This window comes from Mauremys mutica, unplaced genomic scaffold (genome assembly GCF_020497125.1).
Source record: "Mauremys mutica isolate MM-2020 ecotype Southern unplaced genomic scaffold, ASM2049712v1 Super-Scaffold_1559, whole genome shotgun sequence".
NCBI lineage: Eukaryota > Metazoa > Chordata > Testudines > Geoemydidae > Mauremys > Mauremys mutica.
In genome coordinates this window covers 928,767-998,966 of record NW_025423353.1, presented here as the reverse complement: position 1 = coordinate 998,966, position 70,200 = coordinate 928,767, and the positions used below count along the sequence as shown (strand labels likewise).

The 70,200-nt window shown below is 54.8% G+C and overlaps 7 non-coding genes across 7 annotated transcripts; 3 read left to right on the top strand and 4 right to left on the bottom strand.

Moving 5' to 3' along the window:
- Positions 1-12,301: 12,301 nt before the first annotated feature.
- TRNAT-UGU lies at positions 12,302-12,375 on the bottom strand. The gene has a single exon. It is a non-coding gene; the product is annotated as a tRNA-Thr (tRNA).
- Positions 12,376-16,259: 3,884 nt separating this feature from the next.
- On the top strand, positions 16,260-16,331 carry TRNAA-UGC. The gene has a single exon. It is a non-coding gene; the product is annotated as a tRNA-Ala (tRNA).
- An 11,649-nt stretch (positions 16,332-27,980) lies between these two features.
- Positions 27,981-28,053, bottom strand: TRNAA-UGC. Its single transcript has one exon. It is a non-coding gene; the product is annotated as a tRNA-Ala (tRNA).
- A 112-nt stretch (positions 28,054-28,165) lies between these two features.
- On the top strand, positions 28,166-28,239 carry TRNAI-AAU. Its single transcript has one exon. It is a non-coding gene; the product is annotated as a tRNA-Ile (tRNA).
- Positions 28,240-30,626: 2,387 nt separating this feature from the next.
- TRNAD-GUC lies at positions 30,627-30,698 on the bottom strand. The gene has a single exon. It is a non-coding gene; the product is annotated as a tRNA-Asp (tRNA).
- Positions 30,699-48,882: 18,184 nt separating this feature from the next.
- Positions 48,883-48,964, top strand: TRNAS-AGA. Its single transcript has one exon. It is a non-coding gene; the product is annotated as a tRNA-Ser (tRNA).
- A 2,729-nt stretch (positions 48,965-51,693) lies between these two features.
- Positions 51,694-51,765, bottom strand: TRNAQ-UUG. Its single transcript has one exon. It is a non-coding gene; the product is annotated as a tRNA-Gln (tRNA).
- Between the last annotated feature and the right edge of the window lie 18,435 nt (positions 51,766-70,200).

Genomic DNA, 70,200 nt, shown 5'->3' with positions numbered 1-70,200 from the left:
ATTCCGCACCTGGGATTTTGTCCCTTAGAATCACTGGGGACATTAGGGTTTGTCCTTTTCGTTTCACCTTTTCCTCCATCCATCCCTTCCTCCTTTCTCTTTGTCTCTTGCTTCTTTTGTCCTTTCTCCTGTTCCCCTCCCAACACCAGGAGGGGTGTGTGTGTGTGTTGCGGGGGAGCAGTGTGGTTTTTCCCCGTGTAGCCAGCACCAGACCTGACACCATCCCCAGCTCTGCCCCCTTCCTGCCACTGCGATCCCATGTCACCTCCTGACCCTGGCTGGGTGCCCCTGGCCCCTCCTAGCAGGGGGCTGTGCAGGGGGGTGCAGGGGGGTCTCCTTGCAACCATGAGTGGGTGTCTGGTGGGTGCTGTCACCTCTGACAGAGACCCCCAAGAGACTCACTAGCTTCCTCCTCACTTGCTCCTACTTTCTGACTGGCGGGGGGCGGGGATTCCATGATGTGAGAGCCTGTGGAGGGAGGGGTTCAAATCACGAGTCTGAGTGGCAGGGCAACCCCCTCCCCCAGTCAGATTCTGCTAGGGGACTGGTCTGGGATCTGTAGGGAGGGAGACACAGGAAAAATCAGCTGCTACTATGGAACCCAGGAGTCCTGGCTCCCGGTCCCCCTGCTCTCACCTCTAGACCCCCCTCTGCTCCCAGAGCCAGGGATAGAACCCAGAGCTCCTGGCACCCAGCCCCCTCCCTGCTCTGACCACTAGACCCCACTCCTCTTTTAGGGTCACTGCCTCTTCTATCCACCCACCCCACCTGTCCATCCCTTTGCTGCAGGTTTTTGGGGTGTCACCCCTGCTCTGCACTCCCCCAGTGCAGCCCAAGGCCTTTCCTCCCCCCAACCACACATCCTCTCCCCCTCGTGCTGGATCATCTGCTTGTCCCCCTGCCCCCTCTCAGGGTGCGCTGTGCGGCCTGGCTGGGGATTGTGCAGTGGCCCAGCACCAGGCAATGCAGAACGTTAACCACAAGCCCTGCCCTGCCCCACCGCACTGGAGCTGCCTTCCAGGTGCATTGGAGCCCAGTGCCCTGAACCTCTGCCCTCCTGGCCCACAAGGGGTGAGCTGCAGTCGCCACCATGCTCTGCAGCAGAGAGAAGGGTCAAGCCAACCAGCCCATTTAGGATGGAGGAATCAACACCCTTTTTTCTGCACAGCCACTGACCATCAGCAGGATTCCTCCTCCCTCCTGTGCCTCAGTGCAACTAAATCTCCACACCTAGACAGCCGGTCCGTCCGCTGCACCCCAGTCCCCCATGCCTGAGCCTCCCTGCCAAAGCCCTGCACCTGGCTCCAGAGAATTAAGTCTCACATCTCGCTGGGAACTCAACTTCTTGTGCCCAGAGAGTCTCAACCCCTCTCAGTAGATGACCCGAGTCTGAGAAACACAGTGTCCGTCTTCTCTAAAGAAGTACTTGGAGAGTTTTTCTTTGTGTGACCACGTGGCCTAATGGATAAAGCATCTGACTTTGGATCAGATGATTGAGAGTTCAAGACCTTTTGTGGTTGTGCTTGTGCAGTTTTACTTTGGGCTGAAAGTCCTGCTCCCTTCAGGGCTGGAACCTCTTCTTGGCCGCTCAGGCCAATGCTCTGGCTTCAGCTAGAGCCCTGGGAAGGAGTTGGGGGTTGGGTGTCACAAAGGCTGGGGCATGAGCCCCAGGCACTTCCAGTCTCGCCTTTGCCATTCCTGACTTGCCAAAGATAATGGACGTCTGCCCGGGCTAGGGTGAGGAGCAGTTTCTCTCTGTCCCTGTGCTTGAGGGGGTTTGCTACATAGCACCTTGGGAGCCAGGGTGTTTCTCTGCTTCTCCCCAGCTGGGGAAAAGCCTCTTGGGGTAAAATCTCCTGCCCCACTGCAAAAGTGAGCACCTTGAGTGGGAACAGTAAAAGGCCCCACCAGGGGGGCTGGCCCTGCTTTCCTACCATCTTCTGATGTTGGCCACAGCGCATCAGCAGCAGTCTCGCATGCTGGTCTGTGGGTGGCCTTCAGTGGGGGTTTGGCATGGCAGGGAGCAGGCTGGCTAGAGGTCTTTGTCACTGTCTGCTGGCCACGCATAGGCATGGTCAGTGGTGAGCTGGAGTCGGTTCGCACTGGTTCGTAGGAACCGGTTGTTAAATTTAGAAACCCTTTTAGAACCGGTTGTTCCAGGACAACTGGTTCTAGAAAAGCTTTTAAATTTAACAAAAGTGCAGGCAGCTGTCCACCCGGCTCCGGCCCCAGCTCACGTCCCTCTCCTCCCCTGAACACTCTGCCCTCCTTCTCCTTCCCCTTCCCTGCTTCCTGTGAATCAGATGTTCGGGGAGGTCAGAGGGCAGGGAACAGGGGGATTGAATGAGGGCAAGGGTCCCAGGGGGACAGTCACAAAGGAGCAGGGGTTGGATGAGGTGATGGGGGGCAGTCAGGGACAGAGAGAAGGGATGGTTGGATGGGGCAGGAGTCCCAGGGGGCCATCAGGAGTGAGAGGAGGGGTTGGATGGGGTGGCAGGGGGCAGTCAGTGGACAGGGAAGGGGGGTCAATGGGTCAGGGGTCCGCAGGGGGGCATTGGATGGGGCATGACTCCCTGTGGGGGCACGACCCCCTCATGGGGTGAGGAGGAGGGAACCTGTTGTTAATATTTTGGCACCTCATCACTGGGCATGGTCCTCTCCTCCTCTGAACAGCCAGAGTTAGTCTGTGCTTAGAAAGCAGAGACACGGGAGACTCAAGACAAGGGGGTGAGAAAGATTGAGAAAGGACCTATGAAGACAGCAGCCCACACTACAGGGACACTGCCTGGTTAAGGGATGTGGAGGCAATTGAAATGTGCTTGGGAGCATGGTGATGAGGGATTGAAAAAATGTTGGATTCAGTGAAAGATGAGACCAAATGAGGGAAGCTGAATGGCAGCTCCACGTAGGGTCATTGTGATCAAACAACCCACCCATGGGCACCTCGGACTGTGCTAGACACAGAGAAAAGGCAAAGAGGGATCCAGCCCCCGAGTGACCCTCTTCTGGGAGAAGAGCCCCTGGATAATTAGGAGGTGGGTTGGGAATGGAGTGGAAGGTCCCTCAGGATGAGGAGAGATGAAGGCCTCAGAGCTGGGGACACTAGGCAATACGAGTGAAAGGGCTTCACACCCTCCAGCAGCAACAGCTGAGGGCTGCAGGTTCGGACTGAGATCCCTGGGGAATGTCTCCATCCTCATTTGGTGTTGGTTTAGATTTAAACAATGATGCAGCCTCTGCTCCTGAGCAAAACCACCGGAACCTCGGTAGAAGTGGGCAGGGCCGGCTCTAGGCACCAGCGCTCCAAGCATATGCTTGGGGCAGCACTTTCCAAGGGGCGGCACTCCAGCCCCCTCCTCCCCCCCCCTTTTTTTTTTTTTGCTTGGGGCACAAAAAGCCAGGAGCCAGCCCTGAACCAAGATGTTCAGCTGAACCTTTCAGGCTGAGCTGGAACTGACACTGCAGTTCTGGATTCAGTCGCTAGATGGCGCTCATGGCAGCCTGAGTTGCCCAGGCTGGACTGCAGTTCAGGCGGCCCTGAGCACCATCCCTGGAGCTGAGCCCGGGCTGCGGCAGCGGGAGGGGCTCAGCTCCGGGGGATGATGCTCTCGCTCCCCAGCGGCAGGGCAGCCTGAACTGCAGCCCAGCCTGTGGGTGAGGAGCAGGGGAGGGAGGGAAGCAGGGTCCAGGATGCAGGGAGGGGGGAGGGGTCCTGCTGCCGCTGCTGCTCTGCTCTGAGTCTCCCCAGGGCGGCGCGGCGTTTCCCTGCCCGAGTGGGCTGTGCAGGGCGCCGCCGGGCTGGGCAGGGGGCGCAGATCCCGGCTCGCGCTGACAGGGCGAGTGGCTGGGCAGCTCGAGCTGCCAGGGGGCTGCCCCCTCCTGCCCCTGGAACCAGCCCGCTGTGCACCTCCCCCGCCTCAGTCCTGCGCTGCCTGCCCTGGGTGGGGAGAGGCAGAGCCCAGCTCCGAGCAGGGCAGCGGGGATACTGCCCCTCCAGGGGACTCCCCTGGCTCGGGCACCTGAGGTCAGCGTCTGTCCTCTCGGCTCTGCCTGCACGGGGCTGGGGAAGCAGCTGTCAACGCCTGCCCCTCTCAGCCCTTGCACCCCCCATCCCACTCCCAGCCCCTCCACTTGTACCTCCCCCCATCACTCCTTCACTGCACCCCTTCCTCTTGTACTCTCCCTTCCCCTGCACCTCTCCCCTTGTACCCTCTCCCAGTCCTCTCCTCCTGCACCTTCCCCTTCCCCTGCACCTCTTCTCCTGCAACCCTCCCGATACCCTCTCTCCTCCACCCTCCTCTGTGAGTACATCACACGCCGCTTCTCTGCCAGTGTAGAGCCCCCAGCACTCCCACACCTGCTCCTCTGCCTGAACCCTCTTTACTAGATCCCCATCTGTCATAAACAGATAGTTATGGGTTAATGCCTCTTTTACCTGCAAAGGGTTAAGTTCACCTAGCCTAGCTCACACCTGACCAGAGGAACCAATGGGGGAACAAGATGTTTCAAAAGGAAGTGAAATGAGGAGGTGAATGAGGAGGTCACGTTTTGGGGGGGGCAGGGCTGGGGCAGCAGGGTGTGCAGGTGTGGGGGGGGGGGAAGAAAGAACCAAGGGCTGGGGTAGCAGGGGGGGGAGAGGTAGGGGGCAGCCAAAATCTTTTTTGCTTGGGGCAGCAAAAAACCTAGAGCCGGCCCTGGAAGTGGGGGAGCCACGCGGCTCTTCCCTTCTCCATGGCCCCAACTCTCCTCTTCCCCTGGAGGCCCTGCCCCCAAGCCAGGACAGGAGCTGAAGCAGGGCCATGGTAAAAGCCACCTAGGGAGCCCCAGCCACTATGGGGAGCTCCAAACCCTTCACCTGCCCTGGGCTAGGGGCCGGGGTGCTGAAGAGCCTGTGGTCATCAGCTGAGGCAGCCAGGAATGCAGCGATAAGTCAGCCCAAAGGAGGGAAGGCATCTCTAGCTGGACTCTCAGGTGCAATAGCATGGGGCCATCTGGACCAAAGATCTCCCTTGAGCGGGCATTAGTAACCCAGCAGGAGGGAAAAGAGAGACTTTTTTGCAATTGGGATGCTGAGCAGTAGGGCCTCTGGGGCTTCGTAGCAATACGACGCAGCTCCAGCAGGTCCTGCCAAGCTCTGAACTGGGACTGTGAGAGTTAGAGTCCCGAGGGCTGACCATCACCCCATGGGTCCAGCGGGCTGGGGGCTTTCTGCAGAACACCTGTGACCTCTAGTATTCACAGGGCAGCCTTGTCCACTGCGCTTCTTGGCTCTCTCCAGCTGTTCCCTCCCTCGAGACCTTGTCTCCTCCCACATCTCTAGTTCTCGTATCTGCTCTCACCCCATCCCCATTGTTTTCTCAGGGACCTAGCCCCACCTTGCTGTGTTGTCCACGATCCCGTTTAACCTTCCAGATCGGCTGGGCCAGGAGCACATTCCCAGGGGGTTCTCCCCTAGGCAGAGAGCAGTGACGGCTGGTGTGTCCTCATGGGAAACCAGCTCCCAGAAACAGAGCCAGGAGCTGGTCCCAGCGCATCCCCCATCCGCTGCGAGGAGAGAAAATCACCCCCAGCCCAAGGCCCAGCTGCAAAGCGCTCGCTGAATTACAGGCTGTCTTGGAAGGCCACTGCACTAGGCTGGGCCCACAAATCCATCTCCCCAGCCACAGGGGGACGTCAGTGCCATCGAACTCAGAGCCGTGGGGAAGGAAGCAGACAGGGTTAAACCCTGTGGTGCTTATGGCCACCACATGCATTGGCCTCCCCTCAGGCAGGGGATTTATTGGCCCTGGATCACCTGCACCCCATAGCCTGGATCTCTGACACCCCCAGACCCAACGGGGGAGCTGCTGTTGCAGCCCCTCTGGGGAAGAAGTGGGAGCCACACTCGCCAGTGGCAATAGTCCAGAGGTGGCCACAGACTCTGTGACGCAGGAAGATGGGGGCTTGGCTCTGCATCGCCCCGAGCAGGAAGAACAGAGGCTGAGGGGGGCACAAGAAGGGGCCAAGGTGACAAACAGGAACAGGGGAGATTTTTCTTCTTGTTGCAATTCATCAAAATCTCATCCCTGATAAGCTCCAGGAGGAGGAAGCTCAGCCCACCAACCACTCAGTGAGCTACATAGATACAGGGTCGTCCTTACCCAGACGCAAACTACGCAGCTGTGTAGGGCGCCAGGAAATCTGAGGCACCAAATTGCTCCAAATTTCCTGGTGCCCTACTCAGCTGCGTACTGCTCCAGCGGCGAACTCGATCCCCCGGCTGGCTGAGCTGGCCAGGAAAGCTGCCCCTGCCTCTGCTCTGCCTCTTCCCCAAAGCCCCCCCCCCACTGCTCTGCCCCCACCCCCCTCTTCCCACCCCTGCTCCACCCCATCCCCCCCCACTCCGCCCCTTCCCCTGAGCTACACCCCGGTGGACGGCAGGAGGGATCAGGCGCACCCGGCACTCACCGGGCAGTGGGAAGTGGAACGACCTGGCCCCAGCCTGCTCTGCTCCACCAGCTCCCAGCCGCGCCACTGGTGAGTGCTGGGGGGTGTTTTCCTCCCACCCCGCCAACTTCCAAGGCTGGGAGCAGAGTGCAGCAGGCTGGGGCCGGATCATTCCATTTCCCGCCGCCCCGTGAGTGTGGGGTCGGGCCTGCCCTGCAATTACCGGGCGACGGGAACAGGGCCGTCCTTAGGATTTCTGGTGCCCTACGCGAGATTATTAAACTGGTGCCCCTGTGCCTGATCTGCTCTTAGCAACACAAATATAAGCATACAGTATTGGAAAACTTGCCACATTCACGTTATTAAAACCAGTTTAACTTAACTAAGCACACTGTAATGCTGATGCACTAGCACTAAAGAAGTAGCACTATAGAAAAAATTCTGATTTGACAGAATGATGCAAATAATATAATTTTTTTAATTTGTCAAAATTTTATTGGAAATTTATATGAAGAGGTATTGAAACAAAGATTTGTTTTTAATTAAAAGCAATCTTTCTGGCTTTTTTGGCTGCAAAATCAGTTTAATAAGCTGGGTTTCCAAACAGTGGGAAAATATAACCCTAGTTTTACTGCTAGGTAAAGCACAAAGTGACCAAAATGAAGTCAGCACAGAATCATCTCATCTAGATTAAGGTAGCACAGAAATGTTACAGAAGTCCTATTGTGCCTTATTTTTGTTTGGAAAGACATTAGCAATAGCAGCACATTCACATGATAAAATACATGATAAATCACTGCCTCTAAAGTTCCATCAAAAACTGACATTTTCACAGCTCTAGCATGATCTGCTGCACAGATTCTTCACAAGGAAGTGTCCCTGGCCTTTTTAACTCATATTAACTATGTATTTACTTTATGAAAGTTGGAGAAAACATTGTGAAAACGTAAAACATTGGCTGCCCAACTTCTGGGCTGGCAAAGACTAAACTGACTCACAGGATTAAAAAAAAAAAGCAGGAGAATCTTAGTACAACATATGGTCAGTCTATACCAGGGGTCGGCAACCTTTCAGAAGTGGTGTGCCAAGTTCACTGTAATTTAAGGTTTCTTGTGCCAGTAATACACTTTAACGTTTGTAGAAGGTCTCTCTCTATGTCTATATTATATAAATAAACTATTGTTATTATCTGAGGTCCCGGCCACCAGTCCTGCTCAGGCCACTGCCAGCTGAGTAAATGAAACCCCAGACCGGCAGCGGGCTGAGCGGGACTGGTGGCTGGAACCCTAGACAAGGATCCCAGGCCCTGCTCAGCCCGCTGCTGGTCTGGGGTTCTGACCACCAACTCCTGCCAGCCAGGATCCCGGCCGCCAACCCCCCTCAGCCCGCTACCAGCCTGGGATTCTGCTCACCCAGGCTGGCAGGAGGCAGAGTGGGCCCGGCGGCTGGGCTCCTGACTGGCAAGAGGCCAGCAGCTGGAACCCCGGAGTAGCAGTAGGCTGAGTGCTGCCGGCACCCCAGACTGGCAGCAGACTGAGCCACTCAACCCTCCACCAGCCCTGTTCAGCCCGCCACCAGCCCACTCAGCCCACTGCCGGCTGAATGAATGGAACCCCAGGCTGACAGCAGGTTGAGTGGTTCAGCCGGCCTGCTCAGCCTGCTGCCAGCCTGGGGTTCCTTGGGGGTCCCCAGGCCAGCAGCAGGTGCTGAGTGGGGCCGGCGGCTGGTATCCCAGCTGGCAATAGGGCAGCAGCCGGAACCCCAGAGCAGTGATGGGCTGAGCCGCTCAGCCTGCCGCTGTGTACCATCAAAAATCAGCTCACCTGCCACCTTTGGCGCGTGTGCCGTAGGTTGCTGACCCCTGCTTTATACGCTAGTAAGGAGATGAGCATATTACAGTTGCTGGAGGGCTCTTATCAGGAGTAACAGGCTATGGGGAAGTCAGTCAACATTTTTGGTTTCGCTGATGAAAACTGGCCCACACCCTGCCTCAAACCAAACCTGTCACTAATAATTGTCAACAACTTAATTTTCTGTTTTTGGCTAAGATATTGATTTTTTAAAAAAAATATTGAAATTGGATTCAGGATTGTTAGCAAGAATTTTTGGCAAACAAAGTTGTTAAATGACAATCTAAATGGCAACACAGTGCTGCTTTCATGCTTGGCTCAGCCCCAGCCTGCTGGTCCAACAGCTGCAGTAGACCCCAAAATCCACCTCTTGGGGTGCAGAGTGGCAACAGCAGCAGCAAACCCTCAGGTCCAATCACACGCCAATGGGCACCACCACCAGCCTTACGGACCATGGTGAAGTTAGCACAGCATCTGATCTCAGGGACAGGTCACCCATGGAGCCACAGCAGCTCATCCTGCCCTGTGCAGCTCCCCCCGGATGAGATGGATCGCTGGCAGCTGCCAGCCCGGGGGAGAGGCGCTCCCCAGCTAGGGTGACCAGATCCAGATGTCCTGATTTTATAGGGCCAGTCCTGATATTTGGGGCTTTGTCTTAGATAGGCACCAATTACCCCCACCTAGAGTGACCAGACAGCAAGTGTGAAAAATCAGGACGGGGGTGGCGGTGGGGGGTAAAAGGAGCCTATATAAGAAAAAGACCCCAAAATTGGGCCTGGCCCTATAAAATAGGGAGAAAGCACTCCGTCATTTCATAGTTATTGCTACTGATCTCACTGACAAACTTCCTTTTCTCGGGGCTGCTCTCAGCACTTTAGGGAGTTTTTCCTCTTCTCCCTTCCAGCTGTGGTGATGGGACTGCAGCAGTTCTCCGGATGGCCGGCTTTGCTCTTTCACTTACATCCTTCACTGCTTTGGCTGAAGCTGTGTTTGCTACCAGTTTAATCCATAGCTGAGACCGCAGGTACCAGCAGCTAGTTACAAAGGCTCAATTCCCATCACCAGCAGTGGGAGGTTATCCTGGGCTGCAGGATTTAGCCCATGGACAGTCAAGGTGCTACAGCAGCTACATTCTTATGTGGTGAGTCCTGCAGCCTATTACCAAACTGCTCTGTCATAGTCTGCAGGGGGCCTGACTTGCTGAGAATCTGGCAGAAGAGAGACCCTGGAGCAGAGAAGGAAAATGTCCTCAGCAGTCACAGCCGGCAGGAGCAGCAAAGACTGAGTATCAGACACACTTTTTCACCAGGACAGTAAATGTGCACAACCCCCTGATATATTCTCAATTCAGTCCCCCTTCTCTGAAAACATCCACTCAGTGCAACGATGGTCAAAAAAGCAAAGAGAATCTTGGGGATCATTAAGAAAGGGCTAGAGAATAAGACAGAAAATATCATGCATTGGCCTCCTCTCAGGCAGGGGACTTATAGGCCCTTCTGCCAGTTGGTGTTGGCAGCAGCAAGGGCTGGGTTCAATGTCTAGGAGAGGAGAGCAGCAGAGACGCAGGAGGAGAGAGAGTCCTGAGAAGGAAGCAATGAGAGCAGAGTGCAAACCAACCAGCTGAAGGTATCACAGAAGTCCTGAAATGACAGTAACTCCAGGTCCCATCAGGGCCGCCGGGGGGGGGCGAGGGGTAAGTGAGGCAATTTGTCCTGGGCCCCACAGGGGCCCCCACAAGAGTTTTTCAGGGTTCCTGGAGTGGGGTCCTTCACTAACTCCGGGGGCTCTGGAAAACTCTCGTGGGGCCCAGGCCCCCGGAGATTCTTCCACTCCGGGTCTTTGTCGGCAATTCGGCAGCAGGGGGGTCCTTCATGAATGAAAAGTGACTTCATTGAAGTGTTGAAGTGCCTTAATGCAGAGAAAATATTGGGTATTAAAGGGCTCTTTAATCGAGCAGAGAACAAGACCCAATGGCTGGAAGGTGAAAAGAGATAAATTCATATTACAAATAAGACACAAATATTCAACAGCGAGGATGATTCACCACAGGAACAAGCTACCAAGGAAAGTGGTGGATTCACCATCTCCTGATGTCACTTAATGAAGACTAGATGCCTTTCTGGAATGTGTTTGCTCCACAAGTAGCTCTTGTGTCATACAGGAGGCCTCTGCTATGCAGGGGGTCAGATTAGATGCTCTAATGGTCTGTTTTGGCCATAAAGTCGACTAATTTCTGAAAAAATGAGTGTAGCATTGGGAGCAGCATCTGATGTTTTCCTGTCTAGCCGGCTTGTTTCCTAGAACGAACGCTCCTTGAGTGGGGTGATCCACAGGGAGTAGCTCAAACCTCCAAAGTGCCTGGCCAGGGGCAGGACATTAGCACAGCAAGGGAGGGGTGTGGCAGTGACATCACAAAGGCTTTTGCAGGACCTCAGACTATTGGTCAAAGGTGGTGGGGAGGTGGTGACCTCACAGAGAGATGCTGACATCAGCCAGGCAGGAGAGGGGTGAGGGGCCAGAGAAACCTCAGAGACACCTGTGGCTTTGCTTCAGCGAGTCTCCTTCTCCAGGTCTCTCTCTGAGGACTGAGAGAGTATTCAGTTTCACGGACATGAGCGCCAGGAGGAACCTCTTTCGAGTTTTCTCCTTCCCTTTCAGTGATTTTACTAGAAAACAGACATCCCTGTTTAGAAGGTAAGAGCCTCCTCGAGGGAAGGGGTGTCATGGGGGCATCACAGTTTGGATGCCGGTGTTCCCCCAATGTAAGGAAATTCCCGCCACCCTGCTTTGTGTTCACAGGGCGGGAGAGAGCAGCATCCACGGCAGTGATTTGCTCCTGGCTGCCGGAGCGGAGCAGCAGGCTCAGCTGTCAGAACTTCCCAGAGCGATGAAAGGGGAGGTGCCCATGGCTCTGTAGCAGGAATGCAGGGCAGGCGAGTTCACGGCGGGCATTGTGGGATAGTGCAGGAGGCCAGTTATGGTGATATAATGAACAGCAGCGTCTATTCTGTCACTTTAAGTTTGCTGCAAAAAGCTCTAGACCTCTCATCGAAGTTGTTTTATTTTGTCAGCAAAACAGGGCAGTTTTGTCGCCAGATGTGGCATTGCAGTGTGTACACCAGCCACAAGCTGCCGACTGAGGTAGCGTTGTGTGTTTTTCACACACCAGAGCAATATAATTCTGCTGAAACAACTTTGTAGTGCAGACCTGGCCAAAGATTCACTCACATACAACTTGTAAGGAAAATGTCACCTGCTCCTCTGCTTTGCAGAATCCAAACACAAGCAAAGCTTGTCAGGCCCTGGTAGCGATGGCAGGGAGTCAGGTGTGGGCAGACACTGTGTTTTAGCCACCCACAGGCATGATGGCTTAGCTGGCTAAAGCATCTGTTTCATAAATAGGAGATCTTGGGTTCAACTCCCAGTGGTGCCTTGTTGTTGGGGCACCTGCTATTAGCTGCTGTCAGAAGATAAGTTTTAGAGCTAGATGGGCCTTTGGTCTAGCCCAGTGTGGTTTTTCTTATGGTTTAAATAATACTCACAGGCAGTGATAATAGAGTTAATGAAAGTTTGGGAGTTAGGAGCGGGTAGGTCAGTGGTCCAGTCCCCACACAGATGACCCCCCTCCCTATGGGACAGGGGCAGGTCTGAGCTCTCACCCAAATGCTCATTGTGGCTGCCAGAATCTGTGAGCAGCTTGTTTAGTTTACAGCAAAGGTTGAGTCCTGCTTTGTGCACCGTGTGTGAGAATGAAAATCCTAAACCGCCTTTTGAAATAACGAATGCAGCAGGACATGTTATTGTCCCTGCCCCAAAGCAGACAGACCAATGGAGAAATGCCGTCGAGTCCAAGGTAATACTCTGCCTTGCCACTTTGTAATGACCGTAAGGGTGAGTGAGGGTGGGGAGGGGGCAGAGAGCAGGAGGAAGGGTCTTGCAGGAAGAGACAGTGTAGGAGTCCATCTAGCTCTGAATCTTGTCTTCTGACAGTAGCCAATACCAGGTGCCCCAAAAGCCTCTCCCGAAGGCACCACTGGGAGTTGAACCCAGGATCTCCTGTTTACAAAACAGGTGCTTTAACCAGCTAAGCCATGGTGCCTACTGCTACTTAAAATGTTGTGTCTGCCTCCACCTGACTCTCTTCCAATCCCTACTGGGCCCTGACAAGTGTTGCTCATGTTTGGATTCTGTAAAGCAGAGGAGCAGGTGAAGTTTTGCTCCCAAGGTGTGTGTGTAATTCTTTGGACAGGTCTACACTATGAAATTAGCTTGGTGTAATTACATTACTTAGGCTGGCAATGCAGTTCTATCCACCTAATCCCGGTGTAGATAGCAGCTCAGCTGCCAGAACTTTCTGGAGCTATGAAAGGGGAGGTGCCCGTGGCTCTGTAGCAGGAATGCAGGGCAGGTGAGTTCACGGCAGGCATGGTGGGATACTGGTGGTGGCCAGTTATGGTGATATAATGACCAGCAGCATTTACACTGACAATTTGTCACTTTAAGTTTGCTGCACAAAGCTCTAGGCCTCTCATCGAGGTGGTTTTATTTTGTCACCAAACACGGCAGTTTTGTCGCCAGACGTGGCATTACAGTGTGTGCACCAGCCACAAGCTGCTGACCGAGGGAGCGTTGAGTGTTTTTCACAAACCTGAGCAATATAATGATGCTGAAATGCGTTCGTAGTGCAGACCTGGCCAATGATTCACACACACACACACAGCTTGCAAGGAAAACGTCACCTGCTCCTCTGCTTTGCAGAATCCAAACACATGCAAAGCTTGTCAGGCCACAGTGGGGATAGCAGGAAATCAGGTGTGAGCAGACAGTGTGCTTTTGCCACAGGCAGGCACCATGGCTTACCTGGCTAAAACGCCTGCCTTGTAAACAGGAAATCCTGGGTTCAACTCCCAGGGATGCCTTGTTGAGTAACTATTGGGGTACCTGGTATTGGCTGCTGTCAAAGGAAAAAACACAGAGCTAGATGGGCCTTTGGTCCAGTCCAGTAGGGCTGTTTAAATTATACTCACAGGCACTGATAATAAAGTTACTGAAAGTTTGGGAGTTAAGAGCTGATAGGTCAGTGGTCCAAACCCATCACTGATGACCCCCCTTCCTCTGGGAGAGGGGCAGGTCGGAGCTCTCACACCAAATGGCTCATTTGGAACCTGTGGGCACCGAGCTTTGAGTCCTGCTTTGTGCACTGTGTGTGAGAATGAAAATCCTAAACTGCCCTTTGAAATAACGAATGCAGTAGGATGTGTTATTGTCCCTGCCCCAAAGCAGACAGACCAATGGAGAAATGCCGTCGAGTCCAAGGTAATACTCCACTGCCATTTTACCTTTTTTGCTGGCTAAACTCCTTCTTATCTGCCTGGCCCAGGCTGTCCTCTGCCTCAGCTGCTGCTCCCGGCCTGCTCTAGAGTCAAACACGCAGGGCCCCCAGGGGAACAGAGGCTGGGACAGGGCAGCAGCCTGGGCTGGGCTGGGAAGATGCTGGGAGTTCTCGTTCCCTGAGAACTGGCCCGGCTCCCTTCTCAACAGCGAACAAATCAATTCCACGTCCCCTCCCCAGAAAAACCAGCCTGGAGCCAAGGGCAGCAGGGGACGATTCTCTGCTGTTCCCACCAAGGCAGGAGAGAAGCCAGGGTGTTTCTAGCAGAGCTTATGGAACTGAGGTGGGGAAATCAGCCTTTAATAACAGGCAGTTCCAGTTTAAGCTCAGTGTTTTTAACAATTTCTAAAGCATTAAATAACCCTTTAATCGTAGTGTCACCTTCCATAAAATTGCTTCAGCCTCCTAAGTGCCCAACTAAACATCTCTTCAAATCCAAGGGAGTGGAGATCAGTCAATGTTCAGAGTCATCCCACATAAAAGAACCATGTTGTGGTACATACTGGCCCCATTATGTGGCCATCGCCTTTCCCTCCTCCTCCAGAGTCAGACTGTGATCAGCTCACACTGAGGGGGTGCAACACCCCTCCCTTGGTCTCTATGCCAGAGCTCCTATCAGCTCAGTGTCCTTCCCACAAGAGTCGGCTGCTGAGAGGGTTGCGATGGGGTAAATGAAGGCAGAGGAGGATTGTTCCTGAGGGGTTTTCTTTGTGTGTCTCTGTGATCCTGCTGGAGGAAGCATCATTTGTGTTTGTTTCAGTGGCTTGGGTTGGGCTCAGGTTGTGACCCTGAGCACAGGGATTCCTGCACTTTCTGCTCTTAGCCCCTCAGGGAATGGACAATGGAGCAGCTTCAGAAATTGGATAGAAAGTAGCCTAAGAAAGTGTAACATAAGTGAGAAGAAAAACACCATTATCACCTCCATGGTGGTCTGGTGGTTAGGATTTGGCACTTTCATGGCCATGGCCTCGGTTCAATTCCCAGTCAGGGAAAAGTGACTTTAAACCAAAAATGCCTCAGTCATTCTTCACTTGCAATGTAAATAAATCTATGGTATTTTCCTGATTCCCCATCTTCCCAGTGTCTCCATGGCAGGGCTGGCTCCAGGCACCAGCACAGCAAGCAGGTCCCTGGGGCAGTCAATGGAAAGGGGAGGCTTCAGCAGCAATTTGTCCCTCTCAGAGGGAAGGACTTGAGGCCAACAGCAGCAGAGGTAGAGCTGGAGCTTTTTTATTTTTTTTTCCACTTGGGATGGCAAAAACACTGGAAGTGGCCCTGCTCCATGGAAGACAATTTGTTAAATCCCAGATGAGTGCAGTTCTATCAGTTCTCAGCCTGAGTCCTTAGGTCTTAATCCTGAGGATATTGTCCCATCATGGGGCCATTTCCCGCCTCTCTTTCCTAGGGAAGCACAATTTTCCTTGCACAGACACAGGAACAGCGAGATCTTTCTCTGTCTCTTGTGCAAAGCAGGGGGCCAAATTCCATGGAAAAAATGGACAAGCAGGGGGCCCTGGGCACATCCAGCCCTGGCCGTGAGATGTTCCCTCCCCTCTTTCTTTATGCCCCTGTTGTTATTTCATGGATTGTCTGGGATGGGGGAAAAGCTGAGTTCACTCCAGGTGGAGGGTAAAAAGGACCCTGAAAATCTCAGGCCCCAACCCCTGCTACCAGGATCACTGAGGTGCTGGGGATTTGAGTAGGAAAGGGACTGTGTGAATTGTCAAGGTGGGGAATGAATAACAATCTACAACTAGATCCACCTCCTTAATCACTGACACAGGCTAATCCTGCTGCTGATAGAAGGGAAACTGGGAGTGATTCTTTGCTGTTCAGCCATGGAAACAGTGACCCAATTGCACCGCAGTGAATGTACTGGGGAAAGCTGGACTTCACAGGCAGGTGGAAAAAGCAGATCCTAGAAACACCTGGAGCTCCCCACAGCACTTCTGCGACCAGGGTCAGATGTTGAGTGACTCACAGCGCCCCTCCCCTCCCATTACCTTCCAGTAGGGGGTGGCAGCACCCCTCACCCAATGCAGGGGAGAGACCTGATTGTATCACTGCACCCTGAGTCCAAGGCACCCACTCTCTCTGCCCCACACATCGAATCTGGCCCTGCTGCAAAGTGACCCCTAAGAACCAGCAATCTCCAGGACAGCAGGTTTGGCCCTCAGAGCAGGGAATGTATCCCCCATGCTGCTCTTAGGCCACTGGATGCTCTGGAAACAAGAGGGCTCTGAGTGTAACCCAGGGGTCGGCAACCTTTTAGAAGTGCTGTGCCGAGTCTTCATTTATTCACTCCAATTCAAGGTTCCGCATGCCAGTAATACATTTTAATGTTTTTAAAAGGTCTCTTTCTATAAGTCTATAATATATAACTAACTATTGTTGTATGTAAAGTAAATAAGGTTTTTTAAAATGTTTAAGAAGCTTCATTTAAAATTAAATTAAAATGCAGAGCCCCCAAGACTGGTGGCCAGGACCTGGGCAGTGTGAGTGCCACTGAAAATCAGCTCGTGTGCCACCTTCAGCACACGTGCCATAGGTTGCCTACCCCTGGTGTAAGCCATAGCAAGCAAAGACTATCTGGGGATGTAGCTCAGTGGTAGAGCACATGCTTTGCATGTATGAGATCCTGGGTTCAATCCCCACCATCTCCAGGTTGATTTTTTCACCCTGCTGCTTTGCTCATGCCCAGAGGGGATGTGGCCCAGCAGTCTCCCTGCAGGAGTTTCAATCCTGCTCAGTAAGGGGCAAGTGCCAATTGCATGGAAGGTCGGGGGGCGGTTTCTGCTCCTAAGTCACCTCGGTACATGTAAGATTCCCACCCGCTGTGCTGCTTGGGACAAGGGTAGATGAGAAGGGCGAATCCTCCAGCACTGGAGGGAAAGGTCTCATCTGCACAGACTGAGAGGCAAGGAAACAGAGGGGCCGTCAGTGCTCAGAGAGGAGGGAGGTCAGTGATGTACACCCAGCAGGGGACACTGTCTTTTTGAGGCGAGTGCAGCTGGCTTGGGATGGTTCTGACTGTTAGCCAAAAGGGCTCATTTCCCCCCGGAGCTTACCTAATTACCCCAAGGAGGCACGGAGGATCAGAGAGACGAGTACCACACCCTTTATGGATCGGTCAGCTGAGCGGGTGTTCCTCTCGGCTAGTGCCAGAGAAAGAGACACACCCCACAAGCCCGAACGGGCCCCTTTTATAATCAGTAACAAACAACTTAGCCTACGTTCGTCTACGTCATTTGGTTGACCTGTAGAACCTGTACATGTATCTATTAGGGGATAATTGGGGACGCAGGATACATATATCATTTTGTGGGGGCTACAAGATACATCTGTTGAGGATACATTTATCATTCTGATGGGGACACAAGATACATCCGTTGACCCTTTGTACTAGATACTTTGGATGCATACATGGAAAAACAGCTGCATTCACTTGAGGAGCCAAAATGGCTGATAAGCTATCCAAACAAGCTAATAAGCAATTAGCTGACATAGGAAGATGTACGTCCCTTGTTCCTGTTAGGTCGATTAAAGTTTCAGGCCTACTACAGAAAAGCTTCATTGACACTGGTTTTCACCAACACTGACGATGGATAGAAAAAAGGCTGGAGTCAATGACAGATGAGACCACAGAAGGGGAAGGGGAATGGCAGCCCCACAGAAGGTCCTGGGTGCTCTGATGCCCCAGTTATTGCACCCTGGCCTGTCATAGAGAGAGAAAAGACCCAGCGGGACCCAGCCCCCCTACAGTGATCCCATGGACAAGAACCTGGCTGGGAGTGGGGTGAAGGTTCCCTCTGGGCAAAGGGGAGCTGAAATCCCCCAGTGTCCTGGAATTTAAGCAATGGAAGCTTCAAACCCTGCACGGGTGTGAGCTGAGGTGCATCAGCAGAAGGTTGGGCTGGACGGGGGCGGCAGGTTTGTATAATTTTTGGTGGTGTCCAGAATGGGACCAAGTCCTGCCCCACCCCCACCCCAGCTTTAGGCCGATTCTCCTGATTCCCCTGAATCGGGCCCCACCCCTAAGAGGGCCCCATGCCCAAGCCCTGGTACTGCGTACTGGCAAGAGCTGGTGTGCTGTATCAAGGTGGCCCGGCTTCCTCAGGGGGCAATTTAAAGGGCCTGGGGTAGGGCGGTTTTGGGTGCTGGGGGCTATTTAAAAAGTCCAGGGTTCCCATTGCTTCTACCACCCCGGCCCTTTAAATAGCCCCCAGAGCCCCGCAGCTTCCCCAGGGCTCCCTCAGCTATTTACAGGGCCGGGGCAGTGGAAGCAGGGGAGCCCCAGGCCATTTAAATAGCCCCCAAGCCCCGGGCTGCTGCTGCTACCCCGGTGCTGAGGGGGGAGGGGGCACTTACCATACAGGGTGGGCTGTACCCCCTGTACCCGCACCCCCTGCCCTGCCTGCACCAGTCCCTCCCTCCAGCCAGCCCCACACCCCCTGCCTGCAGCCAGCCCATCTCCAGCCAGCCCCACACCTCCTGCCCACAGCCAGCCCCACACCTCCTGCCCACAGCCAGCCCATCTCCAGCCAGCCCTGCACCCCCTGCCCTGCCTCCAGCCCCTCACCCCTGCCCTGCCTGCACCAGCCCCTGCCCCCAGCCAGCCCCACACCTCCTGCCCCCAGCCAGCCCATCTCCAGCCAGCCCTGCACCCCCTGCCCTGCCTCCAGACCCTCACCCCCTGCCCTGCCTGCACCAGTCCCTGCCTCCAGCCAGCCAAACACCCCCTGCCTGCAGCCAGCCCCACACCCCCTGCCTGCAGCCAGCCCATCTCCAGCCAGCCCCACACCTCCTGCCCACAGCCAGCCCCACACCAGCCAGCCCTGCACCCCCTGCCCTGACTGCACCAGCCCCTGCCTCCAGCCAGCCCCCCACCTCCTGCCCACAGCCAGCCCTGCACCCCCTGCCCTGCCTGCACCAGCCGCTCACCCCCTGCCCTGCCTGCACCAGCCCCTGCCTCCAGCCAGCCCCACACCCCCTGCCCGCAGCCAGCCCATCTCCAGCCAGCCCCACACCCCCTGCCCTGCCTGCACCAGCCCCTGCCTCCAGCCAGCCCCACACCCCCTGCCCACAGCCAGCCCCTGCTGCACACCCTGCCTGCACCAGCCCCACACCCCCTGCAGCCAGCCCTGCACCCTGTCTCCAGCCAACCCCTGTCGTACCCCCTGGGGCCCTGCCTGAAGCCAGCCAGCTCCCCACACCCCCCTGCTCGCACCAGCCCTACACCACCGGCCCTGCACCTCCTGCCCTGCCTGCAGCCAGCCCCACACCTCCTGCCCTGTCTCCAGCCAACCCCTGCTGCACCCCCCTGCCTGAAGCCAGCCAGTCCCACACACCCCATCTCCAGCCAGCCCTGAACCCCTTGCCCTGCCTGCAGCCAGACCCTACCTCCAGTCAGCTCCTGCCCTGCCTCCAGCCAGCCCCATGTCCACTGATGCCCTGCAGTTCCCAGGGCAGTAACCCTGCACACCTGCTTCAATGAGGGGGGCAGGGAGCAGCTGGAACCCACACGTGCACACCGTAGGGTGACCAGACAGCAAGTGTGAAAAATCGGGACGGGGGTGGGGGGTAATAGGATCCTATATAAGAAAAAGTCCCAAAAATTGGGACTGTCCCTATAAAATCAGGACATCTGGTCACCCTAGCACAGCCCCAGGGAGTGGCAGGGACCCACACATGTAAAACGGAATTCGTTTCTAGTTCAGGCCCATCTTTTTAAAAAAGAACTTTAGGTAGGGTTAACATACACCCGTATTTTCCTGGACATGTCAGGCTTTTTGGTTCTTAAATCACTGTCTGGGAGGAACTTTTAAAGTTTAAAAATTTAAAAATTCCTCCTGGGAAAATACGGACGCATGGTAACGCTATTGGTACAAAAAATACATACTGTGGCACATCCCTTAAATCAGAACTTTTTATAGGGAACCGGTTCCTAAGGAATGAAAGTCTTTTTTATATATACATATATATATATATATACATTTTAAGTTATCCCTGCCGGGGCCCGGCTGAAAATGACTGCCCAGAGTTCGAGAACTGTCCCTGTTCTCATTGGACAGATGGGGAGAAGCCTGAAGTACAAAGAAGGGACGTGACCTTCCCAAGGGCCTACACAGCAAGGTGGTGGCAGAGCCAGAAAGAGAAGCCAACAGTCCTGACTCCTGTTCTAATGGACCAAAAAAACCCAGAGAAAGGGCTAGAGCCCAGGAATCGAGATGGTGGGGAAATTTCATTGAAACCATTTCTGTCAGAAAATCCCCTTCAGACTAAACCAGTTTGTTTCTCGAAATCAAAACAAGTGGGATGAAAGTTCTTTGCACAAATATTTTGTTGCAAAACAAAAGCATCTCCTGTTTGTCACAGTGTGTTAAATTGTCTCATCGCACACAAAGAGGAGACACTTAGATCTCAAACATTAGATAAGATGCTTCAGTCTGAGCTAAGTAGTTGCTGCTCTTAACAATTTCAAAATAAAAAAATACAAATGAAATAGACTATTTCAGCTATTCTATTATGTCATAATCTGCTCTGAGTAAATGTGATAGGACACCGCATATTACACACTACTCCTAGTGACACTCGCCAATGGATCCCCACCCACCATGAGGTAGGTAGGAGCGGATCATTATTATCCCTACTTGAAAGAGGGAGAAGCTAAGGCTGAGAAAGGAGAATTGACTTGTCTTAGGTCACACAGCCAGTCACTGGCAGATTTGGGAATAGGACCCAAGAGCCCTGATTTTTAAACTAACCATCGGATCTTGAATTTCAGACACTGAATGACCTGAATAAAGTGCTCTCAGATGAGCTCCAGACCAACAACAGTGCACAATAAATATTCAGCAAGTATTTGAGGAGAATTGCATTGTTAGAGAGAATCATGAACTGCTCAGAGACCATTAATGCAGAGGAGCAGCAAAATTCATCAAACATATAACAGGTTCTGACTTATTTCCTTGGGCTTAAAAGAGAACAACAAGGACCTGAGTCTCCTCCCTGTCAATAACCCCCTGCTCAGCCAATCAGGGTAGAGACTGAGGACGGCAGGCTGAGGGCTCTCGCCCAAAGGATGGCCCAGGTCACCGGTGGGGATCACTGCCTGAGCACTATTTCAGCCCCACATTTTTGGGTGGACATCCCACAGTGGGAGCTGCAGAGCACTCACCTGAGACACATACGCACACCCCTCCTGGTGTTGGGAGGGGAACAGGAGAAAGGACAAAAGAAGCAAGAGACAAAGAGAAAGGAGGGAGAGACGGATGGAGGAAAAGGTGAAACCAAAAGGACAAACCCTAATGACCCCAGTGATTCTAAGGGACAAAATCCCAGGTGCGCAATAAAATTCTGCCTCCTTAAGCTCATGTTTTCCATGCCTAGAATTCAACGGTCACCAGATGGATCAGACTGAACAGGTTTCAAACCTCGAGGAGGCTCTTACCTTCTAAACAGGGACGGCTGGTCTCTAGTAAACTCACTAAAAGGGAGGGAGAAAACTCGAAAGAGGTTCCTCCTGGCGCCCACGTACGTGAACCCGAATACTCTCTCAGTCCTCAAAGAGAGACCTGGAGAAGGAGACTTGCTGAAGCAAAGCCACAGGGGTCTCTGAGGTTTCCCTGACCCCTCGCCCCTGTCCTGCCTGCCTGATGTCAGCATCTCTCTGTGAGGTTACCACCTCCCCACCACCTTTGACCAATAGTCTGAGGTCCTGCAAAAGGCCTTTGTGATGTCACTGCCACACCCCTCCCTTGCTGTGCTAATGTCCTGCCCCTGCCCAGGCACTGTGGAGGTTTGAGCTTCTCCCTGTGGATCACCCCACTCAAGGAGCGTTCGTTCTAGGAAACAAGCCGGATAGACAGGAAAACATCAGACGCTGCTCCCAATGCTACACTCAGTTTTTCAGAAATTAGTCGACTTTATGGCCAGAAGAGACCATTAGAGCATCTAATCTGACCCCCTGCATATCACAGGCCTCCTGTATGACACCAGAGCTACTTTTGGGGCAAACACATTCCAGAAAGGCAGCTAGTCTCCATTAGATGACACCAGGAGATGGAGAATCCACCATTTTCCTTGGTAGCTTGTTCCTGTGGTGAATCATCCTCGCTGTTGAATATTTGTGTCTTATTCCTAATATGAATTTGTCTCTTTTCACCTTCCAGCCATTGGGTCTTGTTATGCCTTTCTCTGCTCGATTAAAAAGCCGTTTAATACCCAATCTTTTGTCTCCATTCAGGCCCTTGAACCCTTCAATGAAGTCACCTTTCAATCTTCTTTTGATAAGCTAAACAGGTTGAGCTCGTTCAATAGCTCCCTAGAAGGCATTTTTCTCCAGCCCTCAGAACACTTTGTGGTTCTTTGGTCATCAGACTCCTGAACTGCAGCTGGATGTGGCCCTTGTTCTTCTGCACAGCACAGCTCCTGGAGAAGAGGGATCTGCAAATGTACATTCCTATGATACCTTTGTTTAACTGATGAAAACATAAACTAGACACTTAGAGGATTGGAACTGATTTCAGCTGATGGACAGCTTTGCTAGGTTTTTATGCATTTGGACAGTGAAATGTTGAGTGTTTACATTGATATCAAGCACCCCTGTATAGAGGAGCCCCTGAACATAATGGAGAATGGAAATGAAAATGTTTTCCTTTTTTAAAAAAAAAGAAAGAGGGTTATAAGAGAACACTGGGGTTTGAACTGAGAACTATTTGAACTGCAGTCAAGCACTCTACCACTGAGCTATACCCCCATGACAACAGTAATATGGAATCGTGATGTCCAGGACTTTGAAGGACAAACCCAGATTCATCGAGCTCCTTTGCCATTCCCAGACCACAGGTGGTTTTAAAAATGGGGTTTGATTAAACTTCTTAAATGTGGCAAACACCACAACTTGCACAGCCACCGATATAGCTTCTCCCACCGACATCGCTGCCACCTCTTGGGAAGAGGATTAACTGCACCCACAGGAAAACTCTTTCCCATCAGCATAGAGCAGTGGTTCTCAAACTGAGAGTCAGGACCCCAAAGTGGGATGTGACCCTGTTTTAATGGGGTCGCCAGGGCTGCCATTAGACTTGTTGGTGCCTGGGGCTGAAACCAAAAGTCTGAGCCCCACCACCCAGGGCTGAATCCCTCAAGCTCTGGTTTTGCCCTCCCCCAACTGGGGCAGGGCTCAGGCTTTGTCTCCTCTGCCTCTGCTCAGTGTAGAGGGGCTTGGTGCATCTTTCTAGGGTCATGTAGTAAGTTTTTTTTTGCAAAAAGGGGTTATAGCCACCACCTATAAGCCACCACCACTTAACAAAGGGGCTTTTCTACACGATGGTTCTGGTCTCACTGAAGGGCCATTTCCAATTGTTCGCTCAGACCAGCATTAGGGGAAATGGTGCCCTGGGCAAAGCTTGTACTTTGGCACTTCCCCATTGCCCCTGGACGATCCCCACTCCCCCTTTACTGCTAGCTCCTGCACTCCCAACCCTTGCACCTCCTTCACCCCTAACTCCTGCCCCTCCTGTGCCCCCTTTGCCCTTAACTCCCTGGGCCACCAGCCATTGCCCCTCTCCTGCAGCCCCTTCACATGGCTCCAGTGCTGGGGGCCCCGCACTTGTTCTCCCTTTCCCTGGGCTTTGGCATCACTAGCCCCTGCTTAGCAAGTAGGGTTCAGTGGTTCCCAAAATGTGGGGCATGACTCCTAGGGGGACACAGAGGAACATTTATGAAGTCAATGAAATCAATTGAGCTTCTTCAGTCTCTCGCTGGAGACATTTCCCTTGTTTTTAAAGGCAAAAATCCTGATCTTTCCAATGGGCGCTGCTGCTTCAATGTTCAGTTTGGGGAGGGATTTGGCTGCGCTCAGAGATCTGCCCGCGGGTTACAATCTGCGAGCTGAAGGGTCGAACGCAAACAGCGTTTAGATGGGACCGTTAGTGCCGCCCCCGTGTGGCCAAAGGTTAGAACTGACCAGCAGAACTTACAGCTGGAGCCTGGGATGCGCCTGAACAAACTGGGCCCAAAGCCTCTCGCGTGGGACCCTCGCTGTGCAGCAGGAGGCGGAGGGAAGCTGATTGTCAGGGCTCAGGGCTGCACCCTGCCATGCTGAGCCAGTGTCTGTGCTAAGCTCGGCATCAATCAGGTGATTCTGGGCAGTTCGGGGTCCCCGGGCTCCCACAGGAGGGTGAAGCAGGTCACCCCTGGAGCAGGTTAAAGCTGCAGGTTGACAGTGGGGTTGCTGATCCTGTGAACAGCTGCTGTAGCACCGCCTGGGCAGGACAGGGAGAGCCAGTTATATCCCCCCCCAGCCTGTATCGGGGGATGGTAGCACTCACACCCTGGGGACCCACCCACCAGAGATCTACTGGGGGGGAGAGTGGCACCCACACGCCCAGGATGCTGTGGGGGGGGACAAAGGCATCCACACTCCGGGATTCTCTGCAGAGGGACGGACACCCACACATCCAGGATTCTGTATGGGGGGCAGAGGTACCCGGACACATGGGTGGGGGAAGGGGGCACCGAAACAGCCGGGATCTTACCTGGCAGGACAGCGGCACCTGCAGCTCGACATGAGATGGGGGCGGGGGAAGCAGGAGCATTTCCCAGTCCCAGGCTGTCCCCGTCTGGCCAAGGCACAGAGCTCACAAGCAGAGTTTAAAGCTCCAGCTGCCAGGCCACAAAACAAGCCGGGCTCTGTGGCTGGTGCCTGTGATCCCAGTGCCTGGGGAGGCTGAGGCTGGCGGATTGCTTGAGCTCAGGAGTTCTGGGCTGTAAGGGGCTGTGCTGATCAATATGGTGATCCCGGGGAAGCTTGCGGTCCCCAGGTTGCCTAAGGAGGGGTAAACCGGCCCAGGTCAGAAACGGAGCAGGTCAAATCTCCTATGCTGATCAGTAGTGGGATCGCACCTGTGAATAGCCCCTGCAGCGTAGCCTGGGCAAGACAATGAGACATGGTCTCTTTCTACAGGTTTCAGAGTAGCGGCCGTGTTAGTCTGTATCCGCAAAAAGAACAGGAGTATTTGTGGCACCTTAAAGACTAACAAATTTATTTTAGCATGAGCTTTCGTGAGCTGCAGCTCACTTCTTCAGATGCATAGACACCCCTACCCCGCAGAGCCTGGCTGGGGGGATGGGAGCACCCACAGGATGGGGATTCTGACTTGGGGGGAGGGACGCCCCCTGCAACACAGATCTTGAAAATAGAAACAGCGACACCCACACACCACAGATCCTGGATGGGGTCAGGGGAACCACACACGGGAGCTAGTTCATGGGGTGGGGGACACACCCTTATGCTCCGTTGCACCATTCTTAATGAGAAGAACGGGGGCATCCACACAACACGGATCCTTAACGGGCGGGGGGTCACCCACACACTCCACTATTAACCAGGAGGGACAGGGGCACCAGACACCCCCAGTAACATGGGGAACACCGACATCCACCAGATCCCTCATGGGGAGTAAGACAGAGGGGATTGTAATGGGGCCCAGCGCACCCACACACCAGGGATTGTTAAGGGTTGAAGGGACAGGGACACACCCACACACACTGAGATCACGTCCTTGGAGGAACGCAAACCCTCCACAGAAGGACCTGGTCTGTTCCATGATGGCAGCCCAGCCTGGGTGAGTCAAAGTCTCTTTTTATACAGGCACGCCCCAGAGATCCTGACTAGGGGAGAGAGACACCCACCCCCCAGAGATACTTAATGGTCTAGGGTGCACCCACACACCAGGGATTCTTATGGGTGGGAGGAATGGAGACAGCCAGACACACTGAGATCACTTCCTCCCAGGAGCCTGGGCCAGACAGGGAGACACAGTTCCCCTTTACAGATCTGCCAGACAACCTTCCTCCCACTCCCTCCACACAATGTTCTTATTTGGAGGTGAAGCCAGGGAAACCACATGGAGGATTCTTATCTGGGGAACTGGGGGGACCCACTTACCACCAGAGATTCTTAAGGGCAGGAGGAACAGGGACTCCCACCTCTGCAGCATGGGGGTGGGTCGCCTGCTGGGATCATCGGGGCATATTTCACCTCGTCAGTTCCCTGCCATTGCCTTGGGGGGCCCTGGTTCACTGCCTCTGGCACCCAGTTTAGCCTCCTTCCTGAGGGCTGAAACGCTTTGATCTGTCTAAGGTCTGTGGGATCAATACGTGTCATGGTGTAATTCTGTGTTATTCGGGGGTCAGACTAGCTGAGCTAATGGCCCCTTCTGCCCTTAAACGCCATGAAAACATTTCCCTGGTTTCTCCTTGCGCCTGACAGACACCACGGTGAGGGGCCCAATAGAAGATCCTGGACACAGCGCTCTGGCTCTTACTTTACTTGGGGACGTCAGCGCTGTCCTAACAAAGCTGCTGCTAAAGCGCTGGATTTGGGGAACTGTTCGGCTCCGGTTCAGAGATCTGCCTGCGGGTTGTGAACCTGCCACGAGGAGCGGGAAACGCAACCAGCAACGGGAGGCATTGGCTGAGTTCCAGGCTGCCCCCGTGTGGCCAAAGCTTAGAACTGAGCAGCGGAGTTTAAAGCTGGCGCTGGGAAGGACCTGAACACACGGGGAACGAAGGCTTCTGCGTGTAACACTTGTTGGGTGGGCAGCTGGGCGTAGCTGATTGCCAGGGTTCAGGGCTGCAACCCGGGGTGCTGAGCAGGTGTCTGTGCTCAGGTTGGCCTCGCTATGATGGTTTCTGGAAAGTTTGGGGTCACCAGTCTCCCTAAAGAGAGAGGAGCCAGGTCAGCCCACGAAAGGAGGCCGGCAAAACTCTGGTACCAATTGGCCGTGGGACTGCCCCTGTGAAGAGCCACTGCAGCCCCGCCAGGGAGAGCCGGTCTCTCTTTATGCAGCCCGCCCCCCCCGCCACCATTCCTCAGGACAAGGGTTGTGCTCAAAGATCTGTGCCCCGTGTTTTCATCTCCATGTGAAGCGCACAGTGCAAATAACCCTCAGCGCATCAGCTCAGTTCCAGGCTCCACTTCCACCGGCTCAGGCAAGATGGTGCAGAGGAGCCCCTGGGTGGCTGTGGGCCTGGGGAGGATGGCTTTTGATTTTTCGGGTTGACTGCTACGGGCAGCAAGGCCAAAAGTCAGATGGCCGACTCTCCCGTCCACCACGCTCATCAGGAGCCCTTAGTCGACAGGCTCGGAGAATGCGGGCATCGCCCCCCACTACCTCTCGCATGCAAAGCGAGCGCTCTGCCGCTTGAGCTAATTCCCCGCAGCTGGCCTGACTCTCAGGCACCGGGCAAAAAAAGGCAAGAGCTCTGTGGCCTTAAGCAGAACACAGCCTGAAATGGGGGCGGGGCGCTACCCAGAGCTGGGGAAGGGGGTCCGAGTCCCAGCCACGCTCCTCGGCACAAACACCAACGCTCCCTCCCTGGAGTGTGTCTGGGCTGAGAGTTAGCCCCTGAAACAAGCACCAAACTTCAGAAGACAACGCAGGGATAGATCACTTGACGATTGCCTGCTCTGGCCATTGCCTCTGAAGCGCCTGGCATCAGTTACTGTCAGAAGACGGGATAGTGGCCTAGATGGACCATCGGTCTCACCCAGGAGGGCCGTTCCTATCTTCACCACTTTCCTCTAACCCAAGCAAAGCCCGGAGCAGGCCCAGCTCAGCAACTCTAGCAGACTCCCTGGCCCCTGACCCAGCATACAGCAAAACAACCCTGCCTCCACCAGGATAGATAGCCATCGACTCCCTCTTCCAGACCAACGCAGCCCTTCCCCGCTTTGGCTGTCTCCAAGCTGTCTGCGTGCTGTGCTCTGCTCCACGGCTGCCATGCTGCTTGAGATCGGGAGGCTGCGAGGTCTCACGGTCTCAGCTGAGCTGGTATCGCGTGCCACCCCGCCCATCTCCTCATTCCCTTCATGGACCCCTGGGATGTGAGTAATTCTGTATTTGAGTGGCTCTCCCTCCCGGCCAATGAGCTTGGCGTAGACTAGCAGGGAGGGAGGAGGAAAGGGATTGTGCTCCAGTGAGAGCTCAGAAAGAAAGGTGCAGGTCCCCCACTAGAGCCCAGCCCAGCAGAGCAAAGCAGAGCAGGCTGGAGAATGTGTGTCTGGGTCTGACTACTTCTCCCCTGCTCTTCCATTTGAGCTAACTTCCCCCAGCTGTCTCCAGCCTCCCAGTAAGCGCAAGGGGGAGAAGGGCCGGGGAGGAAAAGCTTTGTGCTCCGCAAGGGCTGGCTTTCTGGGAAGCCAAGCGGGGAGAGGGATGGAGGCCACTGGAGGAGCTGAGCCGGCTGACTGTCCATGGCTTCTAAAAGAAGGGCAAGAGAAGGTCCGGGGTCTGCCTTGCCGCTGGAGAATGCGGGCATTGATCCCGCTGCCTCTCGCATGCAAAGCGAGCGCTCTACCACTTGAGCTAATTCCCCTACCTTGGCAGGTGGCGTCTCGATCCATCCATTCGATAACGGAGGCCACATCGTTCCCCGTGCCAGCCAGTGACTCCTTCCAAAAGGGTCAGGCAAGGAAGGCATTGCTGTTAGCCGGCTAGCTCAGTTGGTTAGAGCGTGGTGCTAATAATGCCAAGGTCATGGGTTCAAGCCCTATGCTGGCCACTCCGGGAGGGAGAGGGTGCCTTCTGCTCTTTTGGCTGACTGCTAGGGGTGGCAGAGGGCAAAACCAGGTGGGCCTGGAGCGGGCAAGAGCCCTGCTGGGCGCAGGCACCGGGCAGGACCAAGCTCCTGACACCTCCTTGGGCTCCCCTCCCTGGGCTCCTCGCTCCACCTGCTGCCTGAAAGGAACTTGGAGACGGGTGAGCCCGGCCGGCTGCCTTCCAGGCTCATAGGAGGCCAGGGTTGAGCTGCCAGCCCGCAAAGCCAAAATCGCAGGCCTGCCGGCTCGCCCCCATTGTCCACAGAGGGTTGACCTGATGGCCCGAATTCTTGCCGGCCGCCAGCTCCACCCAAATGTACCCGACGCCGGATCACGCTCCCCAGCCCAAGCCACAGAGGAAGGCTTCATACTCGGCACCCCAACCTAGGGGAGAGGCTTCACACTCCGCCGGTGCAGGGTGACCTTTGGGGCTTCCCTGGACACCATCCTCCCACCGCCCACAGCCAGACCCCCCAAGCCCACACCTCCGACAGGAAGGAGCAGGAGGACCACTCCGCCCAGGGGCACCACCACTCAAAGTCAGCTTCACCTGCTTTCTCTTCTACCCCTTTCCTCCCAAGTTATGCACCCCTCACGGGAGCCGGCCCTGGGAAGACGCAGGCACCGCACTCTGACTGGCGCAAGCCAAACGCCCACACCGAGAGTTTAGCACGGGCTCTTGAGGCACTGGAGGAACCCCATGCAGACGCACTGACGGAGCTAAGCTTTACGGCCAAGGGCCCTACCTGTGCAGAAAGCCAACTTGCTTGTGAAAAAGACTCCTCTTTCGGCTCCCCTTCCAAACTTCCAAATGCCTCCAAATGGGAAAACACACACACTGAAACACCCAGACGGGCCTAACGCTGGGGCCAGGCGAAAAAGAAAAGCAAGGAAAAGATTTCTAAATGGCCACCCTGCCAGAGTCGCACAGCTCCGCAAGTGAAACCCGTGGGAGGGACATTACACAGAAAAGGGGAATGGAAAGCTGCCCAAATTGAGATGCTGTGGAAAGCTACAGCCCCATCGCTACTCCTACTCTGCACACTTCTTGCAACAGCTGATGAACGGCCAGGTGCTTTTCGCATCCAAGCCCACACCAGGGGAAGACCTTGAGAAGTTTCCCGTGGCTTTCCTGGTTCAGCTGGTCAGAGTGCGGCACTCGTGGAGGCCAGATGGTGCAGAGGAGCCCCTGGGTGGCTGTGGGCCTGGGGAGGATGGCTTTTGATTTTTCGGCCTGACCGCTACGGGCAGCAAGGCCAAAAGTCAGATGGCCGAATTTCCCGTCCACCACGCTCATCAGGAGCCCTTAGTCGACAGGCTGGGAGAATGCGGGCATCGCCCCGTCATATGTTTATTCCCCACTTCGAACTTTAGCGTCCACAAGATGGGGACCTGCATGGGCCCCTCTCAACTTAAATCCTAGTTTAGATCTGGTAAAGCTGCCACCCTCTAGAAGTTCCAGTGTCTAGCACACGCCCTGTTCCCCCAAACCTTCCCTGGGGAACACAGATCCAAACTCCTTGACTCGTAACCCTAAGGGAAATAAACCATTCCCCCACCTTCTTCCCCCTCTCCTAGTTGTTGGGAAAGATACCTTGATTCAAACTCCTTGAATCAAACAAAGAGGGATTCACTTTTCCCCCTCCACTTCCCCTGAAAATCCAAACAAGGGAAGAAATCAATCAGGTTCTAAAAAGAAAAGGATTTTATTAAAAGAAAGAAAGAAAGTACACTATCTCTGTAACACCAGGATGGAAAAACCACGAGGCGTGCTGCAGGATAGCCCCTCCCCACCAAAAAACAATGCCGTGACCCGGATTTGAACCGAGGTTGCTGCGGCCACGGCGCAGAGTACTAACCACTATACGATCACGGCCAGGCGCTGGGGGTACAGGAAGCAGCACACTGGAAAATGCTCAGCTCTGTGCTCCTGGGGCGGCCACCTACCTCACCGGCGGCCACAGGTCTTTCTCAAGTCTCCCCATTACAGTCACAGGTCAAATGCTGAGCAAAGGAAAAAAGACAGGAAGCCAATCCCATGCCTGTCCCTTTTTCTGTCTTCCTCCACCCCTGGACCAAGTCCCTCCCCGTTTGTCTGGGTCATTGTCCTCATGGCCCTGGCCAGCCTATTTCCCTTTGCCACTCTGAAACGTGCCCCCATGTACAGGCCCCGAAGCTGGGCCCGGGGGAGGCTTTGGCTAGGGCGAGCGTGTCTTTGTGAGGTAATTGTCTCTCTGGAGGTGAAAGCCATCAGTGCGGGGTGTGAAGGGAAGTGGCCGTCAGAGGAGAATGCAAGGCATGTGGTGGGCAGGCCAGGGATTTCTTTGTCCCTCCTTCAAAAGGGGTCACCCTCCCCGTCAGGGAATCGAACCCCGGTCTCCCGCGTGACAGGCGGGGATACGCACCACTATACTAACGAGGAAAGGGGCATGGTGAGTGGCCCCAGCTCCCAGAGACCAGTTATGGTCAGCATACACCTACACCGTTGCATGGGCCCCAGCAGGCAACAACACCCCTGGCCCTCTTCTGCTTCCCAAAGGCTTTGGCCGCAGCAACAGCCCTGGGAAAAGCCCTGGCCCTCCTCACCTGCCCTTGCCCAGCAGGACGCCTTTCCGGGCCTACACAGCTCCTCACACAACACCCGCCTGGGACCTTGCCCTCCCCTACCAGCTCAGCAGCACCTTTTTTCCTCTCAAAACCTCCTCTTGACACCCTCCCCCTTCCACACTTCACACTCACCTCATCACAAACTCACCCACGGCCCCTTTGGCTTCTCAAGCGCCTCTGGAGGGACGCAGCTTCCCAGGCACGCAGATCCTTCCCTTCAATGCGCACTGAACGGATATTCGAAACACAGCCCTTTCCAGGAGGGAATGCGCTGCTTTTGGACCCTGGCGCCCAGCAAGAAGTCCTGGGACTCTTTTTCTGACCGATGAACCCCACGGACTTGCCTTTACCAAGCAGAAACTAAGGACCGGCTGATGGCTCTCTTTGCAAACGGACGCCATCAGACTGAGCCACGAGGCGTGCTGCAGGATAGCCCCTCCCCACCAAAAAGCAATGTCATGATCGGGATTTGAACTGTGGTTGCTGCGGCCCGGGTGTTGCCGGCACAGAGGCCTGAGGCGACAGCAACAGTGGTTCGCTGCCCGTTGTGCTGCGCTCCAATAAACACACCAAGGTGGAGAAGCAAACCAAAGTTTATTTGAGATCTCAAAGCAGGCACTAGGAGAAACAGTATCTCAAATCCAGCGCAACAAAAACAAGCAATTTTCCCTTTTTATATGTCAAGCTGTTTGTTAAAGCCTTTGTTTCATTCCCCCCTACCCGTCCCTTGTTAACTGCAGCTACATTAGGCATTACATAGAGCTTGTTAGAAAAGTTCTCATCCGCATGTTTATCTGTTGGCCTTGTCAGCTCAGGCACATGAAGACTTCTCCCCCTCTTATCACTATTTTTGCTAGTTAAACAGGACCGCAGCTGTCTGCTAGAAAAGCTGACTCTCACATATTCTGCTTTTAGGCTGTTAGCATTTAGGTTGGTTAAAGTTCACAAGATGGAGTTACTGTGGCTCACTTAGACCCAGAGCAGGGGGGCTTCATCGACACTCATGGTCTTCCACCCCCCCAAGTTACCTGGTAGCTACGCCCAGTGACACCAACAATTCCTCCTTTGAGAACACTCAACAACCTTTGGCAGAGTTTTCTCATACTCTGAAGACAAAAAGTGATTAAGTTCCATACAATCAGGGTCATCAATTAAGGGGCACAAGGGAACATCTGGGGAATGGGGGGTACAAAGCTTATGTATAAGTGCTTTACAGCAAGCGAGCAAAAGAAAGAGAACAAAACAGATTACAATACCTGTGAGCAGGAGGCGAACAATACCTCCCCCTAATCCCCCTAGATCAGGTAACCAACCCCAGAGGGAATCAAAAATAGTAGGTTCTGCTTCCTGGGCCTTCCACAGGTTAAAGGCCCGTTCAGCTGACAGGATGTGCTTGTTAATATCCTGTGAAGATTCTGGGACATAAATACAACATTCGTCCCCAATAAGGGCACAGACCCCGCCCCGTGAGGCCAAAATATAATCTAGGGCCTGGCGATTTTGCAGGGATAATAACCGGAGTTGGTATAACTCAGAATTTATGCCTTTGTCTATGGCCAGGGTGTCATTGGCAAACTGAGTAAGGAATACAGAAAGTCTCTTATAAAGTTGGGCCATTTGTCCTACTCCATAAGAAGGGAGGAATATCATTCCAATCTATCTCCCTCACCGATGGGTTCAAGGGTAGCTCTCAGGGACCGGTAGTACCTGGGGTGACCTGAGGGAGCGTGGGCTACAACACAGAGGGGAGGGGCAAGGAATCCTTTATAGCAACTTCCATGCCACCCATGTGGGAGCCACTTGTAGGCATTACGGCCACATATAAAAAATGCCTGTCCATTAGCAACCAGCCCATTAATCCCCTGCTGGCACTGGGTGGCAATATGAGGGGGCCAGTACTGGAGTCCTTCCCCAGTATCCTGGCCAGTGCTGTTGAGAAAGGGGATTGTAACATTAGTTGTTGGAGACAAGTAATAGTGACAGGAACTATTACCTGCAAACCAAAGGGCATTAGGTGAAGAAGGCTCCCTAAAACAAAGCAGACCTTGGGGTACAACCCGAAGTCTGATGGGGGTAGGTTTTTGTAAGAGGTTGCCAAAGGGTTGCCAGGAGCTGTTGGTCAAACTATAAAAGCGCTCCTGAGAACAATTATGGCTTAGGCTTCCTCCAACTCTGCCCGACACAAAAGGCTGCCGTATATTATAAGAAGTTATCAATATTTCCTGGCAAATATCAGACCAATTTTGGGGAACGGCACGCCAGGGCAGCCCCGCTGAATGATGGGGAATCTGGGCACATATCCAACAGTTGGAGAGATTAAACTCACGGGCAAAAGCAATTTTCAGGGCTTCATATGTATTGGTAGCCATATCTGTAGGGAGAGGTCCCCATTCTGCATGTGCTGTGGCTGTAACAGGAGGGAACAGAAGGAATGCCTCTGTGACAAAAAAGAATGCTGTGAAAGACCCTAAACCTGAACCCATACTGGCAATTACAGCAACCCAAATGCCCAATGGATAAGAATGAAAGCCACCAAACAAAGCAGAAAATAAAAGGACCAGGACCAGAAATTAGGTCGGCCTTCTGTGAATAGATAAAACCAATGCTCAGGGTGCTCGTGGGAAGTGCGCTGTGGCTGTTCAGAGAGATCACAGGGCATTCCCAGCGACCCTTATTGTCTTTTGAATAGCAGTTTAAGTCCCAAATCGTCGCTAGAAGCTGCTTCTTTAGCAGGCTGCACAGTCCACTGTTCAGGAGCAGGCACTGCTTTCAGTCGAGAGTGATGAATCCAGTTCTTGTGTCCTTCGACCTTTGCCGCCGTGTGGGAAACAAGCAGGACGGTGTAGGGTCCCTTCCACTTCTCTTGGAGAGGCTCGTCCTTCCAGGTCCGAACGAGTACAGAATCGCCTGGCTGCAAGGAGTGGACCGGGGTATCCAGTAGAGGAGGCTGTGAATCTTTGGTATACCTGTGAAGAGAAGAAAGAACAGCAGACAGAGAGCACATGTACTGAGACAAAAACCCGCAGCCTACCTCCCACTCCCCTAACAGAACCGGTGTACCATCCAGAGGCCATGCCCTTCCAAACATAATCTCGAAGGGACTAAGCCCTAACCTGCCCTTGGGGAGAGCACGAATGAGGAGTAACACAAGGGGCAAAGCATCAGGACACTTAAGAGAGGCTTCCTGGCAAATCTTAGAGAGGTGTCGCTTGAGTGTCTGATTAGTACGTTCCACTACACCACTGGCCTGTGGTCGCCACGGTGTGTGGAGCTTCCAGGAGATTTGCAAGACATTTGAAATCCTTTGAACAATTTGAGATGTAAAGTGTCTCCCATTGTCAGATTCCATCCACTGGGGGCAGGGCCGGCTCTAGACCCCAGCGCGCCAAGCAGGCGAGTGGGGCGGCCCTTTCCCAGGGGGGCGGCATTTGGCTTCGGCGGACCTTCCGTAGGCATGCCTGTGGGAGGTCCACCGGAGCCCGGAACGAGCGGACCTGCCGCAGTCATGCCTGCGGCGGGTGCCGTGGTCCCGCAGCTCCGGTTGAGCTCCCGCAGGCATCCCTGCGGCAGCTCAAGCGGAGCCGCGGGACCACAGCACCTGCCGTGGGACCGGGGAAGGGCGGCGCAGTGTGCCACGCTGCTTGGGGCGGCCTAATTTATAGAGCCGCCCCTGACTGGGGGAGCCCAAAGCGGGGAATGATCTCCTTGACAAACTTAAGAGCCACTGTTTTGGCAGTGTTGTTACGACATGGGAAGGCTTCGGGCCATCCACTGAATCGATCCACCATGACGAGGAGATACCTGTACCCTTTGGTTCTAGGAAACTCAGTAAAGTCTATTTGCCACACCAATCCTGGGCCTGGGGTAGGTTCCAAGGTGGCTGGCAGCACTGGCACTCCCGGTCGAGGGTTATTCTTTTGGCAGAGTAGGCATTCAGCCTGTACCTGGGATGCTAGGGGTCTAAGTCCAGAGGTTAGAAAATACTTGCTCATGAGCTGAGTAAGAGCCTCCCTGCCTGTGTGGGTGGTTTGATGCAGTTTTTGCAGCACTGGTCGGATTAAGCCCTTGGGCAGGAGGACTTTTCCCTCTGTGGAGTAAAACCATCCCTCTTTTTCCTGGAGACCAAGCCTGTCAGCCAGGTTTCTGTCCTCAGAGGAGTACTTAGGGGCTGCAAGCTCACCTACTGATGGAATGAGGGCATGCATTTGGGCATTCTCCTCTGTTGGTGACTCCAGGGTAGCAGCACGCTTGGCTTCCCTGTCTGCTCTAGCGTTGCCCTTGGGTACATCCTGGTCCTCCTTCTGGTGAGCTTTGCAATGCATCACTGCTACTGCTGAGGGGAGCTGTACTGCTTCTAAAAGCCGCAGAATTTGAGACCCATGGTTGACCGGAGAACCCTGAGCAGTTAACATTCCCCTTTGTTTCCACAGACCAGCGTGAGCATGCAATACCCCAAAAACATATTTTGAGTCAGTAAAAATATTAACCCGTTTGTCTTTTGCCAGTTCAAGTGCACGGGTTAAGGCCACTAGTTCAGCAAGCTGGGCAGATGTTCCAGCAGGTAAACTCTCTGCTTCCACTGTATCGTAGAGGGTCACAACAGCATAGCCCGCCCTCCTTTGCCCATCTATGACAGCACTGCTCCCATCAGTATACCACTCACAGTCTGCATTTGAGAGCGGTTGATCTTTTAAATCTGGGCGGCTGGAGTATTGGGCATCTATGACATCCAGACAGTCATGTTCCTGCTTCTCTGTTTCTGGTAGCAGGGTAGCTGGATTAAGGGTGGGACAGGTTTGCAAGGTAACTTCAGAGTTCTCTAACAATTTTGCCTGGTACCGAGCCACCCGAGCCTGAGTGAGCCAGAGACCACCCTTAGTGTCCAGCAGGGCTTGGACCATGTGGGGAGTATACACTTGAACAGTTCCTCCCAGTGTTAATGTTTCAGCTTCCCCAAGCACCAGGGCCGTGGCTGTGACCGCCCGCAAGCATGCTGGCCACCCCTTGGCAACTTAATCCAGTTGTTTGGAAAAGTAGTCTACAGGACGTTTCCAAGCACCTAACAGCTGAGTAAGCAACCCCAGGGCTACCCCTTTTCTCTCATGTACATACAGTTGGAACGGCTTAGAGAGATCCGGTAAACCCAGGGCTGGAGCCTCCATTAACTTCCTCTTTAAGATTTTAAATGCCCTGTCCGCTTCTGGGGACCAGTGAAAGGGGTCATGATCCGCTCCCTTAACACATTCATACAGAGGTTTTGCCCACAGTCCAAACTCTGGGATCCACATTCTGCAAAAGCCTGCCATGCCCAGAAATGCCCTAAGCCTTTTCCAGTTGCTTGGGATAGGAATCTGGCAAATAGCCTCCTTTCTTTCGTTAGAGAGCTGCCGTTCTCCTTGCCTTATGTGAAACCCTAAGTACTGTACTTCTGAGAGGGCAATTTGAGCCTTGTTTCGAGCCACCCGGTATCCTCGGAGCCCAACAAAGTTCAGGAGGCTCACAGTGGCTTGGAGGCAAGGGGTTAATCCCACAGCCGCAATTAACAGGTCGTCTACATACTGCAGGAGGAGGATCCTGTCCGGAGTATTCCACTCCTCCAGGTCTTTGGCCAGCGCCTGGCCGAAAAGCGAAGGGGAGTTTTTAAATCCCTGTGCCAACACAGTCCAGCAGAGCTGTTTTTTAACCCTTCCAGTGTCTTCCCACTCGAAGGAGAAAATCTCCTGAGATTGGGTATCAACTGGAATTGTAAAGAAAGCATCCTTCAAATCTAGGACTGAAAAATGGGTATACTGCCCCCCTATAGAAGCTAACAGTGTATACGGATTTGGAACAAGGGGGTGCAGAGTCTTAACCCGCTCATTGACTGCTCTCAAGTCCTGTACCAGCCGATACGTCCCATCGGGCTTTTGCACGGGCAGGATTGGGGTGTTCCAAGCTGATTGGCATTCTCGTAGTACCCCATGCTCTAGGAATCGAGCTATAGTCTTTTTCAGTCCCTCTCTGGCCTCCCTTTTAATTGGATACTGTTTGATCCGCACTGGGCTTTTTCCTGGGAGGAGTTGAACCTTAACAGGGGTGTGACGGGTTGCCCTTCCGGGGACCCCTGATGCCCAGGCAAGGGGATACACCTGGTCCTCCCACTGGCTCCACTCTGGGGCTTGCATGGCTGAGGGTTCAACTGCAAGGGCCATTATCCAGGCATTCTCAGGGGGTAAGGTAAGGGTTATATCATCTTGAGTAAAATGCAGAGTGGCACCCAAACGACAAAGCAGCTCCCGTCCTAATAGGGGTGTTGGACAGTCAGGGAGGTAAACCAGCTTGTGAGATACAGTTGTGTTTCCCAAGGCACATTCCGCTGGGGCATATACTGGGCACTTGGTTCCTTTCCCCGTGGCACCAACCACTGTAAGGGAGTCTGCTACTGGCAGCTGAAGGGGTTGATTCACGGCAGTTCGTGCTGCTCCAGAGTCTACTAAAAAGTCTATTTCTGAATTTCCCACCCTCATTTTTACTCGGGGTTCCAGGGGCAGGATGGTCCGTCTCCCCTGACACCCCTAATCTTGATCCTCTGCTGCCATCATGGGGGTATCTTCCCTTTCAGGGCACTCATTTTTCCAATGTCCCTCCTTCCGGCATATGGCACACTGGTTGCGACCCAAACGCCTTTCCTGGGAACCGGGGCGCCCACGTCCACGGCCTCTCATTCCCCGGCCCCTTTCACCTTTCTGTGACTTTCCTCTGCCGCCGGCCTGCACCGCCGCTAACATCATCTTCACTTGCCTTTTTTCCTTCTCTCCCTCTCTAAGGGCATAGGCCCTGTTGGCAGTCTCCAAAATCTGAGCCATAGACATTCCCATTAAATCCTCCTTTTTCTGCAATTTCCTTTTAATATCAGGGGCCGCACGGCTAGTAAAGATACCCTTTATGATTGCCTCAGTTGTCTGATCGTCTGGGTCTGCGCTAGTACTTTGCCGGATGGAGTCCCGAATGCGCTGTAGAAAAGCCACTGGACTCTCTTTTGATTCCTGGATTAGCTCATACGGCTTTGCCCAGTTGTTATGTCGGACAGCCGAATTCCTTATAGGAGTTAAGCATCCTCAAACCCCCCTCCTCATTCGGATTCCACCCGGGGTCCACTGTGGGGACAGCAGCTTCTGGCAAGTGTTTTCCTTCTCTATTCTCATTATACCTTCTTTGTGCCTCCTCTCTAGCTTTAGCTATAACTTGACTCAATTCCACTTCAGACAACAAAGTTCTCATAAGTATGTTGCAATCATCCCAGTCAGGCTTATGGCTAGCTAGACACCCTTCAAAGATTGAAATGAACCAACCTGGATTCGTTGAGAATTCCCCTGCTTCTGCCTTAAAGGCAGCTAGGTGAACAGGGTTAAAAGGAACATGAGAGTACACTGGCACAATCTGGGCTGCACGCTCCTGTGTTCCAGGACGGGCTACCACATTCTCAGTAATCAACGGATACAATCCCACCGAGGGGGCATTCCCTGGAACCTGTGGGGGTGTTGGAGCCAAAGGGGACACCGATTCTGCCATTACAACCGAGGGAGGGTTCTGGGGATTAGCAGCAGTTACTACCGAGTCTGTCGGAGTCAAATGGCACTTATATAAAATATCAGTCCTATTTCTTAACATCATAAACATATATGCATAGAGATGTTCATTCCATTTACCAGTTCGCTGACAAAACAAAAGTAATTGAAGGATCGTGTTGTAATTAAGTGATCCTTCTGGTGGCCACCTTTCCTGGTCCTCTAGCTGATATTGAGGCCAGTCAACTGTACAGAACCTTTTTAGTTTACTTCTAAGCAATGAATCTGATGAGAACACATCCCAGTGGGCTAGAATGCATTCTAGGGGTGTACACTGTGTTCTGCTGGCTGTACTCTGTCCCTGTCCCATACTCTATGAATATGGAGAAACTGGGCGTCCCCAGGTCCTAACAGGCAAAAAGTCCACACCACTGGACCGTTCCTACCTTATCCACAGGACCGGTTCCTCACCGTCGCCCGCAGCTGCTTCTCCACTTATCTGTGCGTTGCACCATTGTGCCCTCCGGGGTCAACCAAACCACGTCTCCGCCGAGGCCCCCGATGAAGTCACCGGTGCGCGCTGGGCGTCGGTCGTTGTCGCAATCCGTTGGCCACCAGGAGGGATCCGGGCAAGGCTAAATTTTGCCTCGAGCCCACCCAGGGATGCCAAAACTGTTGCCGGCACAAAGGCCTGAGGCGACAGCAACAGTGGTTCGTTGCCCGGTGTGCTTCGCTCCAATAAACACACCAAGGTGGAGAAGCAAACCAAAGTTTATTTGAGATCTCAAAGCAGGCACTAGGAGAAACAGTATCTCAAATCCAGCACAACAAAAACAAGCAATTTTCCCTTTTTATATGTCAAGCTGTTTGTAAAAGCCTTTGTTTCATTCCCCCCTACCCCTCCCTTGTTAACTGCAGCTACATAAGGAATTACATTATAGCTTGTTAGAAAAGTTCTCATCCGCATGTTTATCTGTTGGCCTTGTCAGCTCAGGCACATGAAGACTTCTCCCGCTTTCCTCCCCGTCTTATCACTACTTTTGCTAGTTTAAGCAGGACCACCGCTGTCTGCTAGAAAAGCTGACTCTCACATATTCTGCTTTTAGGCTGTTAGTATGTAGGTTGGTTAAAGTTCACAAGATGGAGTTACTGTGGCTCACTTAGACCCAGAGCAGGGGGGCTTCATCGACAATCGTGGTCTTCCACCCCCCCCCCCGAGTTACCTGGTAGCTACGTCCAGTGACACCAACAACGGCGCAGAGTACTAACCACTATACGATCACGGCCAGGCGCTGAGAGCGCAGGCAGCAACCCAGCGGAAAAGACGCAGGTTTTCCGGTGGCCACAGGTCTTTCTCAAGTCTCCCCATTACAGTCACAGGTCAAATGCTGAGCAAAGGAAAAAAGACAGGAAGCCAATCCCATGCCTGTCCCTTTTTCTGTCTTCCTCCACCCCTGGACCAAGTCCCTCCCCGTTTGTCTGGGCCATTGTCCTCATGCCCCTGGTCAGCCTATTTCCCGTTGCCGCTCTGAAACGTGCCCCCACGTGCAGGCCTCGGGGGAGGCTTTGGCTAGGGCGAGCGTGTCCTTGCGAGGTAATTGTCTCTCTGGAGGTGAAAGTCATCAGTGCGGGGTGCGAAGGGAAGTGGCCGTCGAAGGAGAATGCAAGGCATGTGGTGGGCAGGCCAGGGATTTCTTTGTCCCCCCTTCAAAAGGGGTCACCCTCCCCGTTGGGGAATCGAACCTTGTCTCCCGCATGACAGGTGGGGATACTCACCACTCACTAACTATACTAACGAGGAAAGGGGCACGGGGAGGGGCCCCAGCTCCCACAGACCAGCTACGGTCAGCGTACACCCACACTGTTGCATGGGCCCCAGCAGGCAACAACACCCCTGGCCCTCTTCTGCTTCCCAAAGGCTTTGGCCGCAGCAACAGCCCTGGGAAAAGCCCTGGCCCTGCTCACCTGCCCTTGCCCAGCACCACGCCTTTTCAGGCCTACACAGCTCCTCACACAACACCCGCCTGGGACCTTGCCCTCACCTACCAGCTCAGCAGCACCTTTTTTCCTCTCAAAACCTCCTCTTGACACCCTCCCCCTTCCACACTTCAGACTCACCTCATCACAAACTCACCCACGGCCCCTTTGGCTTCTCAAGCGCCTCTGGAAGGACGCAGCTTCCCAGGCACGCAGATCCGGCTGATGGCTCCCAAGTGTGCAAGTCCATCCCCGCAGAGCTGCCCCATAGGGTGACATTGAAGAAACTGTGGAAAACGGGACGGGGGTGGGGGGTAATAGCCTCCTATATAAGAAAAAGTCCAGCCAAACTGGCCTGTCCCTTTCAAAATTGGACATCTGGTCACCCTGGAGCAGCCCCGCCCTCCTGCTCCCCGGTTGGTGCGTTTGTAACCCGGGGGCTGAAGCCGACGCGTGAAAGGGAAGTGAGTGAGCTCGGAGCTCTCCGGCGCCACCTGCTGGGAACAGACGAAATGACTGAGCGACGTCCTGGCTAATTTAAATATCACCTGGTTTTCTATCGGGTGGCTCCACTGGAGAGCTGGGGAGTGGCCTGAGTGTGGCAGCACCTTATTTGCATATTAAAAGTGGCAGTTTGAGACCATTGGGGTAAAATATGAGTAAGTTTTGGGGTTGGGCCCCACATGTTTAGTGCAGGCTGTGGGGAGCTGGGCTGAGCAGAGCCTGCCCCGACGGGGAGTGTGATGTCACCCTGAGCTGGGAGCGTGTGGCCAGACATGGGGAAGGGGCTGGGGGTGGGGGAAGGTAGGTTGGTTTTTCTATTTTTGGTAGAATTCTTCTTATGTAAATTGAGAGTCGGCCTGGGGGAGGGAAATTGCGACTCCTGCTTTGGGGGTTGTTGGGGAGAGTAACACAAGCGCCTTTGGTGGTGGCTGTTGCAGTGGGGCATAGGACAGGTGGGGGCGGGGCTGTCTGGTGCTTCAGATCAGGGGTGGTTCCTGGTTGGCTGGTGCCTTGGCCTGCCTAGTGTTTTCTGATAGCTGATCTCCCATTGGCCCTCGCATGGGGCGGGTCTATGAAAGCTGGTCTCCCATTGGGTCCTCCCCAACTGACGTTTCTGACAGGCTCATCTCCCATTGGTGACGTTCTCTGACAGCGATGCGGGGCGGGTCCCGCTGCCGGGCGGAGGAACCGAGACCGCAGCAGCGGCGCCGCCTCCCGCCTGGCGAGAAGCCGCAGCACCGGGGGGGTCACAGGGCGTGAGGCGCTTCCGCGCGCGGCTCTTTCCTGCCGGTCGCGGGGTGACAGGTCCTGCCCGTGGCGGCTGGGGGCCGCGGGGTCCCGATGGCAGCTGGGGGCTCTGGCGTCCGCCCGCCCGCGGCGGCTGGGAGCTACGGGGCCACCTGCAAAGGCCGGGGGCTGTGGCTTCTCCTCACCGCCCCCCGGTGACTGGGAGCTCCCGGCTCTGCCTGCGGTGTCTGAGCGCTGGGGGCTCCTCTCCTGCCTGGGGCGGCCGGGAGCTCCCGGGGCTTCGGCGCTGCAGGGTCTGTGAGCAATGACGTGGGGCTGCAGGGTCCTCCCGCCATCAAGGCCTGTTGGGAAATCCTGGGTCCCTCCGCAGCAGCTGGGAGCTCTGGGGTCCACTCGTAGGAGCTGCAGGGTCCATACGCAGTGGGGTGGGGCTGTGGGGGCTCCCCCGCCACCCATGGCTGCTGGGAGCTCCAGGGTCTGCCTGTGGGAGCTGTGGGGAGACGAGGGGTTTGGGATGGAGGAGGGAGCTCCAGGCTGCAGAGTGGGGCCGAGGGATTCAGAGTGCAGGAGGGGGCTGTGGGTTGAGACAGGGGGTCGGGGTCCAGGACGGGGTGATGGCTCTGGGGTGGGGGCAGGGATGAGGGGTTCCAGGTGTGGGAGGAAGCTCTGGGCTGGGGCAGGAGGTTGAAGTGTAGGGAGGTGAGGGCTCTGGGGTGCAAGAGGGGGCTCTGGGTTTGGGGGGGTTCAGGGCTGGTGCAAGGGGTTGGGGTGCAGACTTACCTCGGGCGGCTCCTGGTCAGCGGCGCAGCAGGGGGGACCTACTGGCCACTTCCAGGGCACAGTGCGGTGCCCTAGGACACATAGGGACCAGCCTGCCTGAGCCCCGAAGCACCGCTGACCGGACTTATAACCCGGTCACCCGACTGGGAGCTCCAGGGTCCCCCTGTCCCATGTGGTGGCTGGGAGCTCTGGGATCCACCCACAGCAACTGGGAGCTGTGGGGTCCATCCGTGGTGGCATGGGCCTGTGGGAGCCCCTTCCGACACTGGTGCCTGATAGCTGTGAGGCCCCCAACGGCCGACAGCTCCAGTCTTGCTGCCCCAGGGCTGAGGTGGAAAATGTTACTGAGATCTCTGAAAGTCACAGTTTCTGTGACCCCCTTTATATAATCTTAGCCTTAATAGTTGTTGACTGTCTCTCTCAATCTAGTGGTCTGCTCTAGCGTGGATGGGACAGGGAAGACAGACGCTCACCCCCCAGCACAGGTTTGGGCAGAAATGGCTCTTGGGCTATTTGCTGTGCATGCAGAGGACTTGTCCAGGCCGGTGGAGCAGCTCAGCCAGATGAGGAGCTGGAAGAAGGAGACCTGAGCAGCCTGGACATCCCACTTTTTCTCCACAGCCACTGCCTATCAGCAGGATTCCTCCTCCTCCTCAGTGAGACCAAATCTAAACACCTAGATAGCCGGTCTGTCCGCTGCACCCCAATCCCTCATGCCTGAGCCTCCCTGCCAAGTCCTGTACCTGGCTCCAGAGAATTGTCTCACATCTCACTGGGAACTCGACTTCTTGTGCCCAGAGAGTCTCGGCCCAACTCAGTAGAGGACCAGAGAAACACAGTGTCGCCTTTTCCAAATCAGTGCTTGGAGAGGTTTTGTTCCTGTGACCACGTGGCCTAACGGATAAGGCGTCTGACTTCGGATCAGGCAATTGAGGGTTCGAGTCCCTTCGTGGTTGTGCTTGTGCAGTTTTACCTTTGTGCTGAATGTCCTGCTCCCTTCAGGGCTGGAACCTCTTCTTGGCTGCTCAGGCCAATGCTCCGGCTTCAGCTAGAGCCCCGGGAAGGAGTTGGGGGGTGGGTGTCACAAAGGCTGGGGCATGAGCCCCAGGTGCTTCCAGTCTCGCCTTTGCCGTTCCTGACTTGCCAAAGAAAATGGGTGGCTGCCCGGGCTAGCGTGTGGAGCAGTTTCCCTCTTCCAAGTGTGCGCCTGTCCCTGTGCTTGAGGGGATTGCTACATAGCGCCTTGGGAGCCTGGGTGTTTCTCTGCTTCGCGCCAGCTGGGGAAAAGCCTCTTGGGGTAAAATCTCCTGCCCCACTGCCAAAGTGAGCACCGTGAGTGGGAACGGTCAGAGGCCCCACCAGGGGGGCTGGCCATGCTTTCCTACCATCTTCTGATGTTGGCCACAAAGCATCAGCAGCTGGCTGTGGGTGGTTTTCAGTGGGGGTTCGGCATGCCAGGGAGCAGGGAGCAGCCTGTCTGGGCATCTCTGTGGCTGCTGCTGGCCACGCATAGGCATGGTTCTCCCCTCCTCTTGCCCTGCCCTTGGTTGCTCTGTGGCTTTTAAGCCTTCCCTTGGAGTTGTCAGCACCAGCCGCCTCTGCTCCAGGTGCCCAGAGGAGGAGAGGTGCTGGGCTCCAGCCTGGGACTCTTCCTCCCTCCTGCCTTTCCCTGACTATGAAACCTGGCCCTGACACTCCTTTCTTCAAGCCCCATGTGGGCAAGAGGAAAAGTGTGGTAGAAAGCACAAGGGCCAAACTTGTGGGCATCAGAAATCCCAAACACCCTGTCAAACCACAGCCACTTCTAGACCCCATTCCAACCAAAGACCTGGCTCCAGTGGGTATGAGTCACTCAGCACAAGGTAAACAACTCATTCTTAGACAGCTGGAGATAGGAAAGCACTTGGATCTCCAGGGATTTACCACAAGGTCTCACTCAGATTTGATCTCAGATTTCAGCATGCCAACCCTTACACCATGGGCCCAGCTTGTGCTAGTTTCTCTGAACATTGGTGACCCTATCATAGAATACCAGGGTTGGAAGGGACCGCAGGAGGTATCTAGTCCAACCCCCTGCTCAAAGCAAGGCCAATCTACAGAAAGACTTTTGTCCCAGATCCCTAAATGGCCCCCTCAGGGACTGAGCTCACAAACCTGGGTTTAGCAGGCCAATACTCAAACCACTGAGCTCTCCCTCCCTCACAGGCCCAGCTTGTGTAAGGGGACTGTTGGCCCTTTACTAAAACTGAGTGGGGTTTTTTGGTTGGCTAGTTCCCAGTCCCAATAGAAGGGGGAAGGGTCAATGGGAAATCAGGCCCCTGAGACTGACAGGCCCCTGGGGCAATGGTCACCAACTGGTAGGGAACAAGTGAGAATTTGTAAAATTGGCAAAGCTGTGGAGAGTTTGAAAAGTTCCAGTGAATTTACACATGAAGATACAAACAGAGAGACAACTAGAGAGAAAGAGAACATCACAGACTGCACAGTCCCACACAGACATAAACAAAAACCAAACCCACCCAGCACACAGAGCCATAGACACATAAGGGAAAGCCACACAAAACATAGAACAAATCCACACCAAAAAATACAGCAAAAGCCCACAACAAGAAAGCACAAAAACCACATACCAAAAGAATACTTAGCAAAAAACAATCTGCATGCAAAAGTCACACACACACACAAAAAACTATGCAAGGCATCCACAAAAATCACACAGGACCCACATGCACATCAACACGACAGACAACAAAAACCCAACATACAGAAAGCCAGGCAGGGTTTGAGTCTCACAGCGAAGAGAGTGAGCACACAGGTGGTTTGGGGAGCAAAGACTGAGGGGGATTCGGGGGCAGTGCTCTGGGCTCTGCCTGACCCCTCCTGAAACAGGCGGCTAGTGGAGAGCAGAGCCTGGTAGATCTGTGGAATCTGCCCTGCTCTCTGTAAAGCAAGGGGACCTCGGTGTCTTCTGAGCTGCAATTGTATTTTCTGCAGGGCAAAATGATTGGCAGAAGCCATTTGCTTAAATGGAACAAGGGGTGTAAATGAGATTTGAACTCACAACCTCAGCATGATTCCACTCAGCTCTGCTTTGCGAGTCCTGGGCACTAACCCATTGCACCACTGGTCCCTGTTTTCAGGAGTTTGGCTCCATGTTTCATGGATGGATTAGTGGAGTGTGGGGGGGGGGGTTGCATTAGCTAAAACAAATCCATATTAAAGGCTGCAGGATGGCAGCAGCAGAGGTGGGGAGCCTCCTTCCATGTGCTAGAGCTGGTTCCCCCTTCCGTTACTGAGGGGAAGGTTGGTGCTTTGAGCCCACCCAGTGCTGGAATGTCTCATGGGTGAGATTAACAAGACTCTTGAGAAGGGAAGGGAAGGGAAGTCTTTTCTATCCCTGCCTAGCTCCATTGGTCTCCTGTGGCCCTTTCGGCTCTCTGCTCCCCTGTTGGGGAGATGCAGAGACAAGCCCCCATCTGGGTGAGTCACCGAGAGGCTGTGTCCCATGGCGTGTGGGGGGGAGAGGGGGAGGGGTGGGATGGGGCTCAAGGGGAGAAGGTTGTGTGTGACAGTGTGTGGGGGAGGGGGAGGGTGTGTTCCTTAGGATAGAAATAATAGAAAACAGGGGCAGTGACAGTGAAGCCCCGTGTCTGAGTGTTATGACCCTGTGTGGTGCTGCCGTTCACCTTCCCCTCCTATGGGCTCAGCTTTCATTGAATCCAGCATTTTTTCACCTGTCCTCACCACAGAGGTGTCCCACGTGCCTCAGCTACTGAGTGTCCCTCTTAGAGACGCCGAGGACTGGAACTGATTTCAGCTGCTGGACAGCTCTGCTAGGTCTTTATTCATTTGCACAGGAAAATGCTGAGAGTTTAAATTCATTTCAGCCCCCCGGCCCGCCTTCAGCGAACTCCTGAACATACTGGAGATGGGTCTGGAAATCGATTTTCATTCGAAAAAGTTTTTAAAGGGAATCATTTGGATTGGAACTAGGAACCCATTACCCTACCGAGAAACATTCACCCACTGAGCTACCCTCACAACAAGGAATGTCATGTATAGCCTAGAGCAGGAACAGTTTTTAACCTGGGGGTTAGTAAACTTTATCTCTGTACAAACACCACAGCTTACAAACTCCCCACCCCCGCTCTGTGTCACCAGAGCACAACAACAACTCTCCTTGGAGCACACCCGGCTCCCCAGCTCCCTGCCCGTCAGTCTCTCCAGCGTTGCTCCAATCCCTTAAAGTAGGGTCTCAATCACGATTTACCTTAGGGCCAGGGCCAGTCCTCCAGTCCTCCCAGTGGGCCAATAATGTCACTCATACTGCCCAGAACCCGCCCCCCAAAACTCCACTCCCCACCTGCCTCAGGCTCTGGGAGGGAGTTTGGGTGGGGGGAGGAGGTCTAGGGTGCAGGCCCTGGGCTGGGGTTTGGGATGCAGGAGGGGTGCAGGGTCTGGGGGGAGTTGGGTGCAGAAGGGGTGAGAGGCTGGTCTCTGGGAGGGAGTTTGGGTGGGGGAGGGGTGCTGGGGTGCAGGCTCTGGGATGGAGTTTGCAGCGCTGTAACGAGGGCGAGGCGAGTGAGGCACTTGCCTCGGGCGCGCAAAGTGGAGGGGCGCAGCTCTACCACGATCAGAGGCGCTTCGGCGGCAGCTCTACCGCTGCCACTTCTTCGGCAGCAATTCGGCAGTGGGTCCTTCTCTCCAAGAGGGACTCAGGGACCCGCTGCTGAATTGCCACCGAAGGATGAATGAAGCGGCAGTGGCAATTCAGTGGCAGGTCCTTCCCTCCGACAGGGACTCAAGGACCCGCAGCCAAAGAGCCTGGAGCCGGCCCTTGCCTCGGGCACAAAAATTCCTTGTACGGCTCTGGGAGTTTGGGTGCTGGGTACAAGGTCTGGGCTGGGGCAGAGGGTAGGGGGAACAGGAGGAGGGGTGGGGGTGCAGGCTCTGGGAGGGAGTCAGGGGTGCGGCGCTTACCTGGGGCTCCAAGGTGGGGTGGGCTGGGGGGCCTCCGTGTGCTGCTGCCCCCAGGCATCACCCCCGCAGTGTCCCATTGGCTGCAGGGGCTTGGGGCGGTGGCAGCGCGCGGAGGCAGCGACCCACCCTGCCCTGCCATGCGGAGGGGCCGGCAGCCACTGGAGCGAGCAGGCAGACGCTGCTCAGCTCCGCTGCACTGACGGGGCCCCTGGGGGGGAGCGCCTGGGGGCAGCAGGTGGGGCCAAGGGAGTGACCCGGTCCAAAAACTGCTGGCGCCCCACGGGCGAGACCTGGGAACCAGGGCTGCCAGCCAGACAAACACCTTTAAGAGGAGGCGTCCCTCTCCCTGTCACAAACTGATCTTCCTCCTTCAGTTCAGTGACAGCCTGAATTGTTCCTTATCCCAGCAGAGCCAGAGGACTGAAACAGCAACATCAAACCCCTGTGTAGCTCGCAGGAATGGACATAAACACTCCCTGGTATCTGAGGAGATGTTCAGCTTTGCCCTTGGTCAACTACAAGGCTAAAGGGAAAGGAGGTGGTGCCAGGTATAAAGAGTGAAACACGACACATCATAGTTATGCCCATGGTGGCTGCAAAATCTTTTGATGTACTTCTTCTTATCAGCAGTGTATTGTTTTCTCTGGAGCCTAGGCCTTGACCAAGAAATTTGTACTTTGCTAAAATAATCGACTGCCCCTGGTGAAGGCAATGGACTTGACACCCACTGGGGTGTCCCTACACAGGTACAAGTACTAACAACAGTGACTGCCTTTTAGCCATAGATTTTAAACAGGGCAATAAATTGAAACAAACCCCTGTTAAATCATTTCTCAGCCCGAGTCCTTCACCCACATTCCCTAGAGCATTGGGCCACCATGTGGACGTTTCATTTCTGACCTCAGTTTCACACAGAGACAAAATTTCCTTTGCACAGATCCATAAACAGCAAAACCTCCCTGTGTCTCTGGTCTGAGCCAGGGCATTCGATTCCAGTGAACCCTTCTCTCCTGCAATGGCGATGGTCAGACAGAGGGGACGTGGCACCTGCATCCCTGCCAGGGAGATATTGGCTCAGCTCTTTCTTTCTGCTGCTGTTGTTAGTCCATGAAACATCAAGGGTGGAATGCAAGGCTGAGTTCACGCAGCAGCCCTCAGTGCCCCAGAGAAATCCTGCCCCCTGCTATTGGAACGATGTGCTGGAGATTTGAATGGGAAAGGGACTGTCTGAATTGTCAGAGTGGGGAATGAACAACAATCTACAGCAATGTCATTCACACAAACACACTCTCATGCTGCTCCAGCCGGAAGGGAAATGGGCAGGAATTGTCACTGTTCACCCAAGGACACACTTACACTGATGCGCAGCCGTGAGTGTGCTGGGGAAGCTGGTCTGAGCAAACAATTTGAAGTGACAATTCAGTGAGAACAAAATCATCATGTAGTGAAATGAACGCATGTTAAGTAGTTGTGGCTGAGTGGTTAAGGCGATGGACTAGAAATCCATTGGGGTTTCCCTGTGAAGGTTTGAATCCTGCCAACTACGCAAGTGCTGCGCTGCTGTTGTTATTATTGTAGTCTTAGTGCCTGAGCATCCACAGTGTGAACTGGAGATAAATCTAGTTTCACTCTGTCTACACTTAAAACGCTGCTGTGGCACTGCTATAGCACTTTGGAGTAGACAGTGACTGGAGGGATTTTCCCATCCCTGTAATAGCTGCATGGACAGAACAATTCTTCCTTTTCTTTAGCACTATCTAACCCGGGCTTAGGTCACCTTAACAATATGGGGTTTGTGGGGGGGTCACACCCTGAGAGACGTCGCTCTGCCAGTGAAGTGCCCAGCGTACACCAGCCCTTAGATCCCTCTTGGTATTTCAATGCAGGCACTGACCTGTGACAGGAAAACATCAGCTCACAAACACAGAGACTGAATTTCCCACATTTAATCTCGCTGCACTTTCCAGAAAGTCACAAAATTCAATTCATTCTTGCTAGGACAGAGAAAAAATAAGTGATACTAAGTTTTTGGCTTGATTAAATAAAATTAAGTGTTTAATTAATATAGTAAAAATCTGTACTGATTCCTCTAACTAACACCATAACGTGAAATAGGAACAGAGACAAATCTTGTCAGTGACGACTAATTTCACAAATGATCTTCCCATTATTAATTTCCACATTGCCCCTATTGGAGGTCTGGGCATCTCCAGTGTCATTGCTCTGCATTCACCTTCCCCTTAGAATTGTTCTCGGACATTCGCTTTCCTCTGCAGCGTGGGGCTCGGGTCACTTGCTGGAGGATTCCCTGCACCTTGAGGTCTTTAAGCCACAATTTGAGGCCTTCAATAACACAGACATAGGTTAGGGGTTTGTTACAGGAGTGGGTGGGTGAGATTCTGTGGCCTGCATTGTGCAGGAGGTCAGACTAGATGATCATAATGGTCCCTTCTGACCTTAAGTCTATGAATCTATGAATCTAGTCCCAAATTTGGAAAATTGTGCAGTTCAGAATGTGAATAGTGACCCTGTCTCCTTCCTGCACCTGCTCTACATTGCTCCACAGCAGCTTCTCCACCTGCAAAGTCACCCCAGCACGGCAGTGCAGCCGCCCAGGGTTCAGCAGGGGCCCCTGGCAAGGACAGTGGGTGCAGCTAACAGCCCAGTGTGCCTGGCCCTGAGGCAGCTCTAAAAAAGCAACCCCCCCCCAGAAGTACAGAGACTGAATTCCTTAACTTTAACATCATGACCCCCTGTAGAAAGCCACACGTGTCAGTTGTATTTTCACAGGGAGATGCAAAAATCAAGTGACACCAATATTTAAGTTGAGTAAATAAAGTTGAGGAGATAGTTATTAACCTCACAACAATATACTAAAGATCCCTCAACATAACACCTGAAGGTGAAATATGAACAGAGACAAACCTTGTCAGCAAAGGCTCATTTCCCAAACGATCCTCAAAATGTTACTAATTCCCACGCCTCCTCCACAGGAGCTCTGTGCAGTGTAACTGTTCTGCAGGCAGCTTCCCATTCAATGCTGTTGTGGGACATTCCCAGGCCTGGAAATGTACCAACGACAGAATTTGAAGAGCAAACCTGGCTCCTCGCACCAGGCGGGATTTGAGTGTTTTGTCCCTGTCACTTAGTCTGTGTCAATAGTACAGACGCCCTGGGCAGGACTCCAGGCTCTGCTTGAGGGATCCCGGCACAGGGGCTGGGGGGGGAGAAAGGATTGTAGATTCTGACCTGCGCTCTGGAGAGGAGGTAATAAGTGAAGGGGCATTTTTAAACCCTCCCCTCCTCAGTGTCCCCAGGGCTGGAATTCTACCTTCCACAGGGCCAAATGGGGGGGTGACACCACTTGGCTAATGAAAACCAGTGCTCTAGGTGAGGTTTGAACTCACAACCTCAGAATAGCTTCTCTCAGCACTGCCCTATAAGTACTGTGCGTGAACCAATTGCGCCACTGGAGCACCTGTTAATTGTGATTCTCCAAAACCCCTAGGTTGATACAGGCAAGGAGTGACCCCAAAACATTCTCAGTGGGGCTGAGAGCAGGTAGCGACAAGTGTTGTACTCGGTGGGGTGGATTCTTCTTAAGGCTTCCGGGCCTCATTTGACCCTTTTGTTCTTCCCTGTGTAATAACAGAGCTGGTTAAGACTCAATGGAGAGTCTTGCTGCAGACCAACAGAGCTGAAATCACTGAGAACCAGCTCTAAGCATTAGTCCTGCTTTGGGACTGTGTCTCTCATGCAAGAAACTGCCCAGTCTGCGCTAGCAGTGAGGATCCCTCACTAACAGCTGAAATCAGGGAGAGCTGTGTGAAGTGCAGGGCCCCAGGGGTGCCTGAACAGGGGGGAACAACACCCCAGGTGCCCAGAGGAGGAGAGGTGTGTTGGGCTCCAGTCTGGGTCTCTTCCTCCCTTCTGTCTAGCCCTGACTATGAAGCCTGGCCCTGGAACTCCTTCCTTCAAGTGCCATGTGGGCAAGAGGAAGAGTGTGGCAGCTGCAGGGACCAAAGTTATGGACATCAGGTGAAGCAGCAAGAAACAAGCATATGATCAATCCACAGGAATCTCTAGCCAGACTGTTAAGTTCTAGGACCCCAAGCTATAGCCGCCAGCCCATTGAACCAGCCGGACCAAAGACCTATCTCCAGTGTGGATCAGTCACCCAGCAGGAGGGAAAAACCTCACTCTAGTTGACCCTGAGAGAAGGTAGCCAAACACATTGAGTTCCAGGGCTTCGTAGCAAAGCAACGTATTGCCACGAGGTCCCACTGAGATTTGAACTCAGATTCTAGGATTCAAAGTCCTGAGTGCTGCCCATTACACCATGGGACCTGCTGCTGTTTCATTTTCTAGACCCCTGTGACTCTTGGCTGGTTTGCACTCTGCACTTATTGCTTCCCACCATCAGCTTCCTCTCGCGGGTCTCTCTCTCCTCCTCCAGTGACTGTGGTCCTCCACTACCGGATCCGTGGGGCCTGCCCTGAGTCCCTGCATCCCCCTGCTTTGTCTCCATTCCCTGCAGGCTGCAAAAATGTCAGGGGAGTCTGCTCCTCCCTTCACTCGATGCTCCTGCTCATATCAGCCAACTGCAGCCTCATCTCCTGGAACTCGGGCAGCTGTCGCTTGATCCGGTCGTACAGTCACACGCTGACTGGCTCCCCTGCCTGGATGCTCTTGTGGAAATCCCACAGGTGATGCTGCAGGACTTTGCACTGTTGGTTTCTTTAATGTTGTGGTGTTTCCCTGACCACTGGAACAAAGCCGCCAACTCCTCCCTCACTGACTCCCACCAATCCCCCTGGTAACCACAGAACCTTCTGATGCTTTCCCGTTCTGCCAACACCTCCAGGCCTCGCCCCCCTGCTCCTTTATCTTGCAAGCTCTGGATGTTCAGCTTCCAATGTCCTCTGCCCTGGGTCAGGGAATTGCCCACATTGAGCACACGGTGAGAGCTGCGTGATCCGAACAGTCCATTGGCACCACCCTGCACTGGGCTGTCGATGTGCTCTCCTTCACGTAAATCCGGTCAGTGCGACCCCTGGCCTGTCCCCGCAGAAAGGTGTATCCCCTCTGCGGGTGGTGTGAGCTCGGGTCAGAGGAATAGGAGGAACACGTCCTCTAAGCCAACCTCACTACAGACCTGCGCCAGGTAGTGCTCATCATAGAAGAGTTTCCCTCTGACGGTCGGGAAAACAGGACCAGCAGTCCTCAGGCCGGTGCAACAATTGAAATCCCCCCCGACACCAAACACCGTGCGGTCTAGAAGAAGGGAGCCAGTTCCTTCATAGAACTTTCCTTTCATGCCTTAATTGGGGACCATACACACTGATATAGCCGTAACCAGTGCCATGGAGCACAAAGCCCACCATTAATGCCCTCCCTGGTTGGAGCTTCAGCCCCTTCTGTACTCGCACTGCGAATGTGAAGAACAAGACTCCAACCCCATCATTCTTCCCTGGCCTGGAGGACCAGAGAGATGGGCCCTTCCTCCAATCACCCTCTGCCCATCAAGCTACCCTAGAGTTGTTAATGTGTATTTTCTGAACACCCACCATGGCCAAAGCCCAGCTCCTCCTGGGCCCCCAACTCCCTTCCACCTGGCCACTTTCACAGATGCCCCTTCCCTGGTACTGCCCTCCCTCAGCTGCACAGAAGAGTTTTCATCCTTTATACCTGCCTATCACTGCCCAGCACCCCCTCTAGCACTCTCTTCCTGCCATATTGGGTCCACCAATAACTCACTTAGGAGAGACAGCTCCTGTCCCTCATTGTTAAATGTCAGGGCAGCCAATTAGGGGTGGAAGCCCACAATATCTTTTCCTACTGCAGAGCCCAAGCTCAGGGACTCACCTTGGGTGCAGGGACCACTGTACTCCCAGAAAACAAGCCACCACTGGGCAAAAAGGGATGAAAGGGCCTGCCAAAGCGTGGGATTGAACCAGGGACCTTTAGAATTTCAGGGTAATGCTCTCCCAACTGAGCTACTTTGGCAGCTATAGGGGAGTATTTTGGCCTGTTGCTTCTCTGCCTGAGATATTTTTTCAGCAGTTGCACACAAAAAAGACGTCATTGGGAGCGGCCCATGAAGACAAGACTCGCTTTTGCCTGTCTTGCTCAGCTTGACTTGCTGCCTCACCCCGTTCCTGCTCTAGTGCCCGGGTTGACCTGGTGGTGGAAGGGGACTGGAGCCCTATGGAAATGGGGGGGCCAGGACTCCTGGGTTCTCCCCCAGCTCTGGGAGGGGAGGGGGGTAGAGTGGGGGAGGGGCTGGGGTGCCTTCTGCCCTCGCGGTGACCAGCAGAGCCCCCACACTGCAGCTTGCCGCCCCAACCACGCGCTTGGTGTGCTGGTGCCTGGAGCCGCCCCTGGTTCCTGGAGCCGCCCCTGGTTCCAGCCCCTCTGCCCAGGCAGCTCCCCCAGCCTGACACACACACCCAGCCCCTGCACCCGCCCCACCCCAGGGCTCCTCAGCCCAGAGGGGAGCCCCCCGGCTGAGTGGGGAATCAGAACCCCCCGAAATTACCCTGGGACCAGCATGATCTGCCTCCGCCCTGCCCTGCCCCGCATGTATTCGGAGTGAGTCAGTTTCCCTGTCCCAACATGTGTCTCTTCTCCTCCCTAGTTCCCTCCAAACCACCCCATTTCCCCTGCACCCCGGGCTGGGTCTCTGCCAAGCCCCCTTCTCCCCTCATTTCCTGCCTCTGGGGGTCTATGGGGCTGGGTCTCTCCTCCCTCCATCCCCTCCCCTGCCCCCAATATCTCGCAGGGGCTGGGGCTGGGGCTCGCTCCCTGCCTCTGTGGTCTCCCCTGCACACGATGTCCTGAGAGTGACTCAGTTTCCCTGGACTAACACTTCACACACCGCACCCCCACCCGACATGTCTCCCTCCACCCCACCCCATTTCTCCTGCACCCCAGGCTGGGTCTCTGCCAATCCCCCTTCTCCCCTCCTGACCCCAAGATCCCCTGCCCCTACGGGTCTATGGGGCTGGGTCTCTCCCTTCCCCCTTCTCCCCTCATCCCCTCATCCCTTCCCCCAATAGCTCCCTGCCCCAGGCTGTCTATGGGGCTGGGTCTCTCCCTAAAGCCCCGCCCCAAGCACGGGGCTCACAGACAATCCCCGCCCGGCGGCTGTGACGTGCGCTGACGTGTTCACTCCCCGCAGGCAACTCATTCACTCGAGACTAAAAGGACAGAAGGGGTCACATGTCCATGGGCGGGGTTATGCAGATGACCAGTGTCTGGCGGCAGGACGGAGAGCAGCGAGAGGAACCGAAGGAGCCCGGCGGAGAGAATTCTCTGCATGTGGACAGAATCCGGTGTGGGGAGTTCGTGCTGAGGGTGCCTGCACCGGAGTCACTTCGGGGCAGTGATTGCCACTGAGCTGCATAGTGACCAAATGCGTGTGAATGGGGTGTGGTGCCTGGTGGGGAGCAGCTCCTGGTGAAAAATAAAGCAGCGGAAGCAGCAGATCCTGTCCTAGCAGTGGTTTGTGGGGCTGTGGGGGTTTCTTTGCAACCATGAGTGGGATTGTTGTGGGTGCAGCTAGACCCCCCTTCTCTGGTGGGTGGGGCTTCTACTGTCTGCCTGGGGGAGGGGGAGGTTCCATGATGTCACAGCCCATGGTGGGGGGGTTGAATCATGTTTCTGAAGTGGGAGAGCAACTTCCTCCGCTCCCACTCACTCTCCACTAGGGGGCTGGGCTGGGATCTCTAGGGAGGGGAGCACAGGAAAAAACAGTCTCCCCAATGGAACCCAGGAGTCCTAGCTCCCAGTCCCCCTGCTCTAGACCCCCTCCACTCCCAGAGCCAGGGATAGAACCCAGGGGTCCTGCTGCCCAGCCACCTCCCTGCTCTGACCACTAGACCCCACTCCCCTCCCAGGGTGGTGCAGGGGTCACTGGGTCTGTGTCCCAGCTCTGCTAAGGGCCTTGACTGATTTTCTCAAAGTGCTTCCTTCTGAATCCAGCACATCTGCCCCCCCACGCCCGGTCGCTGCCCACCCCCGTGTGGGGGCACCAGCACTGTGCCGGGTCATGATGGGAAATTGTCCAAGCTGGCCCAGGAGAGACGTGTGTGTCCCTGCTGCCCCCTGCTGGTGGGGCTGAGCCCCGCTCTGTGTGTGTGTGTGTGTGTGTGTGTGTGTGTGTGTGTGTGTGTGTGTGTGTGTGGTGGCTTTGCAGGATTTTGTATCCTGCAGTAAGTGACACACACATTGACGCACAAAGGGACTCACACAGTCCCAAGAACACTCACACACAACACACCCAGAGGGGCATGCTAGCTCCACCCCCAAAGAGAGAAACAATCACAACCCCCAGCCACACTCACAATCACACACACACTGGAATATTCACAATTGTGCTCAGACACGCAACCGCACACAGTTCACTCCCACTGCTCCCAACACAAGGACCTCCTGCCCCATACAGTGTGTGCCGAGGCCTGTGGAACTCACTGCCACTGGACAGCTACCAATGAGAATGGACCTTTCCAGGAGACCAATAGACATGGCCGTGGCGACAGAGGGGGCTGGGCTCCCAGGGTCTGACCCGGGCTGAGACTGGTTCTGACCTAGAGGGGTCTATCCAGCCGGGGGCAGCGTGACCCACACACAAACCCGCCAGAAGCGCCTTTCTTAGCGGGTCTCCCAGGCCATCCCCCACCCTGCCCTGGTTGGGTAACAAAGGGGCAGTACGGGACTCTAGGCCGTGTCACTCCAGCCCCAGCCCCTCGCTCCCACACGCTGGCGAGTTGGGTAACTGCCGAGGGATTGCACAAGAGAGAGTCAGAGCCAGGGAGAGAACCCAGGAGTCCTGGCTCCCCCGACACACACCCTAACCACTGGCTCCCACTCCCCTCCCAGGGCTGGAGATAGAACCCAGGAATTCTGACCACCAGCTTCCCCCCCTCCCCCGCTCTGACCACTAGATCCCACACTCCCCTTTTAGATTTTAGTCACTCTTCTATCCACCCACCCCACCTGTCCATCCCTTTGCTGCAGGTTTCTGGGGTGTCACCCCTGCTCTGCACTCCCCCAGTGCAGCCCAAGGCTTTTCCTCCCCCCAACCACACGTCCTCACCCCACTCGTGCTGGATCGTCTGCTTGGCCCCCTGCCCCCTCTCGGGGTGCACTGTGCAGTGTGGCTGGGGATTGTGCAATGGCCCAGCACCAGGCAACGCAGAACGGACACCACATGCCCTGCCCTGCCTCACCTGAGCTGCTCTCCAGGTGCATCGGAGCCCAGCACCCCACATCTTGGCACTCCTGCCCCACAGGGGGTGAGCTGCAGCCCCCGCCACACTCCGCAGAGGGGAGAAGGGTCAGGCCAGCCAGCCCTTGTAACATGGGGAAATCACCACCGGGGTCGATGGTATGAGGGCTGTGACATACAGAGAAACAGTTGTTGCGCAGAAAGAGGGCAGCAGAGCACACACAGACACAGACACACACACACACACGCACACAATTGCAAACATACACAAACACATGCATGAATGCAGCCACACACACTCACACACACTTGCTAATATACACAAACACCCACACAAATCCAGCCAACATCAACACAACTGCTAACAGATGCAAACACATGCACAAATCCAGCCACATGAACACACACACTTGCACAGACACAAACACAACCCCCACAGCTGTAATAACACCTCCCACCCACCCCCGCCAAACCCTCACAGAAAACCACACAAACACATGCAGAAATCCATCCATCCACCCACACACACACACTCCATCCCCATTCTGTGCACACACCTTGGGTCACTGTGACACTGAATACTTCAATTGGATGGGGGGCCCAGCACCATGGCTATTCCCTGCCCCCCAGGGCTCACAGGGGGTGGATTGGGGGCGTACAGGAGGCATGATCCAGTGCCAGCCAAGGCGGGGGTTAGAGATGGGATGGGGGCCGTGGTTTCTGTACCACCCGGTTCCTGGCACAGTCTCCTTCCAGGATTTGCATTTCTTGGTAGTTTTCACCCCATCACCGCTTCCTGCCCAGCCCCCTCCTGCTGTGCAAGGTGGTTCGGGGGGGATGGGAAGAACCCAGGAGTCCTGGCTCCCAGCCCCACCTGTGCTATCGTACAAGACTCCACTCTAACCCCAGTGCTGGGACTGGAACCTAGGAGTCCTGACACCCATCTTCCTTTCCTCTAACCACTAGACCCCACTCCCGCCCTTTTGGGGAGCCATGACTCCTGGGTTCTGTCCTCAACTCTGGGAGCAGAGTGGGGGTCTAGTGGTTAGAGCAGGAGGCGCCAGGACTCCTGGGTTTTATTCTCACTGCTGCTGTTTGACCCTGGGCCTCTGTTTCTCCTCCCACTTTTTGGGTGTGGAGCCTGTAAACTCTCTGAGGCATGGCCTGTCTCTCGCTGTGTCTGGGCAGCGCCTGGCCCAACGGGGTCTGATCTCAGCTGGGGCAGGGACTGTCTCTGTGTCTGTGCAGCCCCTGGCGCAACGGGGGCCTTGGTTCTGCCTTGTCAACAGCAGCGGAGAAAGCCCTAGTGCCAAAAGAAGATGGGGGGGGAAGCTTTGCAAAAATCGGTCACACCAATAGGAAACCAGCCCCAGCAGTTTGTGACTTCACTTCCCAAAATTACACACACACACACACACACACACACACACACCCACACACACACACACCCACCCACCCTGCTCAAACCGCGCCCTTTGCCAATGCACCACCTCACCTCGTCCAGGGATGTCTAGGTGGGGAGCTCAGTGTGGGAGCGGCACCATCAAGGTAGGTTCTGGAGATGGTCCTCCAGGTGCGGGTGTCTCGGCTCCAACTGGCAATGGACTCACACTGGGCTGTGTTCAGTTCCTCTCTCTGGTGTGCACCCTGGCTCCACAAATGCCCCCACCCCCTGCTCTTTCCTTCTGGTACAGAAAATATCCTCTTCCTTCGCCCCAGAGAGAGACACCCACGGTGCTGCTCAGCGCACACCTTCCCCCCAGCTTCCCCCCATTCCCAGGAGCATGCGGGAAGGGAGTCATGACTGGGGAGAGCCCGTGTCCCAAGGGGAGGGTATGGGGGTGGGCTTGTCCCCTCCTCGCAGCATGGGGGTTCCAATAGGCACCTGTGGATGGTCCCCCCAAGCAGGGCCAGGACGGAAATGGGAGGCCTGTGCCCCCAACATGGAGACTCTGGGGTGCAACCTTACTTAACAGGTCAGTCTGTCCTTTCTCTGACTCTCCCATTCCATCTTCAACTAGCGCTTGTGGTTCATCCGTTCTTTTTCATTCCTTTCCTTCTCTAGCTTGTATGTTCTTGCTTTCTTTTTTCCCCTCTACCTTTCACGCTCTTCCTTTCTTTCCTTCTTTTTCTAATGTTTTTTTCTCTCCCTTATTTCTTTCTCTGCCTTTCACGTTCTTTTCACTCTCTCTCTCTCTCGCTGGTTATTTTTTTCACTCACTCTTTTTCCTCGCTCCTTCCAAGCCAAGCGAGTTCTCCTCACACATAGATTTTGACAGGTTTTCCTCCTGATCAGCAAGTGGATTACGCACATCTTCAGTGGGGGTTTGTCGTACCAGGGAGCAGGCTGGCCGGGTGTCTTTGTGGCCGTCTGCTGTCCATGCATAGGCATGGTCCTCCCCTCCTCTGGCCCTGACCTCGGTTGCTCTGTAGCTTTTAAGCCTTCCCTTGGAGCTGTCAGCACCAGCTGCCTCTGCTCTAGGTGCCCAGAGGAGGAGAGGTGCTGGGCTCCAGCCTGGGACTCTGCCTCCCTCCTGCCTAGCCCTGACTATGAAGCCTGGCCCTGGCACTCCTTTCTTCAAGTGCCATGTGGACAAGAGGTAACGTGGCTGCAAGCAAAATAGCCAAACTTGTGGGCCTCATGTGAAGCAGCAAGAATCCCAACCACCTGGTCAAACCACAGGCATCAGGGTAACAAGTTCTAGAGCCCCAACCAATTTTGGCCATCACAACCCAAGACCTGGCTCCAGTGGGCAAGTCACCCAGCAGGAGGGGAAAGATTTGCTCTTGCACAGCTGGAGACAGGGAAGTTGAGCACTGTGAGCTTCAGGGCTTCACCACAAGCCAACACAAGGTCCCACTGAGATCTGAACTCAGAGTCCTGAGTGCTGCCCGTTACACCATGGGACCAGCTCGTGCTGCCTTCTCTGCACATCGGTGACCCACATGGGGCCGGCTTGTGTAAGGGACTGTTGGCCCCTTACTAAAACTTAGTGGGGGGGTTGGTTGGCTAGTTCCCAGCACCAATAGAAGGGGGAAGGGCCAATGGGAAATCAGGCCCCTGAGACTGACAGACCCCAGGGGCAATGGGGAGAGGCCAAAGCTCCAAGTTAGCCGCACTGACAGGCCAGGCAGTGCAATGAGGGAGTCACCAGGCCAGGGGGTCCCGTCCTCCGTGGGAGCTGGAACTGCCCGGGCTAGAGTGGGGCGGAGCTAAGGAGAGAGCAGGAGCCCGAGAAGAGCCGGGGAGCAGAGCTGCACCAGCCGGGGAGAACCAGAGCAGATCTGTGCTGGGAGCTGAGCCGCAGCAGCACGAGCCGTAGAAGCTGCCCAGGGAGCAGATCTGTGCTGGGAGAAGAGCTGCAGCAAGCGGAGCCAGAGGAGCAGCCCAGGGAGCTGGAGGCAGAGCCACAGCAGCACTGGGGCTGGAGGTGGGTGCAGTGAGCAGCGTGGGAGAGCGAGGGGGGCCCTGGGCAGAAGGCCCAGTGCAAGGAGATGCCACCCGTCAAGAGATCTTGCAGGCCAGACTTTTGGGGGTGGGGGGATCATATCCCCTACATGGGGGCTGACACTGGGAACAAGGGGCCTGTCACCTAGAGCATGTGGCCACTGCCAGAGCAAGTGTCCAGCCCGTGGTGTCCCTGCAGCACAGCCAGGGCCTGGGGAGGAGGCCTGGGACATGTGAGGGAGAGACCGTGACCTGCCCTGACCCTCCAGAGACGCTGGTTGTGATCTCCCTGCGCCACAGAACAGGGTGACGTGTTTTCCTTTCCCATCTTTCCTTGTGTTTTACATTGATTGCTGGGTAATAAATGGTGTTTGCTTGAAGCACATGCAATGAGGAGTGGGTCAAGGAAGTGCCCAGAGTGGGGACACTGTAGCCCTGTTCAAGTGATCATGACAAGATTGGGGGTCATCAAACCCCCCCAGGATTCCTGGGCCCAGCCTTGTTGGGGTTACAAGGACTCTGCCACACAGGAGAGTAGAAAGAGCCTCCTTGGGGTCAGGCAGCCTCTGGGTAAGGGGGTGGGGACTCAGATCCTTCCGCCAGCCAATTGCAGCACCAGGGTCATGTATAAACCAGATAAGTTCCCCACAACCAGCCAGACCAGATGCCCCTGTACACTTGTGCTCTGTCCTCATTGCTTCTCTGTCTCTCTTCCCCTCATCTCTGCTGCTCCCCCTCTGGGCTTTCTCAGCACCTGCCCCCACAGCGCTTCCTGCCAGCTAGACACTGCCTGTTCTAGGCCTGCTCCTGTGGATGTGGCCTCTCTCCTGATTCCTGAGGGAAGGAACCTTTCCAGGAAATGGCCACAGCTTCTGGGAATCCGCATGTGGCAGGTGGACAGCACCAGGAATAATTTGGCTCCTGGCACACAAGGTAACTTAAAAGCTGAGCACCTAGACAGGGGCTTGAACCCTGGACCCTCAGATTAAGAGTCTGATGTGCTACCAGTTGAGCTACCTGGGGTTGTTGAGACCATCTTCACCATTCAGCACAAGAGCGAGCAGGCAGGCAAAAGAGAGGCAAAAAAAGTCCCAGGAACCCCTCCTCTTTTTCTGCACAGCCACTGCCTGTCAGCAGGATTCCTCCTCCTCCTCCCTCCTGTGCCTCAGTGCGACTAAATCTCCACACCTAGACAGCCGGTCCGTCCGCTGCACCCCAGTCCCCCATGCCTGAGCCTCCCTGCCAAAACCCTGCACCCGGCTCCATAGAATTAAGTCTCACGTGTCGCTGGGAACTCGACTTCTTGTGCCCAGAGAGTCTCGGCCCCCCTCAGCAGATGACCTGAGAAACACAATGTCGCCTTTTCCAAAGAAGTGCTTGGAGTGGTTTTTCTCATGTTACCATGTGGCCTAATGGATAAGGCATCTGAGTGTGGATCAGAAGATTGAGGGTTTAAGTCCTTTGGTGGTTGTATTTCTGCAATTTTACTGTTGTGCTGAACGTCCTGCTCCTTGCAGGGCTGGAACCTCTTCTTGGCCGCTCCGGCCAATGCTCTGGCTTCAGCTAGAGCCCCGGGAAGGAGTTGGGGGGTGGGCATCACAAAGGCTGGGACATGAGCCCCAGGTGCTTCCAGTCTAGGCTTTGCCCTTCCTGACTTGCCAAAGAAAGTGGGTGTTTGGCATGGCAGGGAGCAGCCTGGCTGGGAGTTTTTGTGCCTGTCTGAAGGCCACACATAGGCATGGTCCTGCCCTCCTGTAGCCCTGACCTCAGTTGCTCTGTGGCTTTTAAGCCTTCCCTTCCCAGCTGCCTCTGCTCTAGGTGCCCAGAGGAGGAGAGGTGTTGCTGGGTCACTTTTACAGATGCCCCTTCCCTGGTACTGCCATTGCTCAGCTGTGCAGAGGAGCTTCCATCCCCAATCCCTGCCTGTCACTGCCCAGCAGCCCTCTGGCACCATTCCTGAGGGTCACCCTGCCTCACTCTCTCCCTGCCGTCTTTGGGAAAGACAGCTCCCATCTCTCCTTGTTAAAGGTCAGGTGGGCCAACTAGGGGCAGAAGCCTATTCTATGTTTTCCTACTGCAGAGCCCAAGCTCAGGGACTCACCTTGGGTGCAGACACTGCTGTGCTCCCAGAAAACAAGCCACCCCTGCACAAAGAGAGATGAAAGGGCCTGCCAAAGCCTGGGATTGAACCAAGGACTTCTAGATCTTCAGTCTAACACTCTCCCAGCTGAAATACTTTGGCAGATACATGGTAGTATTTTGGCCTGTTGCTTCTCTGTCCGGGATGTTTTTGTCAGCAGTTGCACAGAAAAAGGACAGGAAAACGAACGGCTGCTCCACACCCCCACCGGAGGAACCCGGCGCCCTTAGCTGTGGGGAGTAAGAAATGGCTGTTGGCTGACAGGGCCTGTCCCCGAGGAGCCGGAACAGCAGCTGCCGCCTCCCCCTCGGCTCCAGGCTGCGGGAAATGCTCATTGCCTGGCTGCATGGGCGGCTGCTGCTCCGTGCTCTGGAGAGCGTCTGTATTGCTCTGTCAACCCCCCGTCTTCACTGAGCCAGTCTGGTAAGGTCCCAAGTGCCCCCTCCGGCCTGGCAGCTGAGAGTCTGTGCAGACATCGGCCCCCTGCCAGCCCCACAGGCAGCAGCAGCGCCAGCCCCCCAGCACCACAGGGGCACTCAATGCACTTCCTGTGGGGAAATGGCTCCTTGGCGTCCAGCTGCTAGAGTGAGAGCCAGGAGAGAGCAGTGTCTGGCTCACCGTGGGGGAGAGAAGAGACCTGGTGAGTGCGGATCTCCCTCAGTCTCCCCCGCAAGGCTGGTCAGTTGTATTGTCACTGTGAGAGTCGGTGCTTCCCTTCAGGGCCGGCCCTAGAGGGGTGCAGGGCCCAGGACAAATCCCCCCACTTTCTGTACCAGGCCCTGCACCCACTCCACCCGTTCCCCCAAGCCCCCACCCCTGTCCAATCTCTTCCCGGCCTTCACCTTCCTGCTCCATTCCTCTCCCTCCCCCACCTCTTACTGTCCCTTCTCCTCCCCCTCTCTGCCCAGCACCTCCTGCACCCCACTGAACAGCTGATCACTGGCAGGTGGGAGGTGCTGAAGGGGAAGAGGAGGAGCTTGTCGGCAAGGCCTGTAGTGTGTGGGGGGGGAGCTGGCTGCCAGTGGGCGCTGAGCACCTATTTTTTCCTCTGTTGGTTCCGCAGCCCCGTTGGTCCCATGGATTCGCTGACTCAGCTCCTTTCACACCCCAGAGAGAGGAGCAGAACCAGGGCTATGGCTGATCTATGGGGCACCAGGTGAGTGGCGGAGGCTACAGGTGCTGAGAGTTTGCCTGACCCCTCAGGGACACAGTGTGAGGTGGTGTTCCAGGGATCTCTATGAAAGGAGCAGAACAGGATTTACTTGGGGTGGGGAGAGAATTGAGAGTGTCTCAGGGGGTTGTACAGAGGTATTGCCTGGGTGAGAGACTGGCTAAAACACAGGCCTCGCTGTGAGCAGGATTCAAACCTGCACAGGGGAACCCTATTGGATTTCAACTCCCACGCCTTAACCACTCAGCCATCAGCACAAAACTGCCCCCATGCCAGAGAAACTGGTAAAGAATCACAATGTCCAGGCGTGAAGTCATCTGAACTACAGGATTCCCAACGCAAACCTGCCTCCCAAAGCACAGGGGGGATTGGGGGTTTGTTCTCTTTGCTTAGCCATGTGCAGTAGCTCATGCTCCAATACGTCTGTTAGTCTATAAGGTGCCACAGGACTCTTTGCTGCTTTTACAGATCCAGACTAACACGGCTACCCCTCTCATACTCTTAGTGACACTCTTCGATGGATCCCCATCCTCCACTCACTGTGAGGTAGGTAGGAGCGGATCATTATTATCCCTACTTGAAAGAGGGAGGAGCTAAGGCTGAGAAAGGAGAATTGACTTGTCTTAGGTCACACAGCCAGCCAGTGGCAGAGTTGGGAATAGGACCTAAAAGCCCTGATTTTCAAACTAACCATCAGAACTTGAATTTCACACATTGAATGACCTGAATAAGGTGCTCTCAGATGAGCTCCAGACCAACAACAGTGCACAGTAATTATTCAGCAAGTATATGAGGAGAACTGCAATGTTAGAGAGAATCATGAACTGCTCAGAGACCATTAATGCAGCGAAGCAGCAAAATTTGTCAAACATATAACAGGTTCTGACTTATTTCCTTGGTCTTAAAAGAGAACAACAAGGACCTGAGTCTCCTCCCTGTCAATAACCCCCTGCTCAGCCAATAAGGTTAGAGACTGAGGACGGGAGGCTAAGGGTTCTCACCAGAGAGCCCAAAGGATGGCCCAGGTCACTGATGGGGATCACTGCCCGAGCACTATTTCAGCCCCACATTTTGGGTGGACCTCCCACAGTGGGAGCTGCAGAGCACTCCCCCGCAACAGCACTCCCCCTGCAGAGCACACACACACACACACACACACACACACACACACACACACACACACACACAGAGCTCCTGGTGTTGGGAGGAGAACAGGTGAAAGGACAAAAGAAGCAAGAGACAAAGAGAAAGGAGGAAGGGATGGATGGAGGAAAAGGTGAAACAAAAAGGACAAACCCTAATGACCCCAGTGGTTCTAAGGGACAAAATCCCTGGTGCGGAATAAAATTCTGCCTCTTAAGCTAGTGTTTTCCATGTCTAAAATTCAACTGTCACCAGATGGATCAGACTGAACAGGTTTCAAACCTCGAGGAGGCTCTTACCTTCTAAACAGTGTGGCAAAATACCTGCCCCTCTGCTTGTTAGCTCAGTCCGTCCTAGCTTCAGAGGCACAGGCTAGGCACAAGGGAAAAAAAAACCCTTCTCAATCTCACAAGGCCAGGCTGTTTCCTTCTCAGCCAGCCTCCTAGTTCTAGTTTCTTTTCCCCCCCTGGGGAGAATGCCCTCCGTTCTGCAGCGAGTCTCAGAGTTCAGCTGTCCCTCCTTGCTGGCAGCTGCCCTGCTTCTCTCGTCCTCCTTCCCCCCTGGCTTCCTTGTCAGGGAGGGTTTAAAAAGGTCTCTAGCAACTGGGGCCAGCTGAACCTGATTAGTTTCTTCCCAACCCCTGCCCCAGCTGAACCTTATTTTGCTGGCTAAGCCTTCCTGGCTAATTGTTACCCCTCTCCAGGTAGCTAATTGGCCTGAATTTGCCACATATCCCCCCCCCCCCGCTCAACACTACGGGGTTGGGCCACTTGGGTCGGAAAACAATGTACCCTTGACAGGCCATCCGCATTGCCATGTTGAGACCCGGACCGGTGCCGAACCGTGAAGTGGAAGGGCTGAAGCGACAGGAACCATCTCGTCACTCGCGCGTTCTTGTCCTTGTTCTGGTGCATCCATTGCAACGGGGCATGGTCCGTGACTAGGGCAAATCTCCGTCCCAGTAAATAATAGCGGAGGCTTTCTACGGCCCACTTTACCGCCAGACATTCCTTCTCCACGATGGCGTACTTCCGTTCCCTAGGCAGGAGCTTTCTACTGAGGTAGAGGACGGGGTGTTCGTCATCTCCGACCATTTGGGAAAGCACTGCCCCCAGGCCTACTTCCGAGGCGTCCGTCTGGAGGACGAACTCCTGCCCCCAGTCTGGGGCTACTAGGACAGGGTCCGTGCAGAGGGCCGTTCGTAGATCCACAAAAGCGGCTTCGGCCGCAGCAGACCATTTCACTATGTCCGGGCCCCGAGCCCTGGTCAGGTCCGTTAAGGGGCATGCCCTGGTGGCAAAGTGGGGAATGAACCGCCTATAGTACCCCACGAGTCCCAGGAACGCTCGGACCTGCTTCTTCCGCAGTGGCCGGGGCCACTTCAATATGGCGTCTAGCTTGTTGAGCTGGGGCCTCACCACGCCCCTCCCCACTACATACCCCAGGTATTTGGCTTCAGCTAACCCGATCGAACACTTGGAGGGGTTCGCGGTCAGCCCGGCCCTTCTCAGGGTATCTAATACTGCCTCTACCTTTCCGAGATGCGTCTCCCAGTCGGGGCTATATATGATGACATCATCAAGATAGGCAGCAGCGTACTCCCTATGGGTCCGTAACAGCTTATCCATTAGCCGCTGGAAGGTAGCGGGGGCCCCATGTAATCCAAAGGGAAGAACGGTGTATTGATATAGTCCTTCCGGGGTTGCAAAGGCTGTCTTCTCCTTGTCAGTCTTCGCCAGGGGGATCTGCCAATAGCCCTTGGTAAGGTCCAGGGTAGACATGAACCGGGCCTTTCCTAATCTGTCGATCAGTTCGTCGATCCTGGGTAAGGGGTAGGCGTCAAACCGGGATACCTCGTTCAGCTTGCGGAAGTCGTTGCAGAACCTCAGACTGCCGTCTGGCTTTGGCACCAGAACCACGGGACTGGACCACTGGCTATGAGACTCTTCAATAACCCCTAGGGCCAGCATCTTCCTGACCTCTTTCCGAATTTCCTCTCTTTTGGCCTCCGGGATCCGGTATGGCTTGACGTGCACCTTCACCCCGGGCTCTGTGAAGATGTGATGGTGCACTTCCGTAGTTCGACCGGGCTTCTCCGAGAACACGTCTTGGTTGCGTTCGACCAGGCTGACCGCCTCGGATCGTTGTTCTGGGGTCAGCTCCCGGGATATTCCCACCTGGTTGGGCCGATCGTCTTTAGGGGGTGGCGCCCCCAACCCCGTTACCAGGGTTTCTCTATCCTGCCAGGGTTTCAGCAGATTTATGTGATAGATCTGCTCCAGCTTCCGGCGACCTGGCTGCCGGACCTTGTAGTTAACTTCCCCTACCGCCTCAATTACCTCATAGGGTCCCTGCCATCTGGCCAGGAGCTTGCTCTCTGCCGTGGGTAGGAGCACCATCACCCGGTCCCCCACCTGGAACTTCCGGGCCTTTGCTTGACGGTTGTAGTAGGTCCGTTGTGCCCCTTGGGCCTTCTCCATGTGTTCGCGTACTAGGGGGGTGACCCTGGCGATCCGGTCTCTCATTTGTAGCACATGTTCCACAATGTTTCTCCCCGGGTTTGGCTGCTCTTCCCAGTCTTCTTTAGCCAGGTCCAGTATGCCCCTGGGGTGCCAACCATATAACAGCTCGAAGGGGGAGAATCCCGTGGAGGCCTGAGGTACTTCCCAGACGGCAAACAGCACGTATGGTAGCAGGGTGTCCCAGTCTTTTCCATCGCAGCTGATCACCTTCCGCAACATGTTTTTCAACGTCTTGTTAAAGCGCTCAACGAGGCCATCGGTCTGGGGGTGGTAGACCGACGTTCGGAGGGTCCGTATGTGGAGCAGGTCGCACAAGTCCTTCATCAGCTTGGAAACAAAGGGGGTCCCTTGGTCTGTCAGGATCTCCCTAGGTATCCCTACTCTGGAGAATATCTGGACTAATTCTTTGGCTATGGACTTGGACAAGGTATTCCGCAGGGGGATGGCCTCGGGGTATCGGGTGGCATAATCCAATACTACTAGGATGTACCGATGGCCCCGGGCTGACTTTTCTAGTGGCCCCACTATGTCCATAGCTATACGCTCGAACGGGATCTCAATGATTGGTAGAGGGACCAGAGGGGCCCGCAAGCATGGTCGGGGCCCATGTAGTTGGCACTCCGGACAGGAGGAACAATACTGCCGGACGGCTGCATAAATGCCAGGCCAAAAAAACCTCTGTAGAACCCGGTCGAGGGTCTTATCCATCCCTAGATGGGCCCCGAACAGATGACTGTGGGCGAGGTCCATTACCGCCCTTTGATGCTTCCGGGGGACCAAGCGTTGTTCGATGACTCGCTCTTGGACCCGGACTACTCTATACAGCAAATCCTTTTTAATCATGTAATACGGTCCTGGTCCCTTAGCTCTTCCCTCCACCGGGACCCCGTTCACCTCGACTACTTCTTTAAAAATGTTATGGTATAGGGGATCATTGGCCTGATCCTGACCAAAAGTCCCACGTGCGGCCCCTATGGGCCCCATTTCGGGGGGGTCCTCCTCCCCCTCTCCCTCAGAGATAGCCTTCGGGGAACCCGGCCCAACCAATGGGCTGGAGTCGGCGGGCCTGGCCCCGCTGTCAGCTGCGCCCCTTCTTTCCCCCACCAATGTAGGCGTCAGGTACCAGGTCAGGATCCTCGTCCCCCTCCTTTTGTCGGCCCTCCGTTCCCTCCGAGGTTTCCTGGGCTTCCCCGGTGGGGAGAACACGTCCTGGCCAAACTCGTGGAAAGCGGGGAGAGGGTCCCCCATCTGGGCCGCCCCTGGGCCCCCAGGGTTCTCCCACCCTTCCTCCTCTTTCCCGGGGAGTAGGCCATCAAATCCCGGGAAGTCCCGTCCGATAAGGACAGGGTAAGGGAGTTTCGGAACGACTCCTACCGTCACCTCGGTGGGGTTTCCGAGCACCTCAATGCGTACAGGGACGGTCGGGTAGTAGCCGACATCCCCATGTACACAGGATATTCCCGAGCGCGGGGCCTGGGATAGTTGGCCCGGCTTGACCAGCTTCCCAGAGACCAGCGTAATTGCACTGCCTGAGTCTATTAATGCTGTGGTCCCTATCCCGTTCAGCTTAATGGGCCGAGTGTATCTATGAGGGACCATCGTGTCCCCGACCAGACTGATTAGCCCGCACGGTCCCCCTATTTCCCCTAGTTCGCACTGCATAGGCTCCCCAAGGTTAGGGCATTGGGCAGCAATGTGCCCTAGTTCACCACAGGCATAACATCGGTACCCCCCCTTGGGCAGCCCCCTATTTTTCGGGCTGCCGGGACGCATTCCCGGAGCCCTTCTTCCCCAGTCCTCCAGTCTTTCCGGGCCTGCCGGTGGTTCCTTCACCTCCTGCCTCCCCTCCATTTTCCGGCCCGGGGCTAGGGCGAACGGGGGCCTCGGCGTAGAGGCTGGCCTCTGATATTGGCGCCTCCCTCCCCCGGGGGTCTGAGATAGTTCTTGGGCTGCCAAGTGTCTCTCCACGAGAGCAACCAGATCATCATAAGAGGAGGGGTCGTTTTGGCAGACCCACCCCCGTATGTCCGGCGGCAACCCTCTCATGTATCTGTCCAATACCAGTAGTTCTAATACCTTCTCCGGACCATGGGCCTCGGGGCGGAGCCACTTCCGAGCAAGGTGTATCAGATCGAATAGCTGGGACCTCGGGGGTTTGTCCTCCCGGTACTTCCACTCGTGGAAGCGCTGGGCCCTTATGGCAGGCGTCAGGCCTGCCCTCGCCAGGATCTCCGCCTTCAGCCGAGAGTAATCCATGGCTGCTTCCGCGGGCATGTCAAAGTAGGCTTTCTGGGCCTCCCCGCATAGAAATGGAGCCAGCAGACCGGCCCACTGGTCCTGTGGCCAGGCCTCCCGCCCGGCCGTCCTCTCGAACGCGAGGAGATATGCCTCTACATCGTCCTCTGGTATCATCTTCTGCAAGTAGTTGCTTGCCCATAGCGGTCGGGTCCCCTGGGCCCCCTGCGTCATCGTGGTCAGGGCCTTCAACTGATTCACTACCTCGGTCAGGTTTGCTCGATCTTGGGCTGCCTGGCTCATCAACAGCTGGTTGGTCTCCTGTTGCACCCGTACGGACTCCTGCTGGGCAGCCACCTGCACTCGGGTGGCCTCTTGTTGGGCCGCAGTGGCCTGCATCAGTGCCTTCAGCACATCCTCCATTTTAGAAGGAAAAAAATTTTTTTTTTTTTTTTTTTTTTGGTGGTCTTCACCCTGCCCAGTTACGGCTTGCCATGGAGCCTCACTCACTGGGCGATCCCACTACTGACACCACGTGTGGCAAAATACCTGCCCCTCTGCTTGTTAGCTCAGTCCGTCCTAGCTTCAGAGGCACAGGCTAGGCACAAGGGAAAAAAACCCTTCTCAATCTCACAAGGCCGGGCTGATTCCTCCTCAGCCAGCCTCCTAGTTCTAGTTTCTTTTCCCCCCCCTGGGGAGAATGCCCTCCGTCCTGCAGCGAGTCTCAGAGTTCAGCTGTCCCTCCTTGCTGGCAGCTGCCCTGCTTCTCTCGTCCTCCTTCCCCCCTCGCTTCCTTGTCAGGGAGGGTTTAAAAAGGTCTCTAGCAACTGGGGCCAGCTGAACCTGATTAGTTTCTTCCCAACCCCTGCCCCAGCTGAACCTTATTTTGCTGGC